Raw genomic sequence first — 72,089 nt, 5'->3', positions numbered from 1 at the left:
TTATTTTCTGGGATGGAGCCTTTTAGTGAGCAATTTTTTTATAGTCCACTCTTATTTTGGACCACAGCCTTTTTAGTCTAGTTCTTGTTTGGGCCTTGGCCTTTTATTTTAAGAGATGCAGCCTTTTAACTATAATTTTTTACAATCAACTCTTTTTTAGGCCCAAGCCTTTTTAGTCTAATTCTTGTTTGGGCCTTGGCCTTTTTGCAGTCCAACTAAGTTTAGAGACCAAACAAAATGGTCCAAACAAAACTCAAATAATTCACAACTTCACAAAATGCATAACTTCACACGTGCACAGCTTCACAAAATGCAGTACTTCACAGGTTCAGAAATAGCATAACTTCATAGTTTACAATCTTTACACTACACCGCAACCCAGATATGTCTACTACTGCCTACTATGACAATACATATGCTACTCTTTGTTGATAGGCTTCATAGCTTCACACTTGGCTTCGTACTTCACCTGTGCAAAAAATGAGAATAAGGTGTAAAGAACATCAAACATTAGACAATGATGGATCCAATAGCTTGTAAGCAAGAATTGGCAAAAAAATCCATGTACATAAATAGTATGACTAACACTAACTAGTATGTGTACATGGATTGTCTTAAATTTTCTCACAAGCTAGGAGTTTTTGGTATACAATATACTGACATGTGCTACTCTAACTAAATTGATCATATAAATGAAAAGACCTACAACAATAAGTTTAGTCAGAATCCATGCATGTAAAATTTTGAGCACCAAAATAACAAATCTACCAAACCAGATAATTTTGTTGCAGTTACTACTCCAGTAAGTAGAGAATAGCAAGCGGTAGTACTGAGAAAGTCATTACTGCTCAACTAATGCTACAGAAACTAGAACAACACACACATGCCTAATGATCCAGTTAATGGAATAGAGATTATTATGGAACATTAATGTGGCATGGCAAGGTTTATCACATAATTTCATCTTTGCTAAGCAAATGTTAGATCGGAACTAAAAATTATCCTCATTCCAAGTCAACAATCAACAAGACCTACACTACATGATCGAAAACAAGAACAAGGCTGAAAAATTTCTGAGAAACAAAACAGTGTACAAGGACATATGACACGAGAGTGAAAGAGTAACCACACAGTTTGTGGATTAGCCAAAGTGCTACATGTTGTTGTTGTTGAACCAGGTGAGGTCAGGAAGCAGAATGGTGACCACCAGAGCGAAGATGATGGCATAACTAGCCTTGACAAAAACCTGCATTTGCTCGAACAGTTGTAAGTCTTGACGAGCAAAAATACGACAGACAGAGGAAGTTGTTGCCAGTGCTACATACTCAAAGAAATAAAATGGAGTAAGCATCATGATTTCTTAAAGAAATTTTCCAGCTAATCTGAAGTATGCACATTCAGATTTTTCTTTCTCTGTCAACATATGAATAGAAAGAAAATAATGCATAACCAGACCAAGCTTACATACAGGTTTTTGGTCGCTGTCAACATCATGACTAAGAAGGTTTCATTATATATTTGTTTCTTCACTGATTTTAAATTGTTGTCTTCATGAAATTACTAAACAACATTACACTAGCATAAGCATAACAATCTTAGAAAAAAATCCTCATCGTGCTACCACATGTGACGAAATCCGCAACAGGACAAAGATTCTCTTTGTGCTTCTACGAGCACAAGGCGCACGATCTAGCGAGCAGAGGCAGAGGAAAAGCACGGGCTAAGATCGAACAGCAGCAATCGAACACAAACATACATGGAAGCAGAGCAAGGCAAAGCAGGAGCGCGTGCGTCCCGGAACTGGGAGGGAGAGGGGAAGGGGAACGGGGCGTTACCGAGCTGGTCGTGTTGGAGATGTACACGGACTGGATCAGGGACTGTATCAGGAGATTGCCATCGCTCGCGGCCTTCAACATCTTTCCAGCCGACGGCTACGCATCAAGGAGGATGATGTGGTCGACGGTGAAACGTCAAGGAGGAGGCTGCCGCTGACACTAGCATATCGAGGAGGAGGCGGCAGCCGACGCTGCCAGTTGAGGAGGACACTGCTACCGACAGCGACGCAAGGAGAAGGCTCCGGTCTCGCGCGTGCCTTCAATTTCGTGAGGGCCTCCTCGTGGCTTTGGAGCCGCGTTGTTCGAGGCGAATCCATTGGTCTAGCCGTCCCCTAGGTTGGCACAGAGCAAGACCTCCATCGAGGCCGAGAACGAAGAAGCTCTCGGTGACCATGGCGGATCTGGGCGCGCCATGGCCGCCGCCAGACCTGCTTGCTAGCGACCTCCCTCCCTCTTGTCTTATGTTGTGATGAGGGGATGGGGGAGGAGGGGATGGGAGGGAGAGGGTGGGAGCGGCGACCATGACCGACGACGACGGCGACGATGTATGAGGGAACGGGGTTATCCATAGGGAAATCTGCAGCTGCAACGGACGGAGGAGGGTCGAGAACAGATCGAGGATGGCAGGGGCTGGGGAGGATGGCAGGGGCAAGGGGCGAGAGTTGCGGCGAGGTGCGAGAGGTTGCAGCGTCGACCTAGATCGGGGAGAAGAGAGAAGGGGGGAGGCGGCGGCATTCTCGGGAAGCAAGGGGTCGAGGGAGGAGACAGAGTGTGCCACATGCTGCACTAGGTTTAGGTAGGAGAGGTGAGTGTTTGGTGGGCCGGTGGGTTGGATGGACGGATGGATGGATATACGGATGGATGGATGTTTGACACGTCATCGATCCATGCCATAGGAGATTCCACCAATAAGATTAAGCCGATATAATTTTTGATGTTGTTAGTTTATTTCTTTTATATTTTACCCTGTTATAGTTTGTTAAAATGACCCAATATTTGTCAACATGTGTGTATCTTGGTATGACAAACAATGTTGTCAAAGAGATTTTACATTTTCTTTCACAAAAAAATCATTTTATTTTTTCGAAGTGCCAAAAAATAGGATTTTTGTAAAGAACCTACCAAATCTTTGTTGTAAAAATGTGCAATTCATTTCTGAAAAATATTAGACCATATATTATGTACAATTGATCAAATGGTTGCCACTCAGAACCTTTCGATCCACATGTCCTCAAATTGACAAAATTCTGTCGATTCAGTAGGAACGGGGTCAAATTTGCACTAGAGGTGTCATAGTTTGATCATGATGTTTTCCCAAAAATCATTTGAGGCACATTAGTAGTCATTTTATCTCAGATCCAAGAAATGTTTGTAAGATTCCACCCATAGCTTTGAATGGTCATGACTGTCATTTTTGACATCATATGGACGTCGTGCGTTTTGGAGAAATGAGTGAGAGACGATTGGATCTATATCATATGGACGACTCAGATCGACTCTACTGGGGTGATCCCTGGGAAGACATATTCTCTGTTTTGATTGGTTCGAAAAATATGTCATTCAAAACAGTTTGTGAAGCACCTACCAATAATATTTTTTTTAAATGGCACCACCAAATTTTTCACTCAAGTTATATAAAATTTTATGGATGATAACCTTCGCGTTGTGTCATTATATGTGACAAAGTTACCAGGTAAAATGATAAACTTGTAATATGGTAATTATTTTTAAAAAGTGTTCTTAGAAATGAGCTATCATGTGTGAAGATTCATGGCTTTCAAGCCAAATGATCAATCTTATGGCCACATTCATGGCATAGTTTGTTCAAATGATCTCATATTGTGCACAAGTGTGCGTATTGGAATGGCAAACAATGTTGCCTAAGGAAGTTTTCATTTTGTTTGTATGGAAAATTCATTTTCCATTTTTCGAGTGCCCAAAATGAGATTTTTTTTGTGAAGGACCTACCATATATTTGTTGCAAAATTGTACCAAATCATTTTTCTAAAATACTAGGCCATATTTAATGTACAATTAACTAAATGGTTGGGTGTCAAAAGCTTTTATCCACCTCTCGTGAAAAAGATAATTTTTTGTCGATTCAGGTGGAAGCGGGTCAAATTTGAATTGCAGTTGCATTATAGTTTGCTCTTTATTTTTTCCAAAAACCATTTATAAGTACAAAAGTACCTATTTTATCATAGAAACACCAAATTTTTTCCAAGATTCAACCACTAGCTAGGAACAGTCACACCCGCCGTTTTGACTGCATTTTGAAATGGGCATGAATTTTTAAAAAAACATCAAAAAATGGAAAACCTTCATATTATGTCGTTATATGTGACCGGGTTACCAGGAAGAATAAGAAACTTGTAATACGACAATTATTTCTAAAAAGTGTTCTGAGAAATCAGCTATCATGTGTGAAGATTAATGGCTTTCAAGCCAAATGATCAATCAGATGACCACATTCATGGCATAGTTTGTACAAATGATATAATATTGTGCACAATGGTGTATCTTCGAATGGCAAGCGATGTTGCCTAAGTAAGTTTTCATTTTCTTTGGACAAAAAATTAATTTTCCATTTTTCGAGTGCCCAAATTAGTATTTTTGTGAAGGATCTACCATATATTTGTTGCAAAATTGTATCAAATAAATTTTCTAAAATACTAGTCCATATTTAATGCACAATTGACCTAATGGTTGGGTGTCAAAAGCTTTTATACACCGCTCCTGAAAAAGATAAATTTCTGCCGATTCAGGTGGAAGCGGGTCAAATTTGAACTGCAGTTGCATTATAATTTGCTCTTTATTTTCCCCCAAAAATCATTTTTAGGTACATAAGTATCCATTTAGTAAGAGATACATGGTGTGGTGGCAAGACATCGAGGTTTGGATGGTGTTTGAGGGCCCAACTCCAGAGTGTGTAAACGAGCATGCCAACTGCGTGGTCACCGCGTGAATGTGGCATTGCCGCGTGTTCTGGGCAGACTAGGCATGTCTGGTGGGTTGATCGCTCCCCCGCTTAAGTGTTAGTAACAATAATACAACATAAAAATCTCACGAGGAGACTTAAATAAGCTGAAACATGAATTAACACTCAAGTGTTTGATTAGCGGTGGGGGGAATTCACAAGGCCAATGGGCCTGATTTTTGGGTGAGGATGATCATCTACTAAGGAGACTGTCTTGGCAATTTTTCAGCTCAAATGAAGGAGCCTACGTGGCACTTGCTTTGCAAAGTACCACACTGGGCAGAAATATGGATATTGAAGTTGGGCTCAAATGAATGAATGGATTGATCTACAATTTGGTGGAGGATGGTGATTTGGGCATAGGAAAGTACTGTAAAAAATTTATACCATTTGGCATGCCAAAGTGGCACTTCCTTCACAATGCTCTTCTATGGGCAGAAACTTGTAAAAATTATTGAGAGGAATTGGATAAATGAAATGAGCTTTCATTTTGTGTAGATAAGTTACACATGTAGGAACATGCCCTAGTAAATTATCAGCAGTAATTAATAAATCTAAAATATATTTGCTTCACAAACTAAAAATATGACCAGAATAAAACATTGGATGATGAGCTCACATGGATTACTGGATAGAGCTCAAATTTTGTACAGAGTGATCATTTGGGCATATAGTATATTTGGAAAATTCTTAGATCATTTGGATATTCATAGCTAGTACTTCCTTCACAAAGCTTCTCTCTTGGTAGAAAATTTGGAAATTTGTTGAGGAAGATTTAATAGGAAAATAGAGCTGAATATTGTCATGTGGCAATTATTTGGATATGGAAGATAGACAAAAAAGTTTGCGGGCAATAGGAGGTGTGTAGATAGCACTTGCTTTGCAATGTGCCCATCTGGACAGAAAATAGAAATTGAAGTTGTGCTCACATAAATGATTGGCTGGAGCTGAAATTTGGAGGGAGTATGATAATTTGGTCATATGAAGACAGTGTAAACATTTCATACTATTTGAATAAACAAAATTGGTACTTCCTTCACAATGCTCTCCACTGAACAAAACATTGGGAAAAGTATTGAGGGAAATTGGCTAAATCAAATGAGCTGAAATTTGGTGGAGGGAGGTTATATGGTTAGGGTCATGTTTTGGTAAATTTCCATCATTTATAAAGCAATATAAAATGTAGTTGCTTCACAAACTAAAAATATTACCACAAACAAAGATTCAATGGTGAGCTCACATGGATTGTTAGATAGGGCTCAAATTTTGTGGAGAGCTATTATTTCGGCATATATAAGATGTGGCAAAAACTTAACTCATTAGGTTACTCGTGGATAGTAATTCCTTCAGAAAGCTTCTAGCTAAACATAAACTTTGGAAATTTGCTGAGAAAGATATACTTAACAAATGGAGATGAATTTTTTCATTAGGCAATGATATGGATAGGAAAGAGTGCCCAAAAATTTTGTGGGAAATTATGGAAATATAAATAGCACTTCCTTCACAAAGTGTTATTCTGAACAGGATAGGAAAATGAATATTGCTCAATTATTTTTGAACTCGGGAAGGAAGGGTTTTGACATATTTGAGGAGTATATGATCCAAAGAATTTATGAGAATTTTTGGAGAATTTTTGGAATGGCAGAATAGTAGGTTCCTTCACAAACTAGGGCAAAATTTGACACATAGGCAAAACTAATGATGTGGCGCCTAGTCGTAGCTATGACCATCTATATTGGTCATAATTAGCTAGAAATTAGGCAGGGGACGAGTGCTATCTGCCTGACGACCATTTCCCGTAAGGAAATTACGACCTTTTTTGACCAAATTGGTCATTATGGTTTGGGGTTGGAGCCTCCCGAACAGCTTACGACCAATTGATCTCAAATGGTCACAGATTTACGACCATTTATGCCAGGGTCACTGCCAGAAGGTCACTAGTTGACATATTTCTTGTAGTGGGAGTCAACTGTGAAACAATTCTACATTGTCTTAAGTGAGTGCCAAACTCATAACTCAAATATTCTCCTCCCCGATCAGATCATAGGAATTTTATCTTCTTGTTACGATGATTCTCCACTTCACTCTGAAATTGCTTGAACTTTTCAAATATTTCAGAGTTGTGTTTCATCAAGTAAATATAACCATATCTACTCAAATCATTGGTGAAACTGAGAAAATAACGGTATCCACCACGTCCCTCAATGCTCATCGGACCGCACACATCAATATGTATGATTTCCAATAAGTCACTTGCTCGCTCCATTGTGCCGGAGAACGGAGTTTTGGTCATCTTGCCCATGAGGAATGGTTCACATGTGTCTTCAAAGTCAAGTGACTCCAAAAGTCTATCAGCATGGAGTTTCTTCATGCTCTTTACACGAATATGACCTAAGCGGCAGTGCCACAAGAACGTGGTACTATCATTATCAACTCTACATCTTTTTGGCATCAATGTTATGAACATGTGTGTCATTACTATTGGGATGCAATAAGAATAAACCCCTCACATTGGGTGCATGACCATAAAAGATATTACTCATATAGATAGAACAACTATTATTCTCTTATTTAAACGAGTAACCGTCTCGCAATAAACAAGATCCATATATAATGTTCATGCTTAATGCAGGAACTAAATAACAATTATTCACGTTCATCACTAGTCCCGATGGTAATTGAAGTGAGAGTGTGCCGACGGCGATCACATAAACCTTGGAACCATTTCCCACGCGCATCGCCACTTCATCCTTCGCCAACCTTCGTCTATTCCACAGTTCCTGTTTTGAGTTGCAAATGTGAGCAACCGAACCGGTATCAAATACCCACACACTACAATCAGAGTTGTTGAGGTACACATCAATAACATGTATATCATATATACTTTGTTTGGCATTGGACGCCTTCTTGTCTGCCAGATACTTGGGCCAGTTCCGCTTCGAGTGACCAGCCCCCTTGCAACGATAGCACTCAGTTTCTGGCTTGGCCCCAGCCTTGGGTTTCCTCACATGAGGGGCAACAACTTTGCCACTATTCCTGAAGTTACCTTTCTTTCCCTTGCCATTTTTCTTGAAAGTGGTGCTCTTATTGACTATCAACACTTGATTTTCCTTCTAGATTTCTGACTCGGCGACTTTCAACATCGCAAACAGCTCGGCGACTGATTTATTCATCTCTTGCATGTTGTAGTTAAGAACAAAGATTTTTTTGCTAGGTGGCAGTGATTGGAGAACTCTATCAGTGATTGCCTCTGATGGGAGAACAATTCCCAACTCAGCCAAACGGTTGGCATACCGAGACATTCTGAGTACATGCTCACTGACAGAACTGTTCTCCTCCATCTTGCAAGCATAGAACTTATCGGAGGTCTCATACCTCTCGATCCGGGCATTCTTCTCAAAGCTAAACTTCAAACCCTGGAACATCTCATATGCTCCATGACGTTCAAAACGTCTTTGAAGTCCCGGTTCTAAACCATACAAGATCGCACACTGAACTAGTGAGTAGTCATCCATACGTGACTGCCAGACGTTAATAACATCTTTAGCCGCTGGGAAGAGGGGTGCATCACCTAGCGGTGCATCAAGGACATATCTCTTTTGGGTTCAGTCAACAAAGTTTCTACCATCATCTTTCAGCTTAGCTTTCTCTAGGAATGCACTAAAATTCAGGGGTTCTAGTGCGCGAGCAATTGATCTACAACATAAATTTGCAAAGATTACTTAGACTATTGTTCAAGATAATGAGTTTAGTTAATCATATTCCTAGAAACTCCCACTCAAATTGACATCCCTCTAGTCATTAGAGTGAAACATGATCCAAACCCACCATTCCAAGTCAGATCATCACGTGAGATGAGCTGGTTTCAATGGTGAACATCTTTATGTTGATCATACCAACTATATGACACATGTTCGACCTTTTGGTCTCTTGTGTTCCGAGGCCATGTATGTATATGCTACGCTCGTCAAGTTTAATACAAGTGTTCCACGTGTGCAAAACTATTTTGCACCCGTTGTATGTGAACGTAGAGTCTATCACACCCGATCATCACGTGGTGTCTCGAAACGATGAATTATGGCAACGGTGCACACTCGGGGAGAACACAATTTTATGTTGAAATTTTGTGAGGGATCACCTTATAATGCTATCATCATCCTAAGCAGAACAAGGTTTATAATAAGGATTAAGATCACATGCAAATCATAAGTGACATGATATGGCCATGATCTTGTGCTTTTGGTCTACATCTCCAAAGCACCGGCATGATCTCCATTGTCACCGGCGCCACACCATGATCTCCATCATCAGGATCTCTATCATTGTGCTGCCATCGAGGTTGTCGCGCCATCTATGCTTGTACTACTATTTCTACTAATTTAGCGATAAAGTAAAACATCATTAAGCGCTCAAAAATAAAGACAACTCTGTGGATCCTATCGGTTGTTGTAGCATCAATGTGCAAGTCGATATTAACTATTACCACATGATCATCTCATACGTCAAATATATCACAAAATGTCATTGCCATATCATATCACATGCATACCCAACAAAAACAAGTTAGACGTCCTCTAATTTGTTGTTGCAAATTTTACGTGGCTCCTATGGTATCTAGCAAGAACGTTTCTTACCTACGCAAAATCACAACGGTGATATGCAGGTTGCTATTTAACCTTCTACAAGGACCGCCTTTTGTCGAATCCCATTCAACTAAAGTAGGAGAGACAGACACCTACCAGCCATCTTTATTCAATAAGTTGCATGTCAGTCGATGGAACCGGTCTCTCGTACGTGGATGAGTAAAGTTGGTCCGGGCCGCTTCATCCAACAATACCGCTGAATCAAGAAAAAACTAAGGAGGGAAGCAAACTCCTTTGTGTTCTACTCGACATGTCATCTATGCATAGACCTAGCTCTGATACCACTATTGGGGAACGTTGCATGCGAAACAAAAAATTTCCTACGTGTAAATATGATCTATCCATGGTGATGACCATATGCGAGAGAGGAGATTGAATGTACATACCCTTGTAGATCGATAAGCGAAAGCATTCAAGAACGCGGTTGATGTGGTGGTACGTCTTCGCGATCCAATCACGAACAGTACTGCGATCTCCCAATTAAGTGCCGAACGGACGACACCTACACGTTCAACACATGTAGAACTTGGTGCACTACAAGGAATATGCTAGTACACGACGCTATTTTTTCGTCGCTACATCGTCACAGTTTTTCATTTACAACGATCGCACGACGCAAAACCAAGCGTCGAAAACGGAGCGTCAGAAATGAACAGCAACGACGTTTTGGTCAAAATCGTCGTAACTTTACGACGAATCCTGGATTGTCATAACCTTTACGACGATCCTAAATCATCGCTGACAATCAAACCCAGTCCAACATGGCAGTCCTACGTGGCAAAATTACGACGAAATCAAAACGTCATGGCTGAAATCAGCCCAACCCATTTCAATTGATCACATGGGCTCGTTTTATTTTTTTTGGGCTATTCTTATTGGGCTTCTTTTGGGCCTTGGCCTATTTTCACCCACTTTAGTTTTTTTTCAAATTTTTTTGGGCCCTCGCCTTTTAGTGCCCAAATACATTTGGTCCAGTTTCATTTTTAGCCTTTTTTCATTTTTGAATTCAGCAACTTTTTGTTCCAAAACTTGGTTTCGTTTCTATTTGTTGGGCCTTTTCAACCCAATTATTTGTCCAGTATTAAAGCGAACACTATTTCATATTCAAATCAAGAAATCTCCAAGTAGAATTAAAATTATCCATCATATAACATGACAAAATACATCTCCCAGGTTTACATGACACAATAACTCATCTCATGCATACATTTCCTAACACACATATAGCAAGAACGGACAACATCCTCCAAAGCCTTTTGTCCATCGCCAAGCTGAAGCCAGCAGCGGCTCCTGCTAGCGAGCATCTTGCCATCAGATGGATCGCGAGCATCTTGCCATCAGAAGGATCAACTTTCAGTGCCTGCACCCAACCAAGCAGCATGCATGTGTCAACATATATACTGACTGAAGTTATAATAGCAAATTCTTCCAAGAGATACAATAAAATTGCAAACGGATATAGAAAATAAAGGGCAGACACATAATCACAGGTACTGAATCATCAAAATAACTCATGAAGATAATATCTACTCAACAGAGGCCTATGCAAGAATTAATACTTCATGTCACTTTTTGTCATTGGAACTTCTACAGCATAATCGCAGGTACTGAATCATCAAAATAACTCATGAAGATAATATCTACTCAACAGAGGCCTATGAAAGAATTAATACTTCATGTCACTTTTTGTCATTGGAACTTCTACAACAATTCTTCTGTAAAACAGGTTAATTGCTGGTTTTGTGGTTTACACTTCAGACAGTAAGCTACATCCAAGGAGAAGATGATGCTGATACTAGCCATTTAAAAGATTAAACTCTATAAAAGGTGTGTGTGCATGTAGAACATTTCCCACTTCAAACTTTTACAAATTAACTTTTAAAAGATGTAGACCGACCAATTCATTCCAGTTTATATGATCATGTACATAATGTTCAGCATAGTCACAACATCCTTACTGTAAATTATGTTTTATTTCCAGATTATATGAACATGGAGTCCTTATAAACATGCAAACATGATGTTTCTTTCCATGGTTCAAAGAACAAAATCCTGAAGAAACATCACACACACAAAAAACTATTCATCATGTAGCTGTGGCGCGCAAGTACTTGAGTCTAGTGCAAAAAGTACTGATGGAAAGGACTGACATTCAAAACCGAGTTCAACCATCAGGTTGGACATAACACATTCATTCAACAAATGATCCCAAGCTGTTCATCAACTTACTTGTGGTTGCACACCAATGGCCGTGTACCTCGTCGGTTATGATTGTATGATGTACTGGTGGCTTACGAACATCGATGTGATCTAAGTGCACTTCTTCATCTCCATGGTGATCGGGCCATAGGCTGTTCTCGTGCAGCGCTCCATGCTGGCCCTCAAATGGCATACCTGATAAAAAACATGGTCAAAATCTGTTTATCATAGTATACGTACTGCTTATGAATTATATTGTTTCAGGTCGCACTACATGTGATGCTGAAGATAATTTGCACATTTTAGTGGACACGCTATTTCATCAATAAGAAAGAGTTCTGGGTATCAAACTTGTAGCAATTATTCTGGACAAATTAAAGAAACTAGTCGACGAAGTGCACGAGCTAGTATCATAGAAATAATATGTTTTAATGTATACTAGAATACATTCGACTTTCCATTAAAATAATATGCTTTAATGTACAATGTTGATTTGCGTCAAACTTTCTAATATATTATTTAAGGGGGCGTACCAATGTTGATTTCCATTGAAATAATATGGTTTAATTTACATCATAAGTTTATTGTCATTGAAGTTATCTTCATGTTTTGTGTCTATTTCTGCACTTTCCTAGTTGTGTCATGCTAACTGCAGTCAACACATTATACTACTTCTAATATACATGAAACAATCAGAACAGAAAACGTCAATGGAGAACTGATATTATAATGGACTTAATGTGGAAGTACACAAATCTCTCCCACAAAATTGGAATGAAAAGAACGGTATCGCGATGAAACATTATGTTTCTGCTTAATTTAATCATTGAGTTAAATGGCATCAGATGTGGACATATTATGAGTACATAACCAAGAAATAAAACACCACTACAATATGCACAAAAGACAAAAAAATCAGGCTCAAGACATTGCAGCAAATCAGCTTACGGGAGCTTGCCGATACAGTGATACTAGAAGGAGATTATGAAACAATACTTGAGAACACACAGTTAACATATCATTAGTGATTGAACTAACACAAAGTGCATTTTACCGGGTGAAGCTTATATTCCTGTATATGATACTTATGTTTGCTCCTTATTTTATTACATGTGAATAAATAGACCATGCAACCAGAAAGGCAGAGCTGATTTACTCAACAGCCCTCATGTAGTACCAGTCAGGGTCAGTAGGCGGCAGCTCCTTGAACATTGTAGTCTTGACAATGTCAACCCACTCGGGAAGCTCCATCTGTAGGAACAATATATAACTTCAGTGCTAAGAATGCAAGAAGGTAACCTGGACAAGTAATAAATACTATGCCTTTCTTATAATTCATCTAGGAAATGAGCATCTGCAGTAGAATCACATGTAGTCACACAAATCAAAACAGCATAATGTGTGTGCATCTGTAGTACCATTGTATTTAGTCACTGAAAACACTACAATGAGCACATTTCCTATGATAAAGGCATGTTAAATGTATAACAAGAAATAGCCAATGCTCGCCGAACAAACATATTTAGGATACCCAAAGTGACACCATTGAGATCACTCTAGAGTAAATAAGATCAGATAAGTGACACATGCTAAATAACATTCGGATATGGCGGTGGACAGGCAACAAACTCAATACCATGTCTAGGGTACAAAGGAAATCTACAATCTGCAATACCGAAACCAACATATTAATGTTCTCTCACTCGATCTTGCACACTAGCAGGAACAGAACAATGTTCAAGATGTAAGCATGACTAGTAGGGAGCTCGTGAATACCCGTCCATGGCATGGTCCGCGGCCGGCGGCACTGCCGAGTGATCGATCACCGCAGCATGGGGCATGCGAGCGCTCCAACGAACTAGTCGCCCCCTGGTACACCATCGTGCCATTGATCAGCGGCAGGCCCGCCGGCGCCTGCGTGTTCAACCCGGCCGACTTCACGCTGCACAGCACACACAAAATAAAACGTACTATCATCAGCACGAAATGTTAATAGTATATGGAATATGTATACCAGTATACGTACACGTCAGTGCAATAGTGAGCGGCTATCGTTAGAAAATAAGCCACGGAGAGGAGAACGTGCATCATGACGGGATAACACGTTGCGTGTCCCCTGCGAGAGACGACGGTCGACTAATCGAGTTGCCGTGGGTAGGCACAATTTTGCTTGGAACTGTTCGACTGGCGGCATGCGTGCCACCGACCGCACTCTCGCGGACGGACGCGGCAAGGTCGTTGTTGGCCGGCTCGTCTCGTCGGTGCGCCGTGCACGTCAACCGGACAGCGGTGCCTTTCTTTTGCTTTTGGGAGAGTCGAGCCAAGGAAAGGGAGCTCTATTTTGGTTTGACAAAATGCAATGATAGATAGATACGGCCTATCTAGAAGTGACCTCCGTTTTGTTGGGCCAGAAACAAACTCCCCTAGCAGTTTTAGCACAACAGTTTTAAGAAAATCTAGCCCGACTATTCTAAGAAGAACAGGTACATCTAGCAGATTATACGCTCGACCTCTTACGAAATAGCAAGGCATGGCGCCAAGATCCTGACAGGAGGAGGCCTCCTGCTACAAATCCCCAACAGGAAGATACCCTAGCGACGGATCTAACGACAGCTGGCTTGCGTTACCTTGCCGGAGCGCTTGACGTGCGCGGAGTAGGCCTTGACGAACTCGTGGGGGTTCACGTCCTTGACCGTGCGCGCCAGGAGGCCGCGGTCTCGGCTGCGGGAGCGGCCACGATCGCCATCCTGTGCTCTTGCCGGCGGCGGCGCTGTCTTCAGGAAGGGAGGGAGAGGTGTGCGTGCAGCTGCGACTGCGAGGGACTATGGTTTTCTGGAGGCGGGGTGTGTGAGAGGAAGCGTCCGAATTTATACTGGAGGAACCTAGGTTATGGGCCGTGTAACGAAACGATGGATCTGGTTGCATGGTCTACTTATTTGACTGGTAGACGACCCACCTCTCACCGGACGACGTAGGAAAAGGGCGCAGGGTAGGCGAAAGAAATTTTGTAAAACATCTATCAAAAATGTTTTTCAAAAAGGCACCACACAAATTTTTACTAAAGTTGGAACACATTTTACGGATGAGGACCTATTTGTCTGCATTTCTGATCTTTCTAGCTATTTTTAATTATTTTCCGAGTGGCAAAATTTGGTTTTTTGCGAGGAACCTACCAAATATTTGTTGCAAAATTGAACTCCATCAATTTTCTAAAATACTAGTACATATTTAATATAAAATTGACCAAATGAATGCGTGTCAAAAAAATTTATTCACCTCTCGTGAAAAAGAAAACTTTTTGCCGATTCAGTTGGAAACAGGTCAAACTTGAACTGCAGCTGCCTCAAATTTTAAAATTTGGATAAACAATAATTGTACTTCCTTCACAATGCTCTCTACTAAACAGAATATTGGGAAAAATATTGAGGGAAACTAGCTGAATTAAATGAGCTAAAATTTGGTGGAGTGAGGTTATATGGTCAGTTTCATCCCGTGGTAAATTTTATTCAACTATAAAGCAATATAAAATGTAGTTGCTTCATAAAATGAAAATATTACCAGAAACAAAGATTCGATGATGAGCTCATATGGATTATTAGATGGGGCTAAATTTTTTGCAGAGCTATGTTTTGGGCACATAGAAGATGTGGAAAAAATTCAACTCATCAGGATATTCCTATCTAGTACTTCCTTCACAAAGTTGTTAGCTAAACACAAACTTTGGGAATTTGCTGAGAAATATTTACTAGGAAAATGGTTACGAAAGTTTTCATGAGGAAATGATTTGGATAGGAAAGAGTGCCCAAAAAATATGAGTGTAATCAAAGAAATAGAAATAGCACTTCCTTCACAAAGTGCTATTTTAAACAAAATAGGAAAATGAATATTGCTAAATTATTTTTAAATTATGGAAGGAAGGGTTTTCACATATTTGAGGAATATATGATCCAAAGTATTTATGAGAATTTTTCGAGAAATTTTGGAATGACAGAATAGTAGGTTGCTTCACAAACTAGTCGGGTTTGGCGCGTGACATAGAATGGACCCACGAGTGACGTGTCAACATAGTTAGAACATGTTACGACATTTTTATAATCATCGTAAAAGTTATGACGATCTCATATTATGCGGTTATGACGTTTTGACTCACATCGTCGTAATTTATATGTAGATTTGATCCCCTCAAACAGCTTACGACAATCTCGGATGAAATCGTCATAGATTTATGACAAATTCATCAACGACGTCTTAAAAAACGTGATGTATGAGCATATTTCTTGTAGTGGTGACGCCTTCACCTCTTGATCCAGCGAGTCAAGTAGCAGCCCGAGTCCTCCAGCAGCACAACGACGTGGTGAGGTGTTGGTGTTGACAGCTCAGCAGGTCTTCGTCATGGGGTTATGGAGGAGAGAAACTACGCGGGAGAGGAGGTGCAGCGCCGTGGCAAGATTGTCGTGTGGCTGCCCTCTCTCTATCTCTCTATATATATGGGGAAGGGAAAGGGGAGGGCACCCTAGGGTTTCCCCCTAGGTGCCGGCGGCCAAGGGAGGATAGGGGCGGCGGCTAGGGCTAGGTGGCCCCTCCCACTTGAATGCCTTGCCATCCAAGTTGGGCTCGCGGCGACCCAAGGAGGAGCCCTCCCCTTCGACCAAAGTGGGTTTGGGAGAGGGGCTGCGCCTAGCCCCGTGGTGGGCTGCGGTGCCCCCTCTCCTTGGCCCATGAGGCCCCTCAACAATTGTTGGGGCCTCCCGAAACGCCTTTCGGCACTCCGTGATTACCTCGGTACACCTCAGAACACTTCCGGACTTCGATCACTCTCATCCTATATATCAATATTCACCTCCGGACTATTCTAGAGTTCCTCGTTATGTCAGGGATCTCATCCGGGACTCCGAACAACCTTCAGTCACCAACACTATGACTCTATTATGCTTATATCGTCACCGAACCTTAAGTGTGTAGACCCTACGGGTTCGAGAACTATGTAGACATGACCGAGACACTCTCTGGTAAAGAACCAATAGCAGGACCTGGATGCCCATATTGGTTCCTATATATTCTACGAAGATCTTTCATCGGTTGAAGCGCAATATCAAGGATTCAATCAATTTCGTATGCTATTCCCTTTGTCCATCGGTAAGTTACTTGCCCAAGATTCGATCATGGGTATCTCCATACCTAGCTCAATCTCGTTATCGGCAAGTCTCTTTACTCGTTCCCTAATACAAAATCCCGTGACTAACACTTTAGTCACATTGCTTGCAAGCTCATTGTGATGTTGTATTATTGAGTGGGCACAGAGATACCTCTCCGTCATACGGAGTGACAAATCCCAGTCTCGATTCACGCCAACCCAACAGACACCCTCCGAGATACTGGTAGAGCACCTTTATAGTCACCCAGTTATGTTGTGATGTTTGATACACACAAGGCATTCCTTCGGTGTCTGGGAGTTGCATGATCTCATGGTCATAAGAACAGATACTAGACATGCAGAAAAAACAATAGGAGTAAACTGACACGATCATATGCTACGGTTATAGTTTGTGTCTTGTACATCACATCATTCTCCTAATGATGTGACCGCGTTATCAAATGACAACTCATGTCTATGGTCAGGAAACCTTGACCATCTTTGATCAAAGAGCTAGTCCACTAGAGGCTTACTAGGGAGTGTGTGTTGTCTATGTATCCACACATGTATTTGAGCTTCCAATCATACAATTCTAGCATGGATAATAAACGCTTATCTTGAACAATTAAATATAATAATAATTACTTTATTATTGCCTCTTGGGCATATTTCCAACAAATTTTCCAACACATGCTTTACCTACTACAATGGTATAAACCCTCACATAGGTCACTACCAAATGCTCCATTTTTCGATTCTTGCTCTTAGCTGCACACAGAGAGAGAGAGAGAGAGAGGTGTTAGGATTGCTATTGTTTGAGGTGTGCTTTTAAGTATGCCACTTAGGTTTAAGGTTGTATCTTAGTAGCTTTCTACTTTTGTGTAAAAGTTCTATTCGGTTCAGCTCATTTAGCTTGAATGTAACTAAACATGGGTTTGCCAAAATACACATTGGTTATCTTTCAAACGATGATTGCTATCACAAGAGCATAATCATTTTTTCATGAAGCAACCTTATATTTCATCGTTGGGTAGCCAAGTTTAGCTTCATGCATCGAAAACATTCCTTGTAACTTAAAAATGGCAAGGGATGCAACATATTCTTTTTGCTTAATCATTGGTATACACGAAAAAATGTTACTTTTTAGGTTGACGATTTGATCTTCTAAGGAACAACTAAAAACATGTGATGTACACATTTGTTTGATCAATGTTTCTGGTACGGAACTACATTAGAATTCCCTCTTATTACAAGGATAATAATCCTATGTGGCTTTGTTCTATTGCATATTATGATCCGACTATTGCAAACTATGGTGCACCATGCTATATATGCGATTTTCTCGCTCATGTATAGACAAGAGGCTGAGAGAATGGGAGTGGATCAGTCCATAACGGGATATGGAGCAGGAGTGCAGTGAGTGGAACGGTAAAGAATGATCGGAGTACCAATTCATATTGGAATGGAAATAACATTTAAATTTGCATTATTTCATGCCATATTAATTTCTAAATGCTAATCGGATACATTGGTTTGGATCTTTTAATAACACCTAGATTAATGTCCTTCTTTGTCGAGGTGAATACCTAATTTTTGTAAATGTTCATAAATCATAATCTATATTGGTGCGTGTAGCAACGAACTGGCCTGCTAACTAAGGGTTTCCCTCAGTTTAAGACAACATCCCTCACATTATATGAAAATATCTTAAACACATCGAGTAGATATTAGTTTGCAATAGATGATTATTTGGGTCATTGCTCTCTATGTACACATTGTTACATTGGATTTTTTTATCAACTTACATACCAAGTGAAGTGGATTCCAATTACTTCTCCGTTCTCATGGGCTATCATTTCTATACATGCAAAATTTGACATGCATTATCCATATTTATATATGCAACCGGCAAGAAAACATTCATGACCCGTGACAAAACACGTGCATTCAACTAGGTTTAGCTTCCTTGAATTAGAAATGGATTGAGAAGAACGTGATGTGGTTGTGTTGTTTTTGTACCGTTTTAAGACAACAAAACAACAACATCAAAGCTACATGTAAAGTCAAGGGGACAATAGATTGAAAGGATGAATAATGTATGAACATAAAAGGCGATGGACAACAAGTTTAACAGAAAGAGCGGCTAGAGGGATGTGTGGTGTTTGTAAAAAAAATAAGAAGATGCTTGCATTTTCTGTTGTGGATGAATATTGCGTGCAATATGCTTGTTTGTGGTGAGAAAAATAAGCATTGTTTACAAATTTATTTATTGGTTCGTGGCAATGCACGAACAGTCTACTAGTAGTAAAGATGTGTTTCATCATATATTTAGGAATATATAATTATGAAGATAAGACTAAGATGTTTTTGCGGCTGTAAAGGAAATTTTATTCCAATGTAAAATGCTTACTTTTCGCTAACACAAGACTATGAATGAAGGGCGACGACCAAAAAGCGATGCTACGAGCCATTGACGCATAATTAGCGAGACAATGTGAGGCCATGTTCTATGATTTCAGGATCTTCACAGGTTTAGACTCCCTCCACAGCATGTAATTCAATTTGTGAGTATAGGCTTTGGGCTGAATGATTGTAGTCTAAGAGCATCTATAGCGGAACCCCTCAAATCCCGCTCAAAAGCCCGGGCAAAGCGCCGGCACTGTCCGGTCACAAAAATTCGATCCAGATGGGCCTCTCAAACCGGCCTCAAATGCCTAGGCTAACCGACACCCCTTATTTCCAGCCCAAATATGGGGTGGATATGAAGAAGTCCGGGCACGCCCGCCACGTTGGTCTGATGGCTTGGCCCCACGCGAACTCGTCGAGAAACCCCGACGGTCCGACGGGCACCTAGACGCGTGAACGCCGCGTGGCGTCGCTCCGGCTCTCCGCCCCAGGTCGGGGCCGGCTATTTAAGCCGGCCGGCGCCTCCAGCCCATGCTCATTCGCCTCCTCCTTCTCTCTGCTGCCACCTGAGCCCGTCCGCCTCCACTCGGAGTTCCCTTTCCGTCAAGATGGTTCGACGGCTCATCACCACCTATGCGCAACTCACTCCGGAGCGACGCCTTCAAATCGAGGCAAAGATATAGGCTCGCCGCGTCGCCCGCATCGCTGCGGGTCTCTCTCCGGACTCGCCGGAGACGGAGAAGGAGGAGGAGGAACAGGAGGAGCAGCAGAAGGAGGAGGAGGACCCGTAGGAGGAGGCTCCCGGCTTAGCATGGTGGAGGCGGATTCAAAATTCATCGTCGCCCAATCGAAGGAGATGGCGGAGGAGCATGCCATCCTAGATTCCATCGGGAATGAGACCGAAGTGGAGGCCAACTGTCGTCTCATCCGACAGAGGCAGGCGGAGGCCGACGCCCTCGTCGACTGAGCTGGACGCGGAGATTGAGGCGGAGTAGGCCGCAGCGGAGCAGTCGGAGGCGCCAGAGGGGGCGGAGCTGCGGCAGACGGTCTTTATCCGTCGGAGGGCACGGTTAGATCGTCGACATCTCCGACGAGGAGTAGATAGGTTCTACGTAATACGTAGGTTTAATATCTTACATGCTTTTTATGAATTTGAGGATCCTAATATGAGATGTCTCATGTTGAATGAATTATTTGAGATGTGATTGATCACTGTTCACAAACGCGATGCGTTTGAAGAGCCGGATTTGCAATGTCCGGTTGTAAATGCTCTAAAAGCTCAGCCTTAGAGCAAGTACAATAAGGTACAGTCAGCAGGCTGTAAGGATTAAAATACTATATTTTTGCTGAGTTGGATGAGAGAGAAGAGAAGAGAGAAGGGAAGCGGGCTCTTCATGAAGAGCCAGCTCTAGCACGTGCTCCTAGGTACTTTGTGAGAATGAAAGGTGGGTCATATATGATAAAAATAGTACTCATTTATAGCTAACTATTGTACAAGTTAGCTATAAGATGGGCTACAAGAGCATGTTAGTAGTACAGCCAGCTGCTGGCTATATGATGTTGACATGTCATCTATAGCCAAGCTTATAGCCCGCAATTATAATAGGTCGATGTAAATGAATACTACTTTATTGATACAAGGCCCACCATCCTCTCTCACAAAGTGTCTAGGAGCAAGTGTTACAGCCTGCTGTTAGTTTGTAGTCCGCTTCTCTTCTCTCTCCTCTTCTCTCTCTTCCAACTCATCACAAATATATTATTTTAAGTCTTACAGCCCGCCTACGTCATCCTATTGTACTTGCTCTAAGACTGCTTATAGCGAGCACTTGTCTATACTATTAACGATGCTCTTACGCAATGAAATCACTTTGATTGGTCAAAGGCCCAAATGCAATTACGGAGATGATGATCAATTGAATGTCATGCCTTCGACATTCTCGTGGATACAACAAACAAAATACACGGCCATTGGCCCTTAGCCAAGCGTGCCCACTGATTGGAACCACATCGCAACGAATCCGGCCGGCTGAAGCGGAACCTCATTAAACTCGCCGGCGCACATGCAGTGAAACGTCGTGCTCCCCGTGTCGTTCCGCGTCGCCCGCGCGGTATCCAATCCCAATCTCACGACCCCCTCTCCCGTCCGATGCTGACCGAGCCCGGCCGCCCACACGCACCGCTCGCGGCCTGGAATTACGAGGTGTCGTGCGCTTGGCTTGACGTGGGAGACCGCCCTACCAAACAGATATCCAAGGCAGGGCGGAAGCCATACAAGCGAGAGATTGAATTGGCCGCAAGTTGCACGATGTCAACCAATCGCAAGCCATGTTATATGCCCCAGAATTATCAACAAACAAACACCAATTTAGGTCCGTGGACCTCGAAACTCCAGTTGGTGGCTGCCACAAACAGGGGAGGAGCCGGATTCCCCGGATTTAGCAGGATCCAATAATTGATGCATCACTCCATCTATAGGAGAGATTTGTTAAATCAAGAGATGAGAAATAATGTGAACCAATATGTGGTTGATTTTTTTTAGAGAATCCAATATGTGGTTGAATGGTTAGAGGACATTGGTATACACAGTCCATTATGGTTTAAGTTATAGACTTGATATTGATACTCGCATTTATTTTAGTCTTTTGACAATGTTCGTTCTTTCGAAAGTGCTCACAAGGGTTAGGTGTGGGTGGGTTCACAAGGATAAGCGTACACTTGTATAAGTTAACGACTCGATTGTAACGTGCTAAAAAATGAGAAATAAAAAATTTCTTTGTTTATTTGGAAATATTTGTTATAGTATATATATTAGTTATGTACAGACAAATCTTGTCAGGGTTTTTATTTTTGAGAAATGAGTTATAGTATCTTTGTATGCAACATATGCCCACCAAGATGGTTGATAAAAGGTTCTCACTTGAACAAGCTTGGCCCAATATGGTAAAACTAGATGACATCTCGCGTGCATGGTGCAACGGACCAATTCAAGCTAAGTAGTGAAACTATTATATTTATACCGAAGTGGCATATGCCATGTCAACCAAGGAGCAGACGATCTGGTATCTCGCGTCCTTGATAACCAGGATTGCGAGCATTACATCTGAGCTCCTTAATCCTACCCCGTGACGTGACTCGGCTCCTTCCACAACTACATGATTCACCGCCCCGGTCGTGTCTCACACCGAACTCACAACCACTTATGCTCCACCTACCATCGTCGACGAGAACGATGATGTGGCGACAGCAACCCAGGCCATCAACATCAACATCGGCATCAAGTTCATCACTCCCACACCTCCATTTGTCGCCTCTACTCCAAAGGCCTCCACTAAGCCTATCGTCCATGTTGGTGTTGCCTCATCCACCACCAAGGCCTAGGAGGTCTTCCATGGTGCATCCCGTGGCTGCATCACCATGACGCCCTTCCTCTGTTCGATAGAATGCTCGACCCTGGAAAATGGCACACTATCATTCCTAACTCCAATTGCAATAGTGTCGCTGCTCCCAACAGTCACACTTGCGCGTGTCGCTGATGACCCACAAGTATAGGGGATCAATCATAATCCTTTCAATAAGTAAGAGTGTCGAACCCAACGAGGAGCAGAAGGCTCTGATAAACGGATTTCAGCAAGGTAATAACTGCAAGCACTGAAAGTAGCGGTAACAAGTGATTGTGTAGTGAGGTGAAACGTAGCAAGCAAAGAGTAACAAGTAACAAGTAGTAGCAACGGTGCAGCAAGTGGCCCAATCCCTTTTGTAGCAAGGGACAAGCCTGAACAAAGTCTTATAGGAGGAAAAACGCTCCCGAGGACACACGGGAATTTCTGTCATGCTAGTTTCATCATGTTCATATGATTCGCGTTCGTTACTTTGATAGTTTGATATGTGGGTGGACCGGCGCTTGGGTACTGCCCTTACTTGGACAAGCATCCCACTTATGATTAACCTCTCTCGCAAGCATCCGCAACTACAAAAGAAGAATTAAGACAAAGTCTAACCATAGCATTAAACTAGTGGATCCAAATCAGCCCCTCACGAAGCAGCGCATAAATTGGGGTTTAAGCTTCTGTCACTCCAGCAACCCATCATCTACTTACTACTTCCCAATGCCTTCCTCTAGGACCAAATATGGTGAAGTGTTATGTAGTCGATGTTCACATAACACCATTAGAGGAAAAACAACATACATCATATCAAAATACCGAACGAATATCAAATTCACATGACTATTATCAGCATGACTTGTCCCATGTCCTCAGGAACAAAAGTAACTACGCACAAGACATAATCATAATCATGACCAGAGGTGTAATGAATAGCATCAAGGATCTGAACATAAAATCTTCCACCAAATAATCCAACTAGCATCAACTACAAAGAGTAATCAACACTACTAGCAACCTTACAAGTACCAATCGGAGTCGCGAGACGAAGACTGATTACAAGAGATGAACTAGGGATTGGAGAGGAGATGGTGCTGATGAAGATGTTGATAAAGATGCCTCCCCTCAGACGAGAGGAGTGTTGGTGATGCCGATGGCGACGATTCCCCCCTCCGGGAGGGAAGTTTTCCTCGACAGGATCGTCCTGCCGGAGCTCTAGATTGGATCTGCTCAAGTTCTGCCCCGTGGCAGCGGAGAAACCACGAAAAAGCTCCCGATTGATTTTTTTCCAGACCAGGACGCTTCATATAGCAAAAGAGGGGGGCTAGTGGGCCGTCAGGCAGCCCACAAGCCTGCCCTGCGCCACCAGGGGTGGTGGTGGCGGTGGGCAAGCTTGTGGGGCCCTGGTGGCCCCCCTCCTGTAGTTCTTTCGCCTAGTATTTTTAATATATTCCAGAAAAAATCCACGTAAATTTTCAGGGCATTTGGAGATGTGCAGAATAGTGGACTAGGATTTGCTCCTTTTCCAGTCCAGAATTCCAGCTGCCTGAATTCTCCCTCTTCAAATAATCCTTGCAAAATAAGAGAGAAGACATAAATATGGTACCACAAGTAATATAACAGCCCAAAAAGCAATAAATATCAACATGAAAGCATGATGCAAAATGGACGTATCAGTCGCCGACCCCGATCACCCTGCTCACAATACTGATTGTACGCTGCATGCAGTGCCCTTGGCCATGGAGTATGAGCTCGTCAAAACCCCATCTCCTTGGATGCTCTCCGCTCTCAAGGCAATGCACCCGTTCGTGAATCATAATATGGACGTCTTGTTGGAAATATGCCCTAGAGGCAATAATAAAGTGGTTATTATTATATTTCCTTGTTCATGATAATTGTCTGTTATTCATGCTATAATTGTATTAACCGGAGACCGTAATACATGTGTGAATATATAGACCACAACATGTCCGTAGTGAGCCTCTAGTTGACTAGCCGCTGATCAATAAATAGTCATGGTTTCCTGATTATGGACATTGGATGTCATTGATAACAGGATCACATCGTTGGGAGAATGATGTGATGGACAAGACCCAATCCTAAGCATAGCACAAGATCGTGTAGTTCGTCTCGTAAATCTTTTCTAATGTCAAGTATCATTTCCTTAGACCATGAGATTGGGCAACTCCCGGATACCGTAGGAGTGCTTTGGGTGTATCAAACGTCTCAACGTAACTGGGTGATTATAAAGGTGCACTACACGTATCTCCGAAAGTGTCTATTGGGTTGGTACAAATCGAGACTGGGATTTGTCGCTTCGTGTGACGGAGAGGTATCTCTGGGCCCACTCGATAGTGCATCATTGTAATGAGCTCAATGTGACTAAGGATTTAGCCACGGGATGATGTGTTACAGAACGAGTAAAGCGAGTTGCCGGTAACGAGATTGAACAAGGTATAGGGATACCGACGATCGAATCTCGGGCAAGTATCATACCGGTAGACAAAGGGAATTGCATACGAGATTGATTGAATCCCCGACATCGTGGTTCATCCGATGAGATCATTGTGGAACATGTGGGAGCCAACATGGATATCATGACCCCGCTGTTGGTTATTGACCAGAGAGGTGTCTCGGTCATGTCTGCATGGTTCCCGAACCCGTAGGCTCTACACACTTAAGGTTCAATGATGCTAGAGTTGTAATGTGAATAGTATCTGGTTACCGAAGGTTGTTCGGAGTAGCAGATGAGATCCCGGACATCACGAGGAGTTCCGAAATGGTCCGGAGGTAAAGATTCATATATAGGAAGTGGATATTCAATCGCCGAAAATGTTTCGGGGATCATCGGTATTGTATCGGGACCACTGAAAGGGTTCCGGGGGACCACCGGAAGGGTTCCGGGGGTCCACCAGTAGGGGACAAAAGTGGATGGGAACCATCCCCTAGGTAGACTGGTGCGCCACCCACCAAGGCCCAAGGCGCCTAGGGCAGCAAACCCTAGGGCGTGGTGGCTGCCTTGGGTGGTAAGCCACCGCCTAGGGCACCGCCCCCTCCTCCATCTTGGGCGCTGCAACTCCTAGGGTTTCCCTAGGGGTTCCACACCCCCTCTCCCTCCCTCCTATATATAGAGAGGGTTTTGGGAGGGCTGCACACACCTTTCACACCTTCCCAAGGCGCAACCCTACCTCTCCCTCTTCTCCTCCTCCACGGTGCTTGGCGAAGCCCTGCCGGAGAACTACATAGCTCCACCGCCACCATGCCGTCATGCTGCCGGAGCTCTCCCTGAACTTCTCCTCTCTCCTTCCTGGATCAAGGTGAAGGAGACGTCACCGGGCTGCACGTGTGTTGAACGCGGAGGTGCCGTTGTTCGGCGCTTAGATCGGAATCTTCCACGATCTGAATCGCTTTGAGTACTACTCCATCAACCGCGTTCATAGTAACGCTTCCGCTTAGCGATGTTCAAAGGTACGAAGATGCTCTACAACCTCTCTCATTGCTGGTTTCTCCTAGATAAATATTGGTATGACGTAGGAAAATTTTGAATTACTACTACGTTACCTAACAGTGATATCAGAGCCAGGTTTATGCATAGATTCTATGCATGAGTAGAACACAAAAGTTGTGGGCGATGATTTTGTCAATTCCTTGCCATTACTAGTCCAATCTTTTTTCGACGGTATTGTGGGATGAAGTGGCCCGGACCGACTTTACACGTACGCTTACGTGAGACTGGTTCCACCGCCTCACATGCATTTGTTGCGTAAGGTGGCTAGCGGGTGTCTGTCTCTCCCACTTTAGTCGAATTGGATTCAATGAAAAGGGTCCTTATGAAGGGTAAATACCATTGGCATATCAACGTTGTGGCTATGACGTAGGTAAGAAACGCTCTTGCGAGAAACCCATAGCAACAACGTAAAATTTGCAACAAAAATTAGAGGACGTCTAACTTGTTTTTGCAGGGTATGCTATGTGATGTGATATGGCCAAAAGGATGTGATTATATATATGTGATGTATGAGATTGATCATGTTCTTGTAATAGGATTCATGACTTGCATGTCGTTGAGTATGACAACCGGTAGGAGCCATAGGAGTTTTCTTAATTTATTGTATGAGATGCAACGCCATGTGATTACTTTACTTTATTCCTAACCCATAGTCATAGTAGTACAAGTAATAGTTGGCAAGACGAATCCATGGAGACACAATGATGGAGATCATGGTGTCATGCCGGTGAAAATTATGATCATGCCGCGCCCGAAGATGGAGATCAAAGGTGCAAGATGATAATGGCCATATCATGTCACTATATGATTGCATGTGATGTTTATCATGTTTCTATATCTTATTTTCTTAGAACGACGGTAGTAAATAAGATGATCCCTTCACTAAAATTTCAAGAAAAGTGTTCCCCCTAAGTGTGCACCGTTGCGAAGGATCGTTGTCTCGAAGCACCACGTGATGATCGGGTGTGATAGATTCTAACATTCGCATACAACGGGTGTAAGCCAGATTTACACACGCAAACCACTTAGGTTGACTTGACGAGCCTAGGATGTACAGACATAGCCTCAGAACATGAGAGACCGAAAGGTCGAACATGAGTCGTATGGAGATATGATCAACATGGAGATGCTCACCATTAATGACTAGTCCGTCTCACGTGATGACCGAACTCGGGCTAGTCGATGTGGATCATGTATCACTTGGATGACTGGAGGGATGTCTATCTGAGTGGGAGTTCATTAAATAATTTGATTAGATGAACTTAATTATCATGAACTTAGTCTAAATAATGTATTTACAATATTGTAGATCCAATGGCCAACGCTCATGTCAACTTGAATTTCAACGCGTTCCTAGAGAAAACCAAGCTGAAAGACGATGGTAGAAACTATGCGGACTGAGCTCATAATTTAAATTTCATCCTCACTGCTTCCAAGAAGGTATATATCCTTGATGCACCTCTAGGTGACCCTCCCGTTACCACGGCAGCCCAAGATGTTATGAACGCCTGGCAGTCGCGAAGTGATGACTACTCTTTGGTTCAGTGCGACATGCTTTACAGTTTACAACCGGGGCTTCAAAAGCGTTTTGAGCAACATGGAGCATATGAGATGTTCCAAGAGCTGAAACTGGTTTCCAAGATCATGCCCGGGTCTAGAGATATGAGGTCTCTGACAAGTTCTTCACGTGTAAGATGGAGGAAAATACATCTGTCAGTGAGTACATACTCAGAATGTCTGGGTTGCATAGTCGTCTGTCTCAGCTAGAAGTTAATCTTCCGGATGACGCGGTTATTGAAAAAATCCTCCAGTTGCTTCCACCTAGCTACAAGAGCTTCTGATGAATTATAACATGCAAGGGATGGAAAAGACCATTCTGGAGTTATATTCAATGCTGAAATCAGCGGAGGTGGAAATTAAGAAGGAACATCAAGTGTTGATGGTGATAAGCAGAGACTCGGAAAGGATGAGGTGACGATGCACGTCGCGAATGGTTCCAAGGTCGATGTGATCGCCATCGGCACGCTACCTCTACATCTACCTTCGGGATTAGTTTTAAACCTCAATAGTTGTTATTTAGTACCAGCTTTGAGCATGAACATTGTGTCTGGATCTCGTTTAATGCAAGATGTCTACTCTTTTAAATGTGATAATAATGGTTGTTCCATTTATATGAGTGATATGTTTTATGGTTATGCCCCGGTGGTCAATGGTTTATTCTTAATGAATCTCGAACGTGATGTTACACATATTCATAGTGTGAGTACCAAAACATGTAAGGTTGATAATGATGGTCCAATATACTTGTGGCACTGCCGCCTTGGTCATATCGGTGTCAAACGCATGAAGAAACTCCATACAAATGGACTTTTGGATTGTCTTGATTTTGAATCATTTGACACATGTGAACCGTGCCTCATGGGTAACATGACCAAGACTCCGTTCTCTGAAATAATGGAGGGAGCAACCAACTTGTTGGAAATAATACATACTGATGTGTGTGGTCCAATGACCGTTCAGGCTTGCAGTGGCTATCGTTATGTTCTCACCCTCACTGATGACATAATGAAACACAAGTCTGAAACCTTGGAAAGGTTCAAGGAATTTCAGAGTGAGGTGGAGAATCAACGTGACAAGAAAATAAAGTTCTTGCGATCTGATCGTGGAGGATAATATTTGAGTCAGGAGTTTGGCACGCACTTAAGAAAATGTGGAATTGTTTCACAATTTACGTCACCTGGTGATACATCTCCAAGGTATCTATAATTTTTTATGGTTTCATGGTATTATGTTGTCAAACTTTGGATGTTTTGCATGCCTTTTATATATTTTTTGGGACTAACTTATTAACTAAGTGCCAAGTGCCAGTTCCTGTTTTTTCCATGTTTTTGACCCCTTTCAGAGGAGATTTTAAAACGGAGTCCAAACGGAAGAAAATACCCGAAAAGATTTTTTCTGGAACGGAAGAAGATCGGAGAACTTGGGAGCCAAGCCAGAGGAGCTCCAGGGGCCCCACAAGCCCCCACCCCGCGGCTAGGGGGGGCGCGCCATCCAGGCTTGTGGGCCCCCTAGAGGCCCCTTGACCTAGGTCTTTCGCATATATAATCCCAAAAATTCCTGGAAAAATCAGGAGATCATCGCAATCGCTTTTCCGCCGCCGCAAGCTTGTGTCTCCGCAAGATCCCATCTGGGGCACTCATACGTCTCAAACGTATCTATATTTTTGATGGTTTCACGCTGTTATATTGTCTTCTTTGGTTGTTTTATGTACCTTTTATATCTTTTTTGGGACTAACTTATTAATTCAGTGCCAAGTGCCAGTTCCTATTTTTTCCGTTATTTGACTCTTTTCAGATCTGATTTTGGAACGGAGTCCAAACGGAAGAAAAACCCCGAAATGATTTTTTCCCGAACGGAAGAAGATTAGGGGGCCTTTGGGCCAGGCCAGGTGGGCTCCAGGGAGCCCACAAGCCCCCACTCCGCCACCAGGGGGTAGGTGGCGGTGGGCAGGCTTGTGGCCTCCCTCGCCGCCCCCTGACCTAGGTCTTTGGCCTATAAATTCCCAAATATTCCGCAAAAAAACAGGGGATCCTCGAAAATACTTTTCCGCCGCCGCAAGCTTCCGTTTCCGCAAGATTTCATCTCGAGACCCTTCCCGGCGCCCTGCCGGAGGGGACTTTGGAGTTGGAGGGATTCTTCATCATCATCATCGCCCCTCCAATGACTCGTGAGTAGTTCACTTCAGACCGACGGGTCCGTAGTTAGTAGCTAGATGGGTTCTTCTCTCTCTTGGATCTTCAATACAAAGTTCTCCATGATCTTCATGGAGATCTATCCGATGTAATCTTCTTTGGCGGTGTGTTTGTCGAGATCTGATGAATTGTGGATTTTTGATCAGATTATCTATGATATATATTTGAGTCTTTGCTGATTTCTTATATGCATGATTTGATATCCTTGTAAGTCTCTCCGAGTCTTGGGTTTTGTTTGTCCAACTAGATCTATGATTCTTGCAATGGGAGAAGTGCTTGGTTTTGGGTTCTGCCATGTGGTGACCTTTCCCAGTGACAGTAGGGGCAGCAAGGCACACATCAAGTAGTTTCCATCAAGGGTAAAAAGATTGGGTTTTTATTGGTTTGAGATTATCCCTCTACATCATGTCATCTTGCTTAAGGCGTTACTTTGTTCTTATGGACTTAATGCACTAGATGCATGCTGGATAGCGGTCGACGTGTGGAGTAATAGTAGTAGATGGAGAAAGTATCGGTCTACTTGTTTTGGACTTGATGCCTATAGATATAATCATTGCATAGATATCGTCACGACTTTGCGTGGTTCTATCAATTGCTCGACAGTAATTTGTTCACCCACCGTCTACTTGCTTTCATGAGAGAAGCCACTAGTAAACACTACGGCCCCCGGGTCTATTCACATCCATCGTTTACACCTCCGCTTTTACTTTGCTTTGTTACTTTGTTGCTTTCAGTTCTCACTTGGAAAACAATCTATAAGGGATTGACAACCCCTTCATAGCGTTGGGAGCAAGCTTTTGTGTTTGTGCAGGATCTTGAGATACTCCTCCACCGGATTGATACCTTGGTTCTCAAACTAAGGGAAATACTTGCAGTCACTGTGCTTCATCACCCTTTCCGCTTCAAGTGAACACCAACCCAAGGCTCCAAGGCCACGGGGGAAATCCTTTGCATACTTGCCTAGGAAGTCCCTTAAGGCGTATCCGCAGCTGAAGGATTCCTGGTGCCGTCGACACACCTGTTTCTGGCGCCATTGGAAGGAATTTTTTGCATTAGCATAGCTGACATCAGGCACGTCCTGGTGCCCTGCCGGAGGGGGGATTCGAATACGGAGTGCTTCTTCATCAACACCATGACCTCTCCGATGATGCGTGAGTAGTTCACCATAGACCTACGGGTCCATAGCTAGTAGCTAGATGGCTTCTTCTCTCTCTAGGATCTTCAATACAAAGTTCTCCATCATCTTCATGGAGATCTATCCGATGTAATCTTCTTTTGCGGTGTGTTTGTCAAGATCCGATGAATTGTGGATTTATGATCAAATTATCTATGAATCTTATTTGAGTTTCTTCTGATCTCTCTTATGCATGATTTCATATCCTTGTAATTCTCTTCGAGTTGTGGGTTTTGTTTGGCCAACTAGATCTATGATTCTTGCAATGGGAGAAGTGCTTGGTTTTGGGTTCATACCGTGCGGTGACCTCACCCAGTGACAGAAGGGGTAGTGAGGTGCACATCGTGTTGTTGCCATTGATACGTCTCCGTCGTATCTACTTCTCCAAACTCTTTTGCCCTTGTTTTGGACTCTAATTTGCATGATTCGAATGGAACTAACCCGGACTGACGCTGTTTTCAGCAGAATTGCCATGGTGTTGTTTTTGTGCAGAAATGGAAGTTCTCGGAACGTCCTGAAAATTTACGTAGAATATTTCTGGAAAATATGAAAAATACCTGCGCAAAGATCCACCGGAGGGGATGGGCCAGTGGGCCACAAGCCCTGTTGCCGCGCCCCCCTGGCCACGACAACCAAGCTTGTGGGGCCCACGTGGCTCTGCCTCCCCCATATTCAGCTCTATAAATTCCCTTTCGTCCCAAAAAAATTAGAAGAGAATATTTCATCGCGTTTGCGATACGAAGGCGCCGCCACATCCTGTTCTTCATCTGGAGGGCACATCTAGAGTCCGTTTTGGGCTCTGGATCAAGGAGATCATCGCCATCATCATCATCAACCTTCTTCCCTCTCCAATTCCATGAAGATCTTCATCGTTCGTGAGTAATCTATTCGTAGGCTCGCTGGGCGGTGATGAGTAGGATGAGATCTATCATGTAATCGAGTTAGTTTTGACGGGGATTGATACCTAGTATCCACTATGTTCTGAGATTGATGTTGCTACTACTTTGCCATGCTTAATGCTTGTCACTAGGGCCCGAGTGCCATGATTTCAGATCTGAAATTATTATGTTGTCACCAATATATGTGTGTTTTAGATCCGATCTTGCAAGTTGTAGTTACCTACTATGTGTTATGACCCGGCAACCCCGGAGTGACAATAACCGGAACCACTCCCGGTGATGACCATAGTTTGAGGAGTTCATGTGTTCACCAAGTGCTAATGCGTTGGTCCGGTTCTTTATTAAAAGGAGAACCTTAATATCCTGTAGTATCTATTTGGACCCCGCTGCCACGGGAGGGATGGACAATAGATGTCATGCAAGTTCTTTTCCCTAAGCACGTATGAATACACACGGAATGCATGCCTACATCACATTGACGAACGGGAGCTAGCCACATATCTCTCCGTGTTATAACTGTTGCATGATGAATGTCATCCAAATGAATCACCGATCCATTGCCTACGAGTTTGTCCCACTGTTGCTGTTACTTGCTTTGCTGTGCTGCTATTACTACTGTTGCTACTACTGTTACTTGCTGCCACTGTTACTTGCTTTGTCCTGCTGCTGCTGTCACTACTGTTTCTACTGCTATTACTCGCTACTGTTGCTACTTGCTACTGCTGTCACTATTGGTGTTCCTTGCCACTTCTGTTACTCGCTACACTGCTGCTACCTGCTACAATACTTTTTCGCGCACCGTTGCCGGGAAAAGTCTATTTCCCGTCCACGGGCAACTTACTGGCGCCATTGATACAACAGTTAGGAATAGTCTGCCGTCAACAGATCGTTTCTGGCACCGTTGTTATCATACTACTTTGCTGCTGATACTTTGCTTGCAGATACTAATCTTTCAGGTGTGGTTGAATCTGACACATTCAGCTGCTAATACTTGAGAATATTCTTTCACTTCCCGTCGTGCGAACCAACAAATTTAGGTTGAATACTCTACCCTCGAAAACTGCCGCGATCCCACACGCTGGTGGGCCATTGCAAGACAATTGCTAATTGTTGAGCAACTGGGAGCAGCTCTTTTCTGGCCCCGTTGCCGTGGAGGCACCAAGTCAGGAATAGTTGCACGTCAACAACATTTTTCTGGCGTCGTTGCCGGGGACTGCTAGCAGCCATCAAGGGTAAAAAAGATGGGGTTTTCATCATTGGTTTGAGATTATCCCTCTACATCATGTCATCTAGCTTAAAGCGTTACTTTGTTCGTCGTGAACTCAATGCACTAGATGCATGCTAGATAGCGGTCGATGTGTGGAGTAATAGTAGTAGATGCAGAAAGTATCGGTCTACTTGTCTCTGACGTGATGCCTATATGCATGATCATTGCCTTAGATATCGTCATGACTTTGTGCGGTTCTATAAATTGCTCGACAGTAATTTGTTCACCCATCGTGATATTTGCTATTATGAGAGAAGCCTCTAGTGAACACTATGACCCCCAGGGTCTACTCCACACCATATTTTCAGCCTTACACTTTTTACTTCGTTGCACTTTCCGCCTTCAGATCTCACTTTGCAAACAATCTTGAAGGGATTGACAACCGCTTTGAAGCGTTGGGTGCAAGCTTGTATGTGTTTGCGCAAGTACTCTGGACTTGCCGAGGCCCTCCTTCTCGATCGATACCTTGGTTCTCAAACTGAGGGAAATACTTACTGCTCATATGCTGCATCACCCTTTCCTCTTCAAGGGAAAAACCTACGCAAACCAGAGAAGTAACAAGAAGAATTCCTAAGCGCCAGGGAAGGACTTTTGTTGCCGCAGCACCTGGCACACCTCAGCGTAATGGTGTGTCCGAATGTCGTAATCGCACTTTATTGGATATGGTGCGTTCTATGATGTATCTTACTGATTTACCGCTATCCTTTTGGGGATATGCATTGGAAACTGCCGCATTCACTTTAAATAGGGCACCGTCTAAATCCGTTGAGATGACACCGTATGAATTGTGGTTTGGAAAGAAACCTAAGCTGTCATTTCTGAAAGTTTGGGGCTGTGATGCTTATGTGAAGAAACTTCAACCTAAGAAGCTCGAACCCAAAGCGGAAAAATAAACCTTCATAGGATACCCTAAGGAAACTATTGGGTATACCTTCTATCTTATATCCAAAGGCAAAATCTTTGTTGCCAAGAACAGATCCTTTCTAGAGAAAGAGTTTCCCTCGAAAGAAGTAAGTGAGAGGAAAGTAGAACTTGATGAGGTAATTGTACCTCCTCTCGAACCGAAGAGTAGCGCAGCACAGGAAAATGTTTCTGTGGTGCCTGCACCGACTAGACAGGAAGTTAATGATGATGATCATGAAACTTCGGATCAAGTTGCTAGTCAACCTCGAAGGTCCACAAGGACACATTCTGCACCAGAGTGGTACGGCAACCCTGTCATGCAAATCATGATGTTGGACAACAGTGAACCTTCGAACTATGGAAAAGCGATGGCGGGCCCGGATTCCAACAAATGGCTTGAAGCCATGAAATCCCAGATAGGATCCATGTATGAGAACAAAGTATGGACTTCGGTGGACTTGCCCGATGATCGGAGAGCCATAGAAAATAAATGGATCTTTAAGAAGAAGATTGACGCGGATGGTAATGTGACCATCTATAAGGCTCGACTTGTCGCTAAGGGTTATCGACAAGTTCAAGGAATTAATTACGATGAGACTTTCTCACCCATAGCGATGCTGAAGTCGGTCCGAATCATGTTAGCAGTTCCGCATTTTATGATTATGAGATCTGGCAAATGGACGTAAAAACGACATTCCTTAATGGATTTCTTAAGGAAGAATTGTATATGATACAACCAGATGGTTTTGTCGATCCTAAAAATGCTGACAAGGTATGCAAGCTCCAGCGCTCCATCTATGGGTTGGTGCAAGCATCTTGGAGTCGGAACATTTGCTTTGATGAGGTGATCAAACCGTTTGGGTTTGTACAGACTTATGGAGAAGCATGTATTTCCAAGAAAGTGAGTGGGAGCTCTGTAGCATTTCTCATATCATATGTGGATGACATATTGTTGATGGGAAATGATATATAACTTTTCGAAAGCATAAATGCCTATTTGAATAAGTGTTTTTTAATGAAGGACCTGGGAGAGGCTGCCTACATATTAGGCATCAAGATCTATAGAGATAGATCGAGACGCCTCATAGGACTTTCACAAAGCACAAACCTTGACAAGATATTGAAGAGGTTCAATATGGATAAGGCCAAGAAGGGGTTCTTGCCTGTATTACAAGGTGTGAGGTTGAGCACAGCTCAAGGCCCGACCACGGTAGAAGATAGAGAAAAGATGTGTACCGTCCCCTATGCTTCAGCCATAGGCTCTATTATGTATGCCATGTTGTGTACCAGACCTAATGTGAACTTTGCCATAAGTTTGGTAGGGAGGTACCGAAGTGATCCAGGAGTGGATCACTGGACAACGGTCAAGAATATCCTGAAGTACCTGAAAAGGACTAAAGATATGTTTCTCGTTTATGGTGGGGCTGAAGAGCTCGTCGTAAAGGGTTACGTCGATGCTAGCTTCGACAGAGATCCGGATGACTCCAAGTCACAAACCGGATACATGTATATTTTGAATGGTGGGGAAGTCAGCTGGTGCAGTTGCAAGCAAAGCGTCATGGCGGCATCTACATGTGAAACGGAGTATATAGCTGCTTCAGAAGTCGCACGGGAAGGAGTCTGGATGAAGGAGTTCATCACGGACCTAGGAGTGATTCCGAGTGCGTCGGGCCCGATGACTCTCTTCTCTGAAAACACTAGAGCTATTGCCATTGCCAAGGAGCCGAGGTTTCCCAAGAAGACCAAGTACATCAAGCGCCGCTTCAACTCCATTCGTGGATACATCCAGGATGGAGATATAGATATTTGTAAAGTACATACGGATCTAAAAGTCACAGAGTCAATCCGTTGACTAAACCTCTTCCACGAGCGAAACAAGATCAACACTAGAACTCTATGGGTGTTCAATTCATCATAATGTAACTAGATTATTGACTCTAGTGCAAGTGGGAGACTGTTGGAAGTATACCCTAGAGGCAATAATAAAGTGGTTATTATTATATTTCCTTGTTCATGATAATTGTGTGTTATTCATGCTACGAGTGTATTAACCGGAAACCGTAATACATGTGTGAATATATAGACCACAACCGTAGTGAGCCTCTAGTTGACTAGCTCGTTGATCAATAGATGGTCATGGTTTCCTGATCATGGACACCGGATGTCATTTATAACGGGATCACATCATTAGGAGAATGATGTGATGGACAAGACCCAATCCTAAGCATAACATGAGATCGTGTAGTTCGTCTGCTAAATCTTTTCAAATGCCAAGTATCATTTACTTAGACCATGAGATTGTGCAACTCCGGATACCGTAGGAGTCCTTTGGGTGTATCAAATGTCACAACATAACTGGGTGATTATAAAGGTGCACTACAGGTATCTCCAAAAGTGTCTATTGGGTTGGTATGAATCGAGACTCGGATTTGTCGCTCCGTGTGACGGAGAGGTATCTCTGGGCCCACTTGGTAGTGCATCATCATAATGAGCTCAATGTGACTAAGGAGTTAGCCACATGATGATGTGTTACGGAACGAGTAAAGAGACTTGCCGGTAACGAGATTGAACAAGGTATAGGGATACTAATGATCGAATCTCGGGCAAGTTTCATACCGATAGACAAAGGGAATTGCATATGGGATTGATTCAATTCCTGACATCGAGGTTCATCCGATGAGATCATCATGTAACATGTGGGAGCCAACATCGATATCTAGACCCCGCTGTTGGTTATTGACCGGAGAGGTGTCTCGGTCATGTCTGCATGGTTCCCGAACCCGTAGAGTCTACACACTTAAGGTTCGATGATGCTAGAGTTGTAATGGGAATAGTATGTGGTGACCGAAGGTTGCTCGGAATCCTGTATGAGATCTCGAACGCCACGAGGAGTTCCGAAATGGTCCGGAGGTAAAGATTCATATATAGGAAGTGGATATTTGATCGCCGAAAATGTTTCGGGGATCATCGGTATTGTACCGGGACCACTGGAAGAGTTCCGGGGATCCACCGGGAGGGGCCACCAGCCCCGAAGGGCCACATGGGCCAAAAGTGTATGGGAACCAGCCCCTAGGTGGGCTGGTGCGCCACCCACCAAGGCCCAAGGCACCTAGGGCAGAAAACCCTAGGGCGTGGTGGTTGCCTTGGGTGGCAAGCCACCCCTAAGGCGCCGCCTCCTCCTACATCTTGTCCACCGCACCTCCTAGGGTTTCCCTAGGGGTGCCGCACCCCCTCTCCCTCCCTCCTATATATAGAGAAGGTTTTGGGAGGGCTGCACACACCTTTCACACCTCCCCAAAGCGCATCCCTAACTCTCCCTCTTGTCCTCCTCCGCGGTTGTTGGGGATATTACCCGTTGTATGACACACCCTATTGGGCCGGGTCAGGTTCATGGTAACTCAACATTCATGATCAAGATGGGCTTAGAACCAGGACCCAGAAGGTGTGAGGTGATCTCCAGCGGAGAGCTGGCCGAGTCCAAGAGCCCGGATGGCGACTCAAGGCCCATGAAGAGGAAGACTCGCCGGGTAGTTTCCTTGCTTGAGAGAGACGACGGTTTAGAGATATATCAGCTCACGGTTTATGATGTGGTCCGGAGTCTTGTAATACTAGGGTCTCAACCTGTATATAAAGGCAACACTCTAGGGTAGAAAGATTAAGTGTCAATCCATCGAGAGCTAGGTCAAGCGAGTTATGCACCCTTGTAATTGATTCCACCATCAATATACACAAAGTAGGACATAGGCTTTTACCTCGATTGGAGGGGCCGAACCTAGGGAAACCCAAGTCACGCTTCAGCTTAACCCCTTTGAGTCGCCACCAAGGTGCGATGGCTCCGTCTCAAAGTCCTTTCACGAGGACATCTGCCATGAAAAAACCAACCCGCCTGGGTTGCCAGATACGCATGCCCAGGACCTTGTGGATGCAGCACAAGCCGCCCACCTGGCGGAGGCGGCGGCCGCGGCGGGTCAAGGCTATCAGGCTTATGCACCGCCTTCCTCCACGCATGGCGAGTCAGGAGCCAGGAACATAGGGATACCTTGTTTTTCACCCGCCCTCCGCAATGAGCATATGCCCAAGGACTTCAAGGGTCCGCGCAAGGTTCCCAACTACACGCTGGACCTTGAGCCAGGAGCGTGGGTTGAGAGTTACGAGCTTGCGATGGACATGCTCGATGTTAGTGATGCAGTGTGTGCCAATTACTTTACAATGATGCTCGAAGGGACGACACACACTTGGCTGAAGAATTCGCTGCCCAAATCCATCAACACCTGGGCCGACTTGAAGGAGCATTTTGTCAAGAACTTTAGAGGAACATGCAAGCGTTCAATGACTATTTGTCGAGGTACAGCACTATGTCCAACATCCGGACGAGTTGGCCCATCATTGAATACGGCGGGTTGCAGAGGTAATCCATTCATCGGATGGTATCACGGTGACTCAGGGCATGCTGATCTTGGAGAAAAACTGTCACTACCATCCCTTGGTGTTGAAGCTTGGGCGACTTAAGCGAAAGATGCAGGATATGGGCGAGTTGATGGACACCCTAACTAGATATGCCGAGTCAGGCGATACCAAAGATCCCGGGGAAGATGATGATAAAATCGGCAACGCCAGAAAGGGCGAATCATCCAGAGGCCAATCTCAAGCATAGGGACGAAACAACTGCAACCCCGCAGGCCAAGGGAAAAAAAGGCAGCAGGAAGGTGTCACTTACTTCGTCGCCAATACTATCACTGGGACCGGGAATCAGCGTCAGAAGAAAAGGGGCTTTAGTGGGAAAAGACCACGTAATTATCAGGAGATGCTCAAGGACCCCTATCCACAACATACCACAGCAGAGGGTCCAACCACTCATTCTTGGGAAAATTGCTATGTGATGCAGGAGTTTCGTGCCGAGGCACTGAAGAACAACCAAGGAGGGAGTAGTGCTGGACACCCAGACCAATTTGGATCGGGCGGCTCACACAGGAATCCGTTTGGCGGGTTTCCCAACCTTGGTCCATAGGGCGGGTCACACTCCAATGCTGGGCAGTACCTGGCCCAGAGTAACCAGCAATATAATGCTCATGGCGGTTTTCAACAGCAGCTCCACCCCGGTGACTCTCAGCAGCAGAATGACAACTGCGGATTCCAAAACAACCCCAAGCAGTTGAATAGCGGGCAGTATCACATGTTTACCACTATTGCCTACAAGAGGGACAAGAAGGTTAAGCAGAGAACCCTCAGCGTAGCTGAGCCGGCGCTTCCCAGGTATCTCAACTAGTCTGAGCAGCGGGCTACCTAGAGTAGCGAGGACCACTGATACGTCCATTTGGCATCATGCTTTCATGTTTATATTTATTACTTTGTGGGCTGTAATATTACTTTGTGGTACCATATTCATGCCTTTTCTCTCTTATTTTGCAAGGTTTATTTGAAGAGGGAGAATTCAGGCAGCTGGAATTCTGGACTGGAAAAGGAGCAAATCTTAGTCCACTACTCTGCACATCTCCAAATGCCCTGAAAAGTTACGTGGATTTTTTTGGGATTATATAAAAAATACTGGGCGAAAGAAGTACCGGAGGGGGGCTGCCAGGGCGTCACAAGCCCTGCCACCTCCACCCCCCTAGTGGCGGAGTGGGGGCTTGTGGGCTCCCTGACGGCCCACTAGCCCCCTCTTTTGCTATATGAAGGGTTTTGGTCCAGAAAAAAAAATCATTCGGGAGCTTTTTCGTGGTTTCGCCGCCGCCACGAGGCGGAACTTGAGCAGATCCAATCTAGAGCTCCGGCAGGACGATCCTGCCGGGGAAACTTCCCTCCCGGAGGGGGAAATCGTCGCCATCGTCATCACCAACACTCCTCTCGTTGGAGGGGTGGCATCTTCATCAACATCTTCAACAGCACCATCTCCTCTCCAATCCCTAGTTCATCTCTTGTAACCAATCTCCGTCTCACGACTCCGATTGGTACTTGTAAGGTTACTAGTAGTGCTGATTACTATTTGTAGTTGATGCTAGTTGGATTACTTGGTGGAAGAGTTTATGTTCAGATCCTTGATACTATTCATTACACCTCTGATCATGATTATGATTATGCTTTGTGAGTAGTTACTTTTGTTCCTGAGGACATGGGATAAGTCATGCTGGTAATAGTCATGTGAATTTGATATTCGTTCGATATTTTGATATGTTGTATGTTGTCTTTCCCTCTAGTGGTGTTATGTGAACGTCGACTACATAACACTTCACCATATTTGGGCCTAGAGGAAGGCATTGGGAAGTACTAAGTAGATGATGGGTTGCTGGAGTGACAGAAGCTTAAACCCCAGTCTATGCGTTGCTTCGTGAGGGGCTGATTTGGATCCACTAGTTTAATGCTATGGTTAGACTTTGTCTTAATTCTTCTTTTGTAGTTGCGGATGCTTGCGAGAGAGGTTAATAATAAGTGGGATGCTTTTCCAAGTAAGGGCAGTACCCAATCGCCGGTCCACCCACATATCAAACTATCAAAGTAACGAACACGAATCATATGAACATGATGAAACTAGCATGACAGAAATTCCCGTGTGTCCTCGGGAGCGTTTTTCCTCCTATAAGACTTTGTTCAGGCTTGTCCCTTGCTACAAAAGGGATTGGGCCACTTGCTGCATCGTTTCTACTACTTGTTACTTGTTACTTTTTGCTTGCTACCTTTCACCTCGCTACACAATCACTTGTTACCGCTACTTTCACTGCTCGCAGCTATTACCTTGCTGAAATCCGTTTATCAGAGCCTTCTGCTCCTCGTTGGGTTCGACACTCTTACTTATCGAAAGGACTACGATTGATCCCCTATACTTGTGGGTCATCAACCACCCACCCCGGATTGATAACCCTGGCGACTTGGCATTGGTTGTGGCACCACAGGTCGGGGGCTATAGCCTCTCCAAAGTCCTCATGGACCGTGGTAGTAGTATCAACAGCCTATACTATGACACCTTCCGGAGAATGAATTTACCTCAAGGCGACTTGATGCCTTCCTCCACGGTCTTCCACGACATCGTCCCGGATAAGTCGACATATACTGTTTGGCGTATTAAACTCAATGTGGCTTTTGGTACCGAGTCTAACTACAGGAGATAGTATCTCACGTTCAAGGTCGTCAAGATCAAGAGCCCTTATCATGCGCTTTTTGGTCGGCCGGCTTATGCCCGCTTCATGGCCCGGCCGTGCTATGTCTACCTCAATATTAAGATACTAGGGCCTAGAGGAACCATCACGATAAGTGGAGATTAGAAGATAGCTCAGGAGTGCGAAGAAGGAGATGCAGCTTACGCTGAGTCGGCTTGCACTGTTGAGGAACTCAAGTTTCATCAGGCCAATGTTGACCCGTCATACATGACTCCACTCAAGAAGCCCACAATCGATTCATAGCCGCCCCTCAAGTTTAAACCTGCGGATGATACCAAGCAGGTTGATTTCACGCTTGACGACTCTTCCAAGAAATTCAATATTGGAACGGGTCTAGATCCCAAATAGGAAACCGTGCTCATCGAATTCATCCGTGAGAACCAGGACGTTTTGGCATGGAAACCTTTTGACATGCCAGGTGTACCGAGAGAGTTCGCTGAGCACCACCTTAATATAGATCCCAACATGAAGCCGGTTCAGCAATACCTCCGTCGTTTCAACGAGGAGAGGCGTAAAGCAATCGGCGAAGAGGTAGCCCGGCTCTTGGCTGCTGGGTTCATTGTGGAGGTTTTTCATCCAGAGTGATTGGTCAATCCAGTCTTAGTCCTCAAGAAGAATGGCACCTTCCGCATGTGCATTGACTACACTGACCTTATCAAAGCCTTCCCGAAAGACCCTTTCGCTCTCCCTCGTATCGATCAAATCATTGACTCTACGGCGGGTTGCGAGCGGCTGTGTTTTTGGATTCATACTCAGGTTATCACCAGATCAAGATGGCTCTGGAGGATCAAGAAAAGAAGGTCTTCATAAATATTTTTGGTGCCTTTTGCTATGTCTCCATGCCATTTCGGCTCAAGAGTGCAGGGGCGACTTATCAGCGTTGTATCTAGAATTGTATGCACAATCAGATTGGGCGCAACGTTCACGCCTATGTTGATGGCATAGTGGTGAAACCCCAGAAGAAAGAATCACTTCTGGAGGAACTCAAGGAAACGTTTGACAGTTTGCGTGTGTATCAGATGAAGCTTAACCCGACCAAGTGTGTTTTCGGTGTCCCTGCAAGGAATTTATTGGGCTTCTTGGTGTCAGAACGAGGTATTGAGGCCAACCCGGACAAGATTGAGGCGATCACTTCACTTGGCAAGCCGGCTCATATCAACCAGGTCCAGCGTATGGCTGGTCGTATCGCGACTTTGAGTCGCTTCATAAGCCGCCTTGGCGAGAAGGCCATCTGTCTTTATCAGTTGCTCAAGAAAACATACCGTTTTGTGTGGACAGATGCGGCCAACAAAGCCTTTGAGGCCGTGAAGAAGCAATTGGTTGAGATGCCCGTTTTAGCCGCCCCCACCGACAAAGAGCCTATGTTCCTCTACATTTCTGCTAACTCTAAAGCAGTAAGCGTGGTAGTGGTTATCAAACACAAGGAAGAAGGAAAGGAGTATCCGGTCGAGAGGCCTGTATACTTTGTCAGTGAAGTCTTGACGCTCTCCAAACAGCGTTATCCACGCTGGCAGAAGCTGGTTTTGGGATCTTCATGGCGAGTCGGAAGCTGAAGCACTACTTCCAGGAGCATCTGATCACGGTGGTTGGTTCTGCACCACTTGGCGATATCATACTAAACCGTGAAGCGACCGGGCGGATTGCTAAGTGGGCTATCGAGCTTGGTCGTCACCACGTGAAGTATATGCCTCGCACGACCATCAAGTCTCATGCCTTAGTTGATTTCATCAACGACTGTACCGAGTTGCAAATTCCAGAAGACAGACCTGATCACACATATTGGACTATCCACTTTGATGGGTCCAGGCAGCTGGAAGGCTCGGGGGCTGGCATGGTATTGACTTCCCCGCAGGGTGATAAGTTTTGCTACGTCCTACGACTCAGGTTTCCATGTACTAACAATGCAGCGGAATACGAGGCTTTGCTCCATGGGCTTAGGATCGCCAAGGAGATGAACCTCAGCCGAGTTAGATGCCTGGGCGACTCAGATCTGGTGGCGCAACAAGTTTTCGGAATGTTGGATTCCAGGGATCCATTGATGGCGGCTTACATGCGTGCCGTATCAGATGTGGTGGGTCACTTTCATGGTTATCAAGTTGATCATATCGACCGCCAGCTCAACGAGGCAGTTGACGCTCTTTCATGACTCGGGTCACAGCTAAGTTGGTTCCTCCCAATGTATTTTTGGATATCTTACATAACCCATCGGTGAAGTTGCCCTCTGAGGAGGATATAGCGGTCCGTGACCCGGAATCTCAACTTTTGGTAGCTCTTCGTGCCACTCCGGATTGGACGGTCCCTTACATGGCTTATTTGGCATGGGGCGAGTTACCTATTGAGGATTTGCTGGCTCACCAAATTATCCGGCGATGCAAGTCCATGGTCATACATAACGGCGAGTTGCACAAGCGAAGCACTTGTGGAATTTTTCAAAGATGTGTCTCGCCCTAAGAGGGACGTGCCATCCTTAGCGAGATTCACGCTGGCGACTGCGGTCATCACGCAGGGTCACAATCTTTGGTATAAAAAGCCTTTAGACGTGGATTCTATTGGTTGACGACGCACGCAGCTCAGGACATCGTACGCAGGTGTGATGGGTGTCAGAAATTTGGGCGTCAGATGCATGTGTCGGCTCAAGAGTTGCGGATGATCCCAATTACATGGCCTTTTGCAGTCTGGGGGCTCGACATGGTTGGTCCTTTCAAGTTGTCTTCCAACAAAAATACTCATCTACTAGTGGCGGTAGAAAAATTTACCAAGTAGGTTGAAGCAGAGCCGGTTAGCAGCTGCGATGCAGACACGGCCGTCAAGTTCCTCAAGAAATTAATTTTCCGCTTCGGGTATCCTCATAGTATCATCACTGATGATGGTACTAGTTTATCCAAAGGATCCATGCAAGATTTTTGTGAAAGGGAGCACATCCGGCTTGATGTCTCTGCGGTTGCACATCCCCAATCCAATGGACACGCAGAAAGGGCGAATCAAGAAACCTTGCGCGGGATCAAGCCCCGACTCATGGTTCCTCTGGAGCGCACTCAGGGTTGCTGGGTTGAAGAGCTTCCTTCAGTACTTTGGAGCATAAGGACTACCCCCAACAGGTCCACTACTTACACGCCTTTTTTCTTAGTCTACGGAGCTGAGGCGATCTTACCAAGTGACATCAGGCATGACTCGCCACGAGTCACCGCCTATGTTCAGGAGGACAACGAGCTGGCACGTCAAGATTCGCTGGATGCTTTGGAGGAGGAGCGTGACTTAGCCGCAACAAGCTCGGCGATTTACCAGCAAGACCTACGATGCTACCATAGCCGCAGAGTCAGAAGTCGGGTCTTTCAGGAGGGCGACTTAGTGCTTCAATTGATTCAAGATCATACTAGTATGCACAAGTTATCACCTCCATGGGAAGGAACTTTTGTCATCAGCAAAAGTCTTCATAATGGTTCTTACTACATGGTGGACCTTCGTCCAGATAGGCCAACGATAGAGGTAGAAACAACCCGGCCATGGAAGATTGCCCAGTTGCGGCCTTATTATACTTAGAGCCATTGGCTCCTTATCATTGCACATAGTTTAGTTCTTGTACTCTTTTTATATATAAAGCAATCAAGCCGACGCCCACGAAATTTGGGGTCTCTGCCATTTCAGCTTCTTGAAAGCATGAGTCTTTATTGTTTCACAAGCCGTCCAAGCATGGATGCTATCAGTATCAAAGAGCGTAAGTCGCCATGCTGCACTTATTGCAAAACTGGATACTGGTAAGCCAAAGAGGGCCAAAGTTGCCACGTTGCATGGTTCAAACATGGGGGTCTTATATGATTTTGAGAATTAAGCCGGCTTACTTGGGGGCTACTAGTTCCCAAGTCGTTTTGCAGTAAGAGCGTAAACGCTTCTGCAATCCTAGGTCTGACTTTTCCCTAATCATAGGTCACTTGGGGGCTTCTACTCACTGAGTTCAGCCTGAATACCCTCTTGGCTAGCGAAAAATTAACGCATTACAATGGTTATACTGGACTGTATGTTTGGCGACTCGCCCTATGGTCCCATGTACTCTTGACGAGTCAATCCAGTTTTGGACCCTAGACTTTCCTTGGTTAAAACATGAAGGGTGCCTGCGGGAGCCGGCATATGGGAAATAGACAAACCATGGGTTCACTGAATCTTGACTCGCGCGTGATGAGCCGGTCTAAACAACTAAGGTTGTTGCAAAAGCCTCTCTGGGTAGCATTAGAGCCTTGCAGGCTCGTCCTACCCTACCGCGACTCCTTGAGCCGGCAAATTTTGTGACTACAAAGCATCTTTGTGGTACAATTAGCGTTTTCAAGACTCATGATTACTCATCGCGTCTCACTGAGCCGGCTCAATATTTTTGTCTGATCACATGAAGCATAACTACTGTGATGAAGACATAACAAAATGCCTAGTAAGGCGGCTTATATTCTCAAAAGGGTGAGACTTCAGAGTCAATGAAGGTATGGTGCAAGACAATACTGGTTTCATCTCTAACCTATTACATGGCTGAGAAGGCCACAAAATTTTACATGACCCGGAATTGGATCTTCCGGGTTGATCTCCATGGGCAGTCTTCAAGTAACATCTTGTTCAAGCCGCCTCCAGGTTATCCTGCATCGAGCTTTCGTCGTCCTGGATCTGTAAGTCGCCCATTGTCCAACTGCAATTGGTTAAGGCATGGAACTCAACCTCATCGGTCAAGATGGTGGACGGGTCAGCATCAGAGTCAAAAGGGTGCTTACGATGCCGCGGAGTCAGAACTGTGATTTCAAAAGAGGGTGGAGTGACACGCTTGTTGTTCTCGTCATAAGCCGCCTGATACTTGGCTAAGTCCAGACTGGCTGCCAGTTGAGTCGCCGCTAGGTGAGATTCCTTTACACAACAATGATAATCCTCTTCAATGAATTCTGACCCATCGTCTTTGTATTCTTGAAACCCGCCAGTTATCTCCTCCGGCTTAAGCTCTCACGCGTAACCCAAGCATCGGCTCAGGGTGGTCAGTACTCCTTTACGGGCGGCTAATCTCTTCAACTCTTCAATCTGCTTTGGCATTGTGGACAAGCACCCCAACATATACTTGATTGTCTTCACGGGCTCCTTATCGCCCATGACAGCCTTGATAGTCATCACGCCGCCAACCTAAAGCTGCTCTGTTAAAGTGTATATTGCCTTTAGCTTCAACACACAGTCTTCATGGAGGTTGCCGGATCGAGAACCTGCATCAAGGATACTTAGTTATAAGTCGCCCAAGTGTCTTAAAGCATCACTCTACAAATAAGAACAACAGTGGACACTTACCAAACATAGTAGTAGCCATTTTGGAGATATGAAGTTTTAGCCCAGTCAGCTCCTGCATGGCGACTTTCATTTGTTCCTCAGCTTGTTCGGCCCTTTTCAGCAAGGCGGCTCGCTCCGCGTCAGCTTTTTCTTCAAATTCCTTGTAATCGGCCTTCATTTTCTCCATCTCAACAGTGCAAGGTGGAGTTTTTCTCCAAAGTTATCTCGGGCGTTTTGTTGCTCTCCTAAGCTTTGCTTCAAGCCGGACACAGTTGAGTCGGCCTGGATCTTTGATTCCAACAAAAACCAGACGCTTATGACAAGTTTTATGCACATTGCAAGCAATATCCCTCACACTTGGGGGATAATGTATGATTCAAATTTTACATGGCACTGCCTTAAAACAAAGACCCGGCTCATCTTCAAAAAGATGGTCCGGCCCTTTGATACTACAGGTTGAAGCTTTCTTCAATTTAAACTACAGACTTGTCTCGTCTTCAAAAAGATGACCCGGCCCTTGGGGGCTACAGGTTGAGGCTTTCTTCAATCTAAACTACAGACCCAGCTCTTCTTGAAAAAGATGACCCGTCCCTTGGGACTACAGAGTCGGTTCATCTTCAAGAAGATGACCCGGCCCTTGGGGGCTACAGGTTGCAACTCTCTACAATGCTCACCAAAGAACTCCGACTCATCAAAGATGACTCGCCTTTTGGAGGGATAATGGGAGTACGTGTGAAGGAGGATAACGGGTATCATAAGTCATGTTTTTTCTTCATCATATTAACCAGGTTTTTTTCCATTTTGTGACTCGTCTCCAGGCGACTCAAATAGCAAGAATGTAATTCATCAAACTCTAGATTCTCAATATTGGGAGGCTTCAACTTGGTCATGCCTTTCTCTATAAGGATTGGGGCATCCTTGGGCGTATGCTTGGTCAACACTGCGAATGCAGGTTCAGAATAGCCTGTGCCAATAATGAAGACTGGATCTGGATCAGGTGTCACGTCTTCAGCCGACTTTTGAGGGCTTGGTGGATTGAGATTCTTGGTTGTTTCCTTCTATGGGCTCGGTAGCTCATCTTGAATATCAGGGAGATCGTTAGGAGCTTCGGCGTGACTCTCAGCCGGCTCATCTTGAGCTTCTGGGATGGAAGTGCTTATTCCCACTTTTTTAGCCGCCTTGGGAATAGATGATGACTCGCCGGTTCTTCTCTTTTTGGCTTGAGCTCTACAAAGGGTGGTAATTATGTTAAAATTGAAAGACTCGCATCCAAAGAACATATTGACGAGAGGACTTACCCCTGGAGGCGGATTAAAGGAAGGAGAGTTGAAGCAGTTGAGTCGCCAGATGAAGGAGGTGAAACCTGTTATACATAAGATTCAAAGGATTGAGTAGGTTGTGAGAGTCGGCTTGACAGGAAAGAAGGACATTTAATGTAAAACATACCTCGATTTGTCGCTTGCGACCGGCCGTTTTCTCGGGCAAGCCAGATAAGAGATCCCTAGAATGGCTTCGAGTGTGATGTTTTGGTGTATAGCCCGCCTTCTTCAAAAGGAAATTGGGATCTAGATGAGCATCTGGGTGAGACAGGGGACTTTTCTACAGACTCGCCTTGCCGGCTTTGGGAGAAGAAGAATCTGAGTCGGAAGAAATGGAAATTACCTCGATGTATTCTTCTTGGCTCTCCATGTCATCACCCTATAAATGAAAAACAACAACGTTTAAGTATGGGTTGTGTTGGGATAAGAAGAAATACAAAAGCATTTACTGATGATAGTTGTTTTGCAGCCCAAAACTCGACCACAACGGATGACTCTACTGTGGCGGACTTGCCCTTGGTTTTCTTCTTTGGGGCGGTTTTCGTCGGCACCTTCTTGACGACAGTTTTTGGTCACCGCTTCCAGAAAGGCGAGTTCTTATGGTCAACATAATTGGAACCCGGGTCAGAAACAAGCTCAAAATTATAAGCAAGACATGCGTGTTGAATTATTTTACCTATGGAGCCGGGTTGGAGAGGCAGAACGACTTTAAACCAATCTTGGAACAAGTCTCAAGTGGTTCGCCACACAACTTTTTCGCGATGTTGTCAATATCTTCTTTGTCAAGCGTGACGTTGGAGAAGCATTGCAGATGATTTAAGTCGCTGTTGAAATCGCACATTGAGCCCTCCCGGCGGCTTAAAGGCATTATCCGCCAGTCCACCCAGCAGCGGATCAAATCGGCGCCGGTAAGACCGTTGGCAATAAATGCCCTAAGCTTTGTAAAAATGGCAGCGAGTGAAACCTCTTCCTCACCAGTTAGCTTCTCGGGCAGCTTAAAATCTATAGGTGTTCTCGGTGGTTGGAGAAGTTTTGCGGAAATAAAACCAAGTATTCCCCTAACCTTTGGGATGATTGGGCAGAGTAACAGCCGGGAAACTGCATTCTCGTCGTCTCTAAATGTTGACCCTTCCTAGTTCTAGGCAGGGGCTGTCGACGAACTCAGTTTGGCGGTTCAAATAGAAGAACTTCCTGAATAGGAGCACGGTAGGCTCCATTTGCAAGTAGGCTTCACAAAATAATTGGAACTAGCAGAGGTTGCTGATGGAGTTTGGGCCTAAGTCTTGGGGATGGAGATTAAAGAAGTGCACGGCGTCTCTCAAGAATTTTGAGCCCGGTGGTGAGAATCCCCGCTCGAGGTGGTCAGTAAAGACCACCACTTCCCCACTGACGGGATGTGGACGTCGCTCTCCTAAGGCAGGTCGCCACCCGATGGCTTCTTGTGGCGCAAGAGTTCCCACCTTTACAAAGTCTTCAAGGATCCGATGGCAACCAACTACTTTTGGAGATGGTACCCATGACCGTAAACTCGAGAGACGGGGACAGAAATATGCATAAAGGCGATCGGTGGGTCGTAAGGATCTACAGAAGTATTAACTCGCCAACAAGTGGATGGGGATACATCTAAACAGAAATTATGTCTCGCCGCAAACCTAAGGACGGGTTACATTTTAAGTCTCACGTAGAAAGTTTCCTGGATCTAAGGCAAACACATTTTCAACAGGGTGCCAGAAATTATGGATCTACGGGTGGTTCTAAAAAGGAAAATAATTCACAAATTCAAGAACACTGAGGACACAGGAGAACTGTAGAATCTGTGAGGTGATCATGTGAAGCAATAAAGGGAACAACAGATCTGCTGCAAACTATTAATGGATCTACCGCAGTCTATTACTAAACTACGAGATTCAAGTAATGCATATGAGGTTAATGCCGCGATGTACGGATGGTTGAAGAACCCTAGTGCCGCCCTAAGAACAAGGGTAATTCATGAACCAGATCTATGAGCGAGAAGAGACTCACCTGATAAATGCAGACATTGGCGGAGGTGACCCACAGAGATCTGCGCCGAGTATCACACCCGACCGATCCCTGACGCGGTAGATCCGAGGTGGAAGCTCTATGATGGCGGGGCATTCGTAGCACGAGCTCGAGGAGGAAGAAGAAGTGGAGCGACGGTGCAGATGAAGGTGAGGGACCCCCGTGCGACTATTTAAAGACCCGAGGCCGAAACTGAAATGGCAAGCGCCACAGTCAAGGAGGCACATTGAAAATCAGAAATGATGGCACCTGGATTTTCGGGGTGACAGGATAAAGTCAGAAAGATCCGTTGAGATGACGTCACTAAGATTCCTGAAATGATGGGGGAGATGACATCATCCGTAAGTAATGTGGTGATTTGGACGGAGCATGCAGATTGGCGGCTTGTCACTTTTAAGAAGCCAAGTCAGAGATTCCATGTGAGTTGCCATGGTCAAGAATAAAGGTTTATTGGCATGAATTAATTCAAGTCAATATGGGGCCTAATGTTAGGGATATTACCCCCTGTGTGACGCGCCCTATTGGGTCAGGTCAGGTTCATGGCGACTCAACATTCATGATCAAGATGGGCTTAGACCCAGGACTGAGAAGGTGTGAGGTGATCTCCAGCGGAGAGCCGTCCGAGCCCAAGAGCCCGGATAGCGACTCAAGGCCCATGAAGAGGACGACTCGTCGAGTAGTTTCCTTGCTTGAGAGACACGTCAGTTTAGAGATATATCAGGTCACGGTTTATAATGTGGCCCGGACTCTTGTAATCCTAGGTTATCGACCTGTATATAAAGGCGAGTCTCTAGGGTAGAAAGATTAAGTGACAATCCATCGAGAGCTAGGTCAGTCGAGTTATGTACCCTTGTAATCGATTCCATAATCAATATACACAAAGCAATACGTAGGCTTTTACCTCGATCGAAGGGGCCGAACCTGGGCAAACCCGAGTCTCGCTTCCGCTTAACCCCTTTGAGTCGCCACCAAGGTGCGATGGCTCCATCTCTAAGTCCTTTCACGAGAACATCTTCCATGACAAAACCACGACAGCGGTGCTTGGCGAAGCCCTGTCGGAGAACTACATAGCTCCACCACCACCATGCCGTCGTGCTACCGGAGCTCTCCCTCAATTTCTCCTCTCTCCTTACTGGATCAAGGTGAAGGAGACGTCATCGGGCTGCACGTGTGTTGAACGCGAAGGAGCCATTGTTCGGCGCTGAGATCGGAATCTTCCGTGATCTGAATCGCTACGAGTACGACTCCATCAACCGCGTTCATAGTAACGCTTCCGCTTAGCGCTCTTCAAAGGTACGAAGATGCTCTACAACCTCTCACGTTGCTGGTTTCTCCTAGACAGATCTTGGTATGACGTTGGAAATTTTTGAATTACTACTATGTTACCCAACATGTCACATTGTCCCAAAGGCACCAGGGGCTGCAACTACGTCCAATGTCGTGGCCATCACTTGCGAGACCTCTTACATATGGCAACGAGATCTGACCCATCCCTTGGCCTTTGTTTCTTGTGAATAAGTTCATGGAGCATCCATTTTAGTTTGTCCAAGTGCTTGACAAGGGTTTGATTAGTAGCACCTTCCAAGTGTAATAATGTCATGTTGGAGATCTTATGGGCAATCATAGTGGATGCCGCATACGGATAATCTTTGTTGAGCCCTCATACTTATGGTCTTTGCAACAAAACAGTGTTGGTTCCTATCCCACCAAGCATGCCAAGCTATTTTCTTACAATAAATAGGGGCCTTCAGAACTTGGTACATGCACTATTATTCTTGCTTTTGAAATGCATCATTTTGACTTGCTCCTATGGTTGTACAACAGTTTTGAAGCATGAAGAAACACGTTGCTTGGAACGCGGCAAGCAACTTTGATTTTCAGTTAATATAGTGTCGTGAACAAGGGCAACTCACTTCCTTGGTTTCCATTGAGCTAAACAATTGTTGTGGGGCTGGGTCAAAGAGAGTGAAATTCAACACTCTATCTGTTTTCCCTAATCTCTCTAAACAATCCCAATAGAAAGTTGCATGTCCACTCAGGTCCAAGAGTAAAACATCTGTGAGCATGCCTTGTATTATGCTATGGCCATCATTTGCTTGCTCTCCAAAAGTAGTTACTCCGAAGCACACATGGATTCTACCGCAAGTCGTTTATGCGATGAAGAGTTTATCTGGTAATATGAATTCTCTTAGAGCTTTCTCAAGGTATTTTGTAAGTCTCCAACTCAAGTCCAGATTCAGTTAAACAAATGTTCAACTGAAGCTTCCATGGTTGGTTCTTGTAATTGCAGGGCAATGCAAGTGTGTTCAGAACTGCCTAAGGAGGAATATATTTAACATCAACTTATGATTGTTCGTGAGCATCACGTAGGGGATTGGGACTATGTTATTCTGGGTTGGATTCCTATTTCTCATAAATTCCAAGGAATAATTCATATTATGCATGTGTGAGTGCACTAGTTCTTTTTTGATTCAAGAAGAATTTAAAGGCACTGGTCATGCCTTAATCAACTTTCACACAAACAATGCATGGGAATGGTGCTGCAATCTCCTTGAGAATTGCATAAGGATACTTCTAGTGCAGCTGTCATGCTCGTTGTTTTTGACACAGGGAAAACTGATTCAGATTTCAGTAATCATGACAAGCTCCTTCAGAGCAAGCATCGAGTTGGTGCTTGCTACTTCTCAAACAACAGCGCCAGAAACTGACATGTTTACGAAGACTTGCTTGCGTTGGTTTTTCCCTCGAAGAGGAAAGGGTGATGCAGCACAGGAGCAGTAAGTATTTCCCTCAGTTTGAGAATCAAGGTATCAATCTAGTAGGAGAATCGCGTCAAGTCCAGAGTACGTGTGCAAACACAAAATATCTTGCACCCAACGCTATAAAGGGGTTGTCAATCCCTTCAAGATTGATTGCAAAGTGAGATCTGAAGGCGTAAAGTGCAACGAAGTAAAACTGTAAGGCTGAAAATATGATGTGAAGTAGACCCGGGGGCCATAGTGTTCACTAGAGGCTTCTCTCAAAATAGCAAATATTACGGTGGGTGAATAAATTACTGTCGAGCAATTGATAGAACCGTGCAAAGTCATGACGATATCTAAGGCAATAATCATACATATAGCCATCACGTCCGAGACAGGTAGACCGATACTTTCTGCATCTACTACTATTACTCCACACATCGACCGCTATTCAGCATGCATCTAGTGTATTGAGTTCATGACAAACAGAGTAACGCCTTAAGCAAGATGACATGATGTAGAGGGATAAACTCAAACCAATGATGAAAACCCCATCTTTTTACCCTTGATGGCAACAACATGATGCGTGCCTCGCTACCCCTTCTATCACTGGGTGAGGTCACTGCACGGTATGAACCCAAAACCAAGCACTTCTCCCATTGCAAGAATCATAGATCAAGCTGGCCAAACAAAACCCACAACTCGAAGAGAATTACAAGGATATGAAATCATGCATATAAGAGATCAGAAGAAACTCAAATAAGATTCATAGATAATCTGATCATAAATCCACAATTCATCGGATCTCGACAAACACAACACAAAGAAGATTACATCGGATAGATCTCCATGAAGATAATGGAGAACTTTGTATTGAAGATCCAAGAGAGAGAAGAAGCCATCTAGCTACCAGCTATGGACCCGTAGGTCTATGGTGAACTACTCACGCATCATCGGAGATGTCATGGTGTTGATGAAGAAGCCCTCCGTATCCGAATCCCCCTCCGGCAGGGCACTAGAACGTGCCACAGATGGGATCTTGTGGAGACAGAAGCTTGCGGCGGCGGAAAACTATTTTCGTGGCTCTCCTGATTTTTTCTTGGATTTTAGTGAATATATAGGCGAAAGACCTAGGGCAGACGAGGCCCAGGGAGCCCACAAGCCTGGGAGGCACGGGCCCCCTTGGCCGCGGCTAGGGGGCTTGTGGGGTCCCTGGTGACCCCCTCCCTTGGTTCTCAAGTCTCCCGATCGTCTTATGTTTCGGAAAAAATCTTTTTGAAAGTTTCATTCCGTTTGGACTCCGATTAAAATCCTCCTTTGAAAAGGGTCAAAAACACAGAAAAAACTGGAACTGGCACTTGGCACTGAGTTAATAAGTTAGTCCCAAAAAAGATATAAAAGGCATACAAGAGATCCAAAGTTTGACAAGATAATAGCATGAAACCATAAAAATTATAGATACGTTGGAGACGTATCAAGCATCCCCAAGCTTAACTCCTGCTCGTCCTCGAGTAGGGAAGTGATAAAGACTGAATTTTTGATGTGGAATGCTACCTAGCATAGTTGTCCTTTGTAACTTCTTTCATGTGACATGAATGTTCAGATCCGTAAGATTCAAAATAATAGTTTGCTATTGACATGAAAACAATAATACTTCAAGCAAACTAGCAAGGTAATCATGAAATTTCGAAATAATAAGGCCAAAGAAAGGTATCCCTACAAAATCATATAGTCTGGCTATGCTCCATCATCCCCACACAACTAATGCAAATCATGCACAACCCCGGTATTGGCCAAGTAATTGTTTTCGCACTCTTACTTTCTCAAACCTTTTTTTCAACTATCACGCAATACATGAGCGTGAGCCATGGATATAGCACTATAGGTGGAATAGAGTGTGGTGGTGGTTGTGAGACAAAAAAGGAGGAGATGGTCACATTGACTCGGCGTATCAAAGGGTTATGGAGATGCCCGTTAATAGATATCAATGTGAATGAGTAGGGATTGCCATACAAAGGATGCACGAGAGCTATAAGTATGTGAAAGCTCAAAAGCAGAACTAGTGGGTGTGCATCCAACTTGCTTGCTCACGAAGACCTAGGGCAATTTTGAGGAAGCCCATCATTGGAATATACAAGCCAAATTATAAAATAAAGATTCCCACTAGCATATGGCGGTGACGAAACGATAGGCTCTCAATCATGAAGAACATGGTGCTATTATGAAGCACAAGTGTGGAAAAAGATAGTAGCATTGTCCCTTCTCTCTTTTTTTTATCTTTTATTTGGGCTCTTTGGCCTCTCTTTTTTTATTTGGGCTCTTTGGCCTATTTTTTATTTCCTCACATGGGACAATGCTCTAATAATGATGATCATCACACTTTTTATTTACTCACAACTCAATACTTAGATCAATGATGACTCTATAGGACATGCCTCCGACAGTGTACCGGGATGTGCAACGATCTAGCTTGGCGTATGACGTTGAAACATCTCGCTAGCTATCTTACGGTCATGCAATGGCAATATATCTCGGAATGGCTATGAAAATGCCATAGTAGGTAGGTATGGTGGCTGTTTTGAGGAAGGCAAATGGTGGGTTTCTGCACAGGCGAAAGTTGCGCGGCGCTAGAGAGGCTAGGAATGGTGGAAGGTGAAAGTGCTTCTATACCATGGACTCACATTAGTCATGAAGAACTCACATACTTGGTGCGAAAGTTTTTATTAGTAATCGAAACAAAGTGCTAAACACATACTCCTAGGGGAAGGGTTGGTAGGTGTTAACCATCGCGCGATCCCGACCGCAACACAAAGGATGATAATCAATAGATCAATTATGCTCCGACTTCCTAACATAGTGGTTCACCATACGCGCATGTTACAGGAATCACTAACTTCAACACAAGTATTTCTAGATTCACAACACCCTACTAACATAACTCTTAATATTACCAAATCCACGTCTCAAAACTAATTGAGAAGAAACAAAACTTCTCTTTCTACTCAATGCACATGAAGATGGAGGGTTTTGTATCCTCTTTGGGTACCTATCACCTTTGGGACTACTTTCATAGCACAATCGAACTACCAAGTCACGCACCGCCGTGCTCTAAAAGATCTAAGTGAAGCACCTAGAGAAAAATTATCTAGCTCAAAAGATATAAGTGAAGCACGATGAGCATTCTAGAAAAATCATGATGAGTGCATGTCTCTCTCAAAAGGTGTGCATCAAGGATGATTGTGACACAACAAAAATAAAAGACTCTTACAAGATGCTCCAAGCAAAACACATATCATGTGGTGAATAAAAATATAGCTCCAAGTAATGTTACTGATGGATTGAAGACGAAAGAGGGGATGCCTTCCCGGGGCATCCCCAAGCTTATGCTTTTTGGTGTCCTTGAATTTGTCTTGAGATGCCTTGGGCATACCCAAGCTTGAGCTCTTTCCACTCTTCATCCATTTGTCCATGAGAACATCACCCAAAAATTGAAAACTTCATAACACAAAACTTAAACAAAACTCGTGATATAATTAGCACAAGAAAACAAACTACCACCTCCTTAGGTATTGTAGCAATCTTGATTTCTATTTATATTGGTGTTAGATTACTGTATTCTCACTTTTCCATGGCTATTACCCCCCGATACTATCCATAGTTTCATCAAAACAAGCAACCAACTCAACAAAAACAGAATCTGTCAAAAACATACCAGTCTGTAGCAATCTGTATACTTCGTATACTTATGGTACCTAAACAATTCTGAAAAATTACGACTGCCTAGGAAAAAGGCATATCAACCAGAAGCAAAAAGAATCAACTCAAAATTCCTTCATGAATAAAAAATAAAAAATAATCTCGAGAGCGAAAAGTTTCTGTCTTTTTCCAGCAGGATCAAACAACCATCACCAAGACTAGTCATAAAGGTTTTCCTTGGCTCAAACATAAAAAAGAAACACAAAAGACACAATCATAACAGAATTATGATAGTGTGGACGCAACAAAACAGAAATAAAAAGATAAATTCATTGGGTTGCCTCCCAACGAGCGTTATTGTTTAACGCCCTTAGCTAGGCATAAAGCGATAGAATCACGTATCATCGTCTTTGGTGCTCAAACCATAATTAGCCCTCATCATGGATTCATAAGGCAATGTTATTTTCTTTCTAGGAAAATTCTCCATGCCCTTCTTTAAAGGAAATTGAAATTTAATATTCCCTTCCTTCATATCGATGATAGCACCGATAGTCCTTAGGAAAGGTCTACCAAGAATGATAGGGCATGTAGGATTGCAATCAATGTCAAGCACAATGAAATCCATGGGTACATAGTTCCTATTTGCAATAATAAGAACATCATTGATCCTTCCCATGGGTTTCTTGACAGTAGAATCCGCAAGATGCAAATTAAGAGAACACTCCTCAATCTCATTAAAACCCAGAACATCACATAAAGACTTTGGAATCGCGGAAACACTAGCACCCAAATCACACAAAGCATTGCATTCATAGTTTTTTATTTTGATTTTGATAGTAGGTTCCCACTCATTATGAAGCTTTCTAGGGATAGAAATTTCAATTCAAGTTTCTCTTCAAGAGATTTTATCATAGCTTCGAAGATATGATCGGTAAAGGCCTTGTTTTGGCTATAAGCGTGTGGAGAGTTTAGCATGGATTGCATCAAGGAAATGCATTCAATCAAGGATTAACTATCATAATTGAATTCCTTGAAATCCAAAGTAGTAATTTCATTACTACTCAAGGTTTTAATATCTTCTACTCCACTTTCAATGCTTTTAGCATCAAGATAGATGGACTCCGAATCATTGGGGCGTTTTTCAACCAAAGTGGATTCATATCCAGCCCCATCATCATTAGGTTTGACACAAGAAAACAAAGATTCAATGGGAGTCACACCAAGCACTTTAAGATCTTCGTGATTCTCATCACGAGAACACGCCTTTTTAAGCCATTCATGTCTAGCACGAATTTGGGCGGTTCTTTCTTTGCTCTTACTCATGGAAACACGCATAGCTTTCAAAGTTTCATCCATATTGATCTTGGGAGGAGCACATCTAAATTTAAAAGCATCAATATCACTAGACATTCTATCAATGCTCCTAGCCAAATCATCAATTTTGAGTTGTTTTTCCTCTATGGACGCATTGATAATCTTTTGCGAGTTGATAAACTCTTTGATATTACTCTCTAGATCAGAGGGTAATCTATTGTAATTTCCATGAGTATTGTTGTAGGAGTTGCCAAAGTTATTAGAGGAGTTACTAGGAAAAGGCCTAGGAACATAGTTTCCTCTAAAAGCATTGTTGTTGCCAAAATTATTCCTACCAACAAAATTACCGTCCAAGCTAGCGTTGCTACTCTCAATCAAGGAAGAAAAGGGCATATCATTAGGATCTAAAGGAGCACTTATACTAGCAACCAAATTCATTAACTCGTCCATCTTAGCACTTAACGAGTTAATTTCTTCTATAGCGTGTACCTTTTTACTAGTAGGTGACCTTTCAGTGTGCCACTGAGAGTAGTTCGTCATGATATTGTCTAGGAGTTTTGTAGCTTCTCCTAACGTGATTTCCATGAACGTTCCACCTGAGGCGGAGTCCAAGATATTTCTAGAAGCAAAATTCAAGCCAGCGTAAAAGATTTGTATAATCATACAAAGACTCAAGACATGAGCGGGACAATTTCTAATCATCAATTTCATCCTCTCCCAAGATTGTGCAACATGTTCATGATCAAGTTGCTTAAAATTCATGATATCATTACGGAGAGAGATAATCTTAGCCAGCGGAAAATACTTGGATATATAAGCGTCTTTGCACTTGTTCCAAGAATCAATACTATTTTTGGGCAAAGACAAAAACCAAGTTTTTGCTCGATCTCGCAACGAGAAAGGAAAAAACTTCAATTTAATCACATCATTATCCACATCTTTCTTCTTTTGCATATCACAAAGCTCAATGAAGGTATTAAGATGGGATGCGACATCTTCACTAGGAAGGCCGGAGAATTGCTCTTTCATAACAAGATTCAGCAAAGCAGCATTGATTTCGTATGATTCCGCACTAGTGGCGGGAGCAATCGGAGTACTAATAGAATCATTATTATTAGTATTCGAGAAGTCACAAACTTTGGTGTTTTCAGTCATGGTGACTTCGGCAAGCAAGCAAGCACACAAGCGATGAGAGAGCAATCGAGAGAAGAGGGCGAACGAAAAAGGAAAACGAAAAAGGGCAAACGAAGAAAAGGGCAAATATTTTTGTAAATTTTATTTTTCAGAAGTAGGGGAGAGGAAACGAGAGGCAAAAAATTAAATGCAAGAGATGAGTTTGCGACACTTACTTGGATGAGTTCTTGACTTGATCCTCCCCGGCAACGACGCCAGAAATCCTTCTGCTACTTCTCAAACAACAGTGCCAGAAATTGACACGTTGACGGAGACTTGCTTGCGTTGGTTTTTCCCTTGAAGAGGAAAGGGTGATGCAGCACAGGAGCAGTAAGTATTTCCCTCAGTTTGAGAACCAAGGTATCAATCCAGTAGGAGAATCGCATCAAGTCCAGAGTACCTGCGCAAACACAAAAGAGCGTGCACCCAATGCTATAAAGGGGTTGTCAATCCCTTCAAGATTGATTGCAAAGTGAGATCTGAAGGCGGAAAGTGCAATGAAGTAAAAGTGTAAGGCTGAAAATATGATGTGAAGTAGACCCGGGGCCATAGTGTTCACTAGAGGCTTCTCTCAAAATAGCAAATATCATGGTGGGTGAACAAATTACTGTCGAGCAATTCATAGAACCGCGCAAAGTCATGATGATATCTAAGGTAATGATCATACATATAGGCATCACGTCCGAGACAAGTAGACCGATACTTTCTGCATCTACTACTATTACTCCACACATCGACCACTAACCAGCATGCATCTAGTGTATTGAGTTCATGACGAACAGAGTAACGCCTTAAGTGAGATGACATGATGTAGAGGGATAAACTCAAACCAATGATGAAAACCCCATCTTTTTACCCTTGATGGCAACAACTTGATGCTGGCCTCGCTACCCCTTCTCTCACTGGGTGAGGTCACCGCACGGTATGAACCCAAAACCAAGCACTTCTCCCATTGCAAGAATCATAGATCAAGTTGGCCAAACAAAACCCACAACTCGAAGAGAATTACAAGGATATGAAATCGTGCATATAAGAGATCAGAAGAAACTCAAATAAGATTCATAGATAATCTGATCATAAATACACAATTCATTGGATCTTGACAAACACACCCCAAAGAAGATTACATCGGATAGATGTCCATGAAGATCATGGAGAACTTTGTATTGAAGATCCAAGAGAGAGAAGAAGCCATCTTGCTACTAGCTATGGACCCGTAGGTCTATGGTGAACTACTCACGCATCATCGGAGAGGTCATGGTGTTGATGAAGAAGCCATCCGTATCCGAATCCCCCTCCGGCAGGGCACTAGAACGTGCCCTAGATGGGATCTTGCGGAGAAAGAAGCTTGCCACGGCGGAAAAGTATTTTCATGGCTCTCCTAATTTTTCTCGGATTTTAGGGAATATATAGGCGAAAGACCAAGGGCAGAGGAGGCCCAGGGAGCCCACAAGCCTGGGAGGCGCGGGCCCCCTGGCCGCGGCAAGGGGGCTTGTGGGGTCCCTGGTGACCCCTGCCTTGGTTCTCAAGTATCCCGATCGTCTTGTGTTTCTGAAAAAATCTTTTTTGAAGTTTCATTCTATTTGGACTCCGTTTAAAATCCTCCTATGAAAAGGGTCAAAAACACGGAAAAAATAGGAACTGACACTGAGTTAATAAGTTAGTCCCAAAAAAGATATAAAAGGCATACAAAACTTGCAAAGTTTGACAAGATAATAGCATGAAACCATCAAAAATTATAGATAGGTTGGAGACGTATCAGTGCTGTGAGTACAACACTTCCGAGTAGTGTCTGTCTTCCTTTCATGCAATTTTAGCCGTTTTGTCTTTTGCTCTAGCCGGTATCACGGTGCAATGGTAGTTGGACACGCATCAATCGCTAGATAAAAATTCACAACATACTTTTATGTTGCCTGGTCCCCTTTATTGACCAATATCATGTGAAGTTAATCATGAGTGGTAATTAGACACTCTCACACTATTTGCTATTCGAGTTGTACAATTTGTAATAGAGATTTATTATTCAGATTCTAGTCTATTTGGAAGTGTATCATTCCCTTTGGGCATAAACAAAAGTTTCGCTAGAGTCCAATTACTTCAACTAGTGGCGATCATCTTTAGAAATTATGGGATCCCAGAGGCCTTGTGAGCTATATACGCAGTACAAGTGCATTGATTTCCCTAGTGCATTATTCGTTTCAAGTCTGGCTTGCATATGCGACTGATATATGCATCTAATTGATAATGGAGATGCCAATGGCGAGCAGTGAACTAAATTGGTGGATGACTATCCATTTCTTGCTTGGAATATTGGAGCTTGATTGCATACTTGAGAAGTTCATAGCTCTACGGGGGTTCTTGCCACTATTCTATTGCCAGTCATGCAAGTCCATGAGGAGCGGGAAAAAAATATGTGTGTTGAGTGCATGTGATGATCTAGGGAGCTTCACGGTCGTCAAGGAAGGCTATCGGACTTCAACCTCCAATCAAGACACTTTTCAAGTAGGGAGGGGTTTCATCACCAATGCCATCGTTGTCATGCAGGGCTCCATCGACCACAAGTATTACCTAAACATTGATCAAGATTATGTTGGCAATGACCACTTCCTTGGTGCCTCTTGGGATAGAGTCACAATCGATCACGTCTATACGTGGGCAAAACTCGGGTTGGGCCAAAAAAGCCCATGGAATAAAACAGGGGCCCGAGCCCGGCCCGGCCCAACCGTCGGGCTTAGGTTTTGGGACCAAGCCCGAAAAAGCCTGGCCCGGCCCGACATAGGCGTAAAACCGGGTTTTTCTAGGCCCGAGCCTGGCCCGGTGAGCCCGACGGGCTTAAAATCTAGGCCCGAGCCCGACCCGTGGGCAAGGTTGGGTCGGGACGGGTCGGGCTTTTTCGGGCCGGGTTGGGTCTAGCCGACCGAGCCAGGCTGCCCATGGCCAGATATAGTCACGGCCGCTACAACCTCCTCGTTCATATCAACCCCGACTTCGTCTACCATCATGACTTTAAACTAGTCAAGGAGCACTGAGTGCAATGGGATCCCGGCAGTTCAAGGTGGCGTCGACTTGGGATCAAACCGCATTCCAAGGAGGTGGTGTTAGGATCCCCTCCTAACATACTCATACTTTTACACGGCCTGTCCTCTTGGGCCACCTCATGGCCTGGTCATGTTCATGACCCACTGTTGCATCTACAAGTACATGGGAGAATGCTACAAATGAGGATCCAGTGGATCCTGGAACCCGTAACCCGACGATACTACTCTATTCCTCCTCTCGTTCCCCTTCATGTGTTCTTCCTTAGCCAGCAATAAATTAGTTTGTAATTAGTAATCTATACTCGAATCAATGGTCCTTGTGAGCAATTGAGTGGTAGTGTGATCAGATCCCTTATAGATATCCATTTTCTCACGCACAAACTTCACAATATGATGGTTCATAGTCCAATAACATTAATCCACACCCAAAACAATTATTTAGATAGTTAAGATCACTTATTAACATTGGTTTTATAAAACTAAACTACGTATGTAGCTATATCTAGCCTCCTTCTACTTGATTATGCCTCATCTTTCTTGCCTCATAAATGGATTTGTTTAAGATTGTTTGGCTCCACGTAAAATCTATAATAAAAGGCAATAAGAAAAGAAGAAAGTAGAAAGTAATTATTAGTTGACTATAAGAAAGGTTGTTCACAATTGCTAATAGCGGACCTTACTCACCCTCAAAAACAAAGAAAAATATGCCACCTTTCATAATCCTTGCTGCATGGACACAGTTTGTCCAATTGGTGGTTATTGTAGCTTTTTTATCCAGCCCTTCCATTAGCCAAACTTGTGCTCAAACATTTTGGCGTTTACCCATACCTGCCAACTTTCCATGTCGACAAAGTCAATCATAGGGTACGAGCATGGTTTGGATGTGGATGAAGCATAGGGTGATGAGTTTTCTCTACCCGATGAGTACATGTGCGTCTGTAACCGTATACAACGTTGTGCCCTCTTAGTGCCACATTCTTAGGTACGACCATCTTGGAAGTTGTTTGTCCTCGAGTTTGAAGGAGGATTCAAGTTCGTGAGAGCAACTACATGAATGCTGACTAGTCCGCTAACTTGTTGTATCTATAAAACCCGGTAAGGCATCTCTTTATCGTGAGAGGACCAAATCCTAGTCTTGAACTATTCATAATGAGACATATGTTGCCGATATACCCATAAGTCACATTTTATTCAGATCCATTTATGGAGTGATGTTCGGTAACTCCAAAGCAACCATCTGCTAGGGGTGATTGGGATATTATAGCAGATTCTTCAATAAGATGAGTTTTCTGAAGAATAACAAGATGACGAATAGCTGAACATAGAAGTCGCTACACTTATGCATGTACATCATAGTAGTCGCAGAGTCATCGTGACGAAATAAAACATGCATAAAGAGTAGTAAGGCATACAACATGCGAGCACATAGATGGATCAGTGAAGTACATCTAAAATGAAGATAACCAAAATGCCACAAGACTTGACAAAATTGTGAAATTCTTCGGTCTAAGACTTCAAGATAAGGGGGTCAAATTCTTCAACACACACATGTGTAAATTAAATAGCTGAAGAAACATAACCGGGTTGCTCGATGAAGACAATGGATTTGTTTTACCACTTCCAGTTGTTGTGACAACTATATGTCTTGTTAGAGAGGCTTGAGATTCAACTCAAAAGACACTTAGTATTCACCTTATTCCCCTTGGCATAAGGTCATTTAGATCTCGCCCAATCACTCGTGGTGAGTCGTCAAGGTAGACTTAAAAAGCCTTAATACACCCGGTGCATGGCACACCACAATTCCTTCTTGGTTTCCAAAACAAGACGCCTAACTGTCTGGAAGATCACAATATTCAAAGGTAATAAGTGTTGGATCATACAAGACAAGTTCTTTAGTGATGCTCAGCCACTTTGGGATCTGATTGTATGGGTTTTTTCCTCATTAAGGATTCTCTCAAATTCGTCGAAGGATGGGTTTCTCTAGATGACACTTTTCAATCAACCAACCAACCAACAAATGGTTGTGTGAGCAGCTATTTATAGCTCTGGGGCACCCCTACATGATAAGACCATCATCCCTTCGGACAAAACCGTTGTCAGGATAAGGATCCACTCGATAGCTAGCCCTCACACAACAACGGTCAAAAAATTGTATCAAATTCTTAATAGTAGGGAGATTGCACTAGCGAAATCCTAACTGTTTAGTGAGACCAATTTCGTCACCGACTAGAAGAACTTCATATCTATCATTCACGAACTCGAGTGCAAGTCAAGAGATTTACAAAGTCTTCACTTGAAGAACTAGGTAAGCTTCAATTTGAGCATCACTTCGAAAATATGCCTACGTATCACCTAGACCTGCTTTAACAATACATTGTTCCCTATTGACTCACATAAATAAGAAGTAATGAAAACAAAGTCTTCAAGTTTCCATCCTTCACTTAAATTTTTTCAAAGGATGCACCAATTTCTTCAATGTACACATACATTTCAGGGGTTGTATTTCTTGGTTAAACCAAAATCTTCACAGACTTTTCTCCTATGTATACTCTCAAACACATTAGTCCCTTAACCCATTTGTCTCCGATACTCCAAACCACTAAAGGGGCACTATATGCATTTACAATCTCCCCGTTTTTTGGTGACCGATGACAAAGTGGTTAAGTTTTCAACGGGGATAAATAATAAATGTGAATGTGAAAGCATGAAATTTTTGATTCTAGGATACAGAAGAACCACACCCCCTCAAGATCTGCATATGATGAATTTGCTTTGGTTTGCAAATGCACATGAAAGTTTGTATTTGAGCGGATCTCCCCCTATATCTTGGAATACAACAAAGTGCATAGACTTGAAGAAATTGCAATACACAAAGAGAAGTGGCGTCTATTTCAGCATCCACACATCACAATATAAGAAACATCATGAAGAAATGGAGTTCAAAACAGTCAGAACACCATCGGATTTAATTTTACAACTCGTTACAATAAACGCTAGAGAAGAATGAGAGTTTTAACTTAACCAAAAACACATCCCATATAACAAACCCGATTGAAGACTAACTCAAATTTCTCCCCCTTTGTCATCAAATGACCAAAAGTTGGCGAAATTGATATTTAATACCCGTGAAGACGATCATGGCAATGAAGGAGGAAGGGCACCAACGTTGGTGTTGGCGTCATGATTTGCTGAAATGTCTGATGCAGTCTCATACACATTCTCATTTTCGTTAGTTACCCTGGGTGATTCCGGGACAAGAGGAGGAACTTGGAATTTCTTGATTTTCTTTTGAGGGGATAAGACCAATCAAAGTCTTGTTGAAATCCTAGTTCCTTCAGTTAGTTATATAACTTGAGATGTGATAAGATGGCATAGGAACGGTTAAATGTTTCATGGGGGATAAGACCATATTCATATTGTGAAGAATAATAGCAATCTGACGTTGAACCCAATCATGATTCTGGTCCACCTTCTAATGAAAACTGATAAGCACTACATGATATGTCATGATGCGAGGTGCTTCACCAAGAGGTGTTTTCATGTGAAGTGTGAATTCTAGTGTCACGTGAAGCATTTTCATCATTCTCTGACTCACAGCTACGTTGACGAAACTGACCATCGAGACGGTGAAAACCTTTAACAACCACAATTTTCATTTGCCTAGAACCAAAGAAATTGTACTTTGAAGAATTTAAATAGGTGGAAGGTAACTTAGGTTATTATATCGATCAGCCTGGTAGTTGTCGGCAGTTTGGGATCTCACAAATCTCATGATCCATGGTGCATACAACTTAAATTCAAAGGAGACCATGCCACTATTGCCAAAGTCGCCAAGAAGAAATCATGGACATCAAAAGGAATGACATGAATTATATTCAATAGCAAGTTATTCATTATTCTCACAACTTAATCATTATCTGAGTTGTTCCCCTTGATAGGACAGAGTTTTGGCAAGGATGTGATCAATCTTTGTGCCACAAAAAGCATGTTCTTCAGGATGAATGTGGTAGGAAGTGCTTCACCTTCAGGCAATGGCTTCATGAGTACTTGTGTCATGTGATTGGGCAGTTTTTGTTGCTCATATATTCATTTGGCGTTCTCTTGAGGAATGTTGAGTGACAAGGCATGAAGCAATTCACTAAATGGGTCCTTGTCATGGGTATTCTTATGCATCCAGTCAATGGTCGAGGAGTGAAAATCATCGACATCCCAAATAGATGAATAGTCGCGTAGAACTAAAGAATGAGTTCTTCATTCCCATCACACACGCCCGAGTAGAAGGCAAGAATCCGAACGTCATGAAGAACATTTACAAATATAGAAAATCACAATATTGACTCCATGTACACATGAGGAATATGCCGATGTGGTGAAGACTTTGTTATTATGAAACAACATATATCCATAGAGATTCATCTGATGATTTGTCCAGAACTGAAGTCTTATGACCATTCTATAATCATATGGTGATTCACTAATGAAGAAATAATTTTCATTGAGGAATTTTGCTATGTTTAATTTGGGTCTAGTGCTAGACTTACCGATCTTGGGCATCACTTGCTTGGGCGGAAGATTGACCTTATGAGGCCTTACATCCAGCACAGAATGAGGCGAGCCAATGGAGTCATTCTTCTCAGTGACCAAGTCTTCCTTGGCCATTTCTTGAACAGTAGCTGGCGACATAGTTTCCACTCCCGAAGTTGGTGTTGGATTTCCACGAATAGGCATAGCATAGCAGCAGAAACTATTGCATGCAGTTAAGAACCAAGGTTTATCGAACCAGTATAAGGCATGACATGAACTATGTTATCATCACTCACACACAAGCAAACTAATTTCTTGGATTCAATAAAGGCAAGGTGGTCGTCACTCCCCTTGTTCATGCCAGTTACAAGATTAAAATCAAAAAGTGATGGTGATAGTAATATACTTATAGCAATTGTAGGATCTTGTAAATTAATTGAGAATGGACCTAGGGACTATAGGTTCACTAGTGTCACCTCTCTCAAAAGCAGAATAGCAAAGGGTAAACGAATTACTGCTGGGAAATTGATAAAATTTCGCATAGTTATGAAGATAATCCATGGCATAATCATTACATATGTATTATGTTCGTGATAAGTAGACCGTTAAACTTAGTGAGTACTACTATTACTCCAGCCCAAGACCGCTATCTATCATGCATCTTGATACGTCTCCAACGTATCTATAATTTTTTATTGTTACATGTTGATATGTTGTCATTCTTGGATGTTTTATAATCATTTTATAGCAACTTTATATCATTTTTGGGACTAACCTATTGACATAGTGCCGAGTGCCAGTTGCTATTTTTTGTTCTTTTTTCCTTCGCAGAAAATCCGTATAAGATGAGCTCCCATTGCCGCGCAACTTTATGGAGATTTTTTTGAACCAGAAGGAAACTTGGGAATCAAGAATGAGCAAAAGACGAGGCCCAGGGTGGCCCACTAGACATCAGGGCATGCCAGAGGCCCCTAGAACGGCCTGGTGTCTAGTGGGGCCCTCGAGAACCTTCTCCGATGGCTCTCAGCTCTGTAAATACCCCAACATTCATAAATCCCTAGGGGAGTCGATGAAAAAATGTTTCAACCGCCGCAAGTTCCAGAGCCATGAAATCCAATCTAGAGCGTGTTCCGGAGAGGAACACGATCAAGGAGGAGTTCACCATCCTCATTCATGCTCCTCCGATTATGCGTGAGTAGTTCATATCACACCTACAGGTTCGTTGGCAGTAGTTGATGGCTTTCTCTCTCATTTTGTTTCCAAATACAATGGTCTCTTGGAGATCCATATGGTGTAACTCTTTCTTTTGCGGTGTGTTTGTTGGGATCCAATGAATTATGAGTTTATGATCAGATCTATGAAAATATATTCATGCTTGATTATGGTAGACTCATATTTCTTCTCTAATATTTGGTTTTTGTCTAGCCACTTGATATTATATCTTGCAATGGGAAGAGGTGCTTTCTGATGGGTTTGATCTTGCGGTGCTCAATCTCAGTGAAAGTAAGATACATTACATGCATGTATTATTATTACCAAGGATAAAACAATGGGGTCTATTCCTACATGAATAGATCTTGTCTACATCATGTCATCGTTCTTAAGGCATTACTCCGTTTCCACTAAGAGAAGGCATGGGACCATATGAATCGACCATGAGGGAAACCTATGGATCAATTGCTAAGGATGACATCTATGTTATATGCCTAGCTATGGGCGTAAAACGATAGCGTTTGTTGGGAGGCAGCCCAACGAATAAAATTTATCTTTACTTTTGATTTGTGTTCTTGAGTGTTTACACAATTATGCTACTGTTATAATTGTGTTTTTGTGTTTTATTTAGTGTTTGTACCAAGCAAAGCCTTTGGGATCATGTGGGGTATTAGTTTCTTTAATCCTGTTGTAAAATAGAAACTTTTACGTCGAGTAGAAAAATCATAAAAATCACAGAAACGTCAAAAGTGTCTGCATTTTTTTACAGCCGATTAATATACAAATTCCCTACATTTCCATAAATTTTCAGAATTTTTGGAGTTACAGAAGTATAAGTAAATTTCAAATCTTTACAGAGTGTTCTATTTTTAACATATTATGTTTTCATTGCATTATGTTCTTATTTTAATGATTCTTTGGTTTATATCGGAGGGGGGGGGCATAAGCCATGGTAAGTTGGAATACAGTATGTATAATCCAAAAATAAAATTGGAATTGGTTTTCAACAGTACCTATAGTAAATTTTGGTTTTCTTATACTAATTGATCTCACGAAATTTTGTTGAGTTTTGTGTGATTGAAGTTTTCAAGTTTTGAGTGACATCATGATGGATGAAGGAATAAGGAGTGATAAAAGCCTAAGCTTGGGGATGCCCCATGGCACTCCAAGGAAATATCTAAGGAGTACCAAGCAGCTAAGCTTGGGGATGCCCCGATAAGCATCCTCTCTTTCTTCTAGAAACCATCGGTAATTTTATTTGGAGCTATATTTTTGTTTGTCACATATCATGAGTTTTGCTTGGAGCGTCTTGTATCATTTGTGTCTTTGCTTTATTTGCTGGTTAGTTTGTCATAATAAACCTTTTTGGACACCCATTTGAGAGAGCCAAGTTATGTTATGATTTGTTAGAATCACTCTGTAAGCTTCACTTAAAAATTTTAAGCCATGGAATTTCTCAAGTACTTCACTTATATAATTTTGACCACGGTAGTGCTGTTATTTTGAAGAAATTTTCTCTCACGATTCACTTGGATTATTTGAGTTTTTCTGAAATTTTGAAGAAATCCTCTCTTGCTTCACTTATATAATTTGGAGAGTTCAAAATTTTAAAGAAACTTGTGCTCTCGTGCTTCACTTATACTTGTTTAAGTGCTTGTTATTTGCATTGGAAATATTCCTTAAAAGAAAATTAGTCCCAAATTGTTGAATGTACAAGAAATATATAATAAAAACTTTCATGAATATCACTTGATAATAAGCTTGATTCTTTGCAATAGTTTTGTGATATGAAGATAGTAATATGTGAGTCATGTTGATGAGTTATTATGTTGTAGTAACAATATTGGTGTTAAGGTTTGTGATTCCCTATGCATGCACATGAAGTCAATAATTATGCTATGAAATTATATCCTACTTGTGTTGCACTCTTTGGTGTTAGTTATGTTTAATGTTCAATTATGATGATTTTTGTTCCTTGGTTGGGCGCTTCACAATCTATTTTCTAGCCTTAACTTGTACTAAGCGGTAATGCTGCTTGTGCATCCAAATACTAAACCCAAAGTAGTGTCAAATGATTCCACCATACCTACCTATATTTTGCATTTCAATGTCATTCCAAGTAAATTTGCAAGTACCAACTCTAATTTTCAAAATAAAATTCTGTTTTGTGTGCCCGTACTGCTCATGAAGCAGCAAGGGGTGTCCGGTATCTTCCATGTTAAATAGTTTATTCTCAATATGAGTGTTTCTTCACTTTTCACTGCATGAGAGTATGGCGGTAATAGGGATGCCAAGTACCAACAAGAAAAAAATATGTTGTCAAATAATAAATTCCTTGGAAAGTGTTGGTATGGACGGCAACGGTGGATACGGCTAGCCGTGGAATGTGAAAGAATGGTGGAAAAGGAATACACTTTATTTTCAGTTTGAGAACCACCTATAATTTGTTTAGCATGGAGGATATTAGAAACTCTTAGTCGTTCTCGTTGAGAGGAAAAACATGCCACCCTAAAAAATTATCTCTAAGTTTTTCACTTTGAGCTCTGTCACCTCTACAAATGGTCGCTTCCCTCAGCGAAGGGCCTATCTATTTACTTTCCTTTTTTTATTTTGAATTTGAGTCACCATCTTCTCTTATAAAGCACCAACAAAGGAACACCATTACCACACTTGAGAATTGGATGTAGTTAATATTTGAGTGTGTTGCATGAATGGATCAATGATAGAACATGATGGGCTAGGAATAACTTTATTTAGCATTGATATTTTGAAAGACTTGGTTTCTTGTTGATATGCTTGATTATTGAAATTTTCATGTCAAATTATGGACTGTTGCTTTGCATCATCTATAAGTCCATATGTCCATGCTGAAAGAGAAAAGAATATGATGAACATGTGAGGCAACATTCCACATCAAAAATTCTGTTTTTATCATTTACAAACTCTAGGACGAGTGGGAATTAAGCTGGTGGATGCTGATACGTCTCTAGCGTATCTATAATTTTTTTTATTGTTCCATGCTATTATATTATCATTCTTGGATGTTTTATAACCATTTCATAGCAACTTCATATCATCTATTTTTGACTAACCTATTGACATAGTGCCTAGTGCGAGTTGCTGTTTTTTTCCTTCACAAAAAATCTATATCAGATGAGGTCCAATTGTCATGAAACTTTATGGAGATTTTTTTGGACCAGAAGGAAACTAGGGAATCAAGAATGAGAAACACACAAGGCCCAAGGGGTCCACAAGACATAAGGGCGCGCTAGAGGCCCTTGGTGCGGCCTGGTGTCTAGTGGGGCCCTCGGGAACCTTCTCCACAACCTTTGAGCTCTATAAACACCCAAATATTGAGAAAAATCATTTCAGCTGCTGCAAGTTCTAGTGTGAGCGAGAGGAGTCGACGAAAAATTATTTCAACCGCTGCAAGTTCCAAAGCCATGAAATCCAATCTAGAGCCCGTTCCGGAGAGGAACACGATCACGGAGGCATTCACCATCCATGATGTGTGAGTAGTTCATATCATACCTACGAGTCTGTAGGAAGTAGCTAGATGGCTTTCTCTGTCGTTTTGTTTCTCAATACAATGGTCTCTTGGAGATCCATATGTTGTAACTCTTTCTTTTGCGGTATGTTTGTCAGAATCTGATGAATTGTGAGTTTATGATCAGATATATGAAAACATATTCATGCTTGATTATTATAGCCTCATCTTTCGTCTCCAATATTTCATTTTTGTCTAGCCAACTTGATCTTTTATCTTGCAATGAGAAGAGGTGCTTTGTGATGGGTTCGATCATGCGGTGCTCAATCTTAGTGACACAAAGAGACATGGCACGCATGTATCGTTGCTATCAAGGATAAAACGATGAGGGTCTATTCCTACATGAATAGATCTTGTCTACATCATGTCATTGTTCTTAAGGCATTACTACATGTTTTCATGAACTCAATACACTAGATGCATGTTGGATAGCGGTCGATGTGTGGAGTAATAGAAGTAGATGCAGACAGAAGTCGGTCTACTTATCTTGGACGTGATGTCTATATACATGATCATTGTCTTGAATATCATCATAATTACTTACTCTTCCATCAATTGCCCAACGGTAATTTCTCTACCCACCGCTTGCTAATTTGTTGAGAGAAGCCACTAGTGAAACCTATAGCCCCGGGTCTACTTCACATCATCTATTTGCAATCTCTACTTTGCTATTTGCTTTTGTACTTTATTTGCTCTTTGGTTTTCAGATCTATAATATCAAAAAAAAAATACAAAAATACATTGTTGCATTCTATTTTCTATCACTCTTATTTGCATCTATCAATCTATCCTTACTTTACCCACGAGGGATTGCCAACTCCTCTATGCATTTGGTTGCGAGGGTTTGCTATTTGTGTGCACGTGTTGCTTACATAGTATTGTGGATCTTCCTACTAGATTGATTCCTTGGTTTCTTAAGTGAGGGAAATACTTGTCTTCGGTGTGCCACATCACCCTTTAAGCTTGGA

Source organism: Hordeum vulgare, chromosome 1H (genome assembly GCF_904849725.1).
Source record: "Hordeum vulgare subsp. vulgare chromosome 1H, MorexV3_pseudomolecules_assembly, whole genome shotgun sequence".
Classification (NCBI taxonomy): Eukaryota; Viridiplantae; Streptophyta; class Magnoliopsida; order Poales; family Poaceae; genus Hordeum; species Hordeum vulgare.
This window is presented reverse-complemented; position numbering follows the sequence as displayed.